We start from the raw sequence: 72,089 nt of genomic DNA on the forward strand, positions 1-72,089 counted from the left end.
TACTATTTGACTCTTGATAATCCTTAGAAACAATAAACAGTTTGATGAAATAGCTATACTAGTCAAAGAGAATGGAGCTACAAATTAGTCCAAAAAGCAAAACAAACAAATAAGAAACACTGTCTTTTTGCTTAAAACAAAGTTATTGTTTTTTCCCCATTGTAAAGCTCAAACTTTATTGAGGCCTTAAATAGAGATTATAGATGTCAAGTTCAGAGCATTAGTGTTGAATCTACCATCAAGAAGACTTCTTTATAAGGCTTGAGTTCATCCTTTAATATCTCACAGTGATGTCTCTGTTGTTAAAATAAAATTAATGATATCAGCCTAGAAGAATTAGACACTAATGACACATTAATATGGTGAAAAGACAAATACATCTAGATCCAGAATAACTAAATTACAAAACCATGTTTTCATAACAAAACTTAGAGAAAAAAGTAGAGGAAGACAAATTTCACTTTAACTACAAATACTACCTTAAACTAAGAGCAAAAGAAATGAAAATTAACAGATGTAACCTAGTATTTAATTAAGATAGAAAAGAAAATGCAAAGGATTCAACAGGTGCCAATTAATGAGAAACTAGACTGTGAAAAGCATTATACTAGGTTCTTTTATGTTCTTTATAGTATTTTTACTATAACACCTTGTAAATTAATTCTTTCCAGTTGTACCGCTAAAAAATTTAATGAATTACACAAAGCCATATCACTATTAAGTGGCAGACTCAGGGTTTTACCTCAACTCCAAAAACTATGTTCTTTCTTGTGTACTACATCTTTGAAGAAAGCAGTTTTTGAGATTAAATTTCAGAGCAATCTTCACTTTGCAGATGAAAATGAATCCCTATGAAGGATACAAAGGCAATCCAGGACATGTAATGGGTGTCAGAGAGCATGCTTAGTACTTGCTTTGGTTTTCAAGTTGATTCACTAATATAGCACCTTAGCTATGGAGCAGAATTATGGTTCTTTGATCAATGGGAACAACTCATTTAACCATGCCAAGTTTACACTCAGAAAATCCTAAATTTACTCACTTGGTGTCTTTCTTAAAATGGAAAATGATTTATCACAAACAATTGTGCCTATAGGCTTTAAGCCTGGCATTTTATGGTCTTTGGCAAAAATCCATTCATTTGGCTTATTACAATGCTGCCTATGTAACATTGGCAGAAATACAAAATTCAACATTTTGCTCAAATGTCCCTGCAATCATTAGAGAGAAAAGTAGTCTTTTAAGTACCACACTACTGCAGAGTAAATCCCGTCTTATTTTCATAAAGATATATAGAGAGTATTAAGCTTTTCATATTTAATGTTCATGGATCATGTTATAGCCAGGAACTGCAAGGTGTGGCACAGGTACTCCTAGAGATGAATTATCTTTTAGGAACACACTGCAGGACATATATGATTTATTTCTCCTAAATACCTTGTAATTTTCTAAAACTGTTTAATATCAGTGATATCAGAAGATAAAAACATAACTTATTTTAACTCTATGATAGAAATACTTTAAGTTTATATTCGTGGAGTGGATAGGTGCACCTCTGGACCAATAAATTAGAAAAATTAAATACATTTAAAATGGTTTCTTCAATTATGGTTTATAATTTAGAGTTTTTCCTAAGACTCTAAATAAATGTTTGTTGATTCATGCTATTCATTAATATGTATATAATTGATTTCCAGTATTGAAAAGTCAACACTTGCTAATGTTAATTATATAAATATAAATCATTATGTGGTGTAATCATGAAAATCCATTATTAGAGAACAATTTTTAACATATAAGCTGACCTTCTTTTAAAAAATAGCAATTCAATGTGCTTTGTATTATTTACTACTTAATTTGTAAGAAGAAAGATATAAGGCAGAGGACACGTTTTGTGTAAGAGAAGTGACCCTATTTGTTCCCAGGGAGCAGCTGGGTCAGTTTAGCCAGAGAATACGATTGAGTATAAATCTCACTATTCAGAGCACTAGAAAAAGCAAAGCAGTGGAAAGAGATATAATGCTTGAACTCTAAGTTCAGCTTATAAACTAAAGTAATACTGACTTCAGCAACAACAGAAGAACACAAAAGCAATCCACACTACACCAGTTGCCTTTTACAAAGTAAGTGCTCAGTGTATTTTAGCTGCCCTTAAAAATTATTGTTATTATTAAATACCCTCTGAATTCACTTTCGACTCAGCTTCTATGATACTTAGATTCCTTTAACTGAAATCTATGGATTCACTCAAAAGAGTGAAAATGTTACCAGGGAACCAGGCAAAGAAAGGGTCACTAAGGATCTGATCAATAACTAACATGGTCTATCCAATGTTTTTCAGACAGGAATAAACTATGTGTTCTGCTTTGCAGAAATTGATGTCCTTGTTTTGCAGATGTTGCTATCTTGCAAAAAAACTTACACGTTTGCAGCAAGACTCCTGCAAAATGTTCCAGCTCCAAGCATCCTAAAGTTACCTTAAACTCATTAGCATCTTAAATTCTGCTCCTCTGACATGGCCCAAGCAGCTATTTTCACATCATGCCATGTATGTATTAGCATGTTTACCTGCTATACATGCACCCTGAATGAGCACAGTTGTTACACAGTTGTTACAAATAAACCTGTTATCCTCTTCTCTCTTATGTATCAAGTCTACACCATCACTGAGCTCAGAGAGACACTGCTTTTGGGAAATATCCTCAGTGTTCTCCATTGCTTGTGCAAGCAATAAAACTTTTCTTCACCTACTTCTGCCTTGGTTGTGCTTTTCGGCTCCACACCCACCAAGAGTTGAACCCACTGAGTTTGGTTATAAAAACATTTGTTAACCCTCCTCCATCTTTCTGAATCTGCAATGACAGCTCCTGGTGCTCAGCAGACGCTTGGAGACTTGAGACTTAAGAACGAAGATCCAATTCAATTCCACAATATTCAGTGGGTGCTAATCATTTTCAAGATTGACCCTGTGGGAAAAGCAAAGGTGAGTAAATTGCTATTTCCAATCTTGAGTTCATATACTGATTGAAAATATCTACAACTCATGAAATATCTTTAATGTGAAGCAGCATGTAGAAATATAAGTGGAGAGTGCGGATGAGAGAAAGTGTCTGCGTGTTCACTCTAGGATTTCACCCTGACACAATCACCCTTTTGGGAGTTGAAGAACAGGAAAAAATTCAGGTCCTTATTAATTAGATAAGATGGAAGGTGGTAGTGAACTAAGAGAAAAAGGATAAACTAAATATTGTTTAAAATGCAACCAAGAAAGCCTGAGAATAAACCAATATTTCAAATGAAAAATCTGCAAAATTTTCTACCAAATGGACTAGGGAGAAAAAGAGATGGCTGAGTCCCATGCATAGCTCCTTACTGGTGTATCCATACGACGTTTAAAGAAACAAGTCAGTATCTCTGACAAGATTGCTTTCTGGGCCCAGAGCTTATAGAGGAGCAAAAATAAGTTGAATAAACACATTCCTGTATTCGTGTATAAATATGTTATATTTCAATGACAATTTATCATATTTTAAATTTCCCATTAAAAAAAGAACTCAAATACAATATTTCAAAGTAAATTTTGCTTGTGTACAGATTTTTTAAGGATGACTGGGAACTGAGTGCTGACTTGGACAGTTTTGGTGATTCAAACCAAAACAAATATTGTTCCATATCTGAGATAGCTATATACAGAGGAAGAAGGCCATGATGATTGAAACTAGACATTACACCTGATTCCATGCAACTAAGCAGGAGAGGGCTATTAAAAAGTGTTTTGAGTATGTGGGGAAGATTAAAGAAGAAAATCTTGAGATTTAAGGAGAGATATCTTTTAAAACCAGCTAATCTACTGTCAACAGAGCAACAAATGACAAAGGCTCTGAAATGGGAGATAAAAAACATTTAAGCTTAGATCCTTATAAAAATTCAGTGTAATGTACTTACAAATTTTTCACATGGCACATTTGCACTTGGAATGATTCCAAAGCGAGTGACTTTAACCTGAAAAATCTCATCTCTAGAAGAAAGCTGACATCCTCCTCCACTTGAAGTCACTTTGCAAATGTGGATAAATAACAAATCTCTATCAAAGCATCATTGCGTGATACAAAGTGAAAATCTTTAAAGAACTATCTGTAGATATTAAGCTAAGACGCTCCTTTGGTAATCTTAAAAACTTGGACTTCACCTCCAGTGATACAATTCTTAATGAGAGAGCAAACTTACAGTGAGTATTTTTTGCTTCCTTCCATTTAAACAATTAATATTCACTGAATCCCTGCATTGTGCTAGGCACTGGGTTAAGTAAGACACATACACACACACACACACACACACACACACATAAAAGAATAGGATAAGTTCGGTGAAATTATGTCTTGACTTAGTTTGAAATCTAAAATTTTTTCTAATTTTAATGCCTGAAATTATGAGAAATGGGAGCCAGGTTGTCATCCAATTTTGCTGCAGGAATTTTTCTAGCAGCAGTTGTGGACACTTCAGTTCACCTTTGGGCACACTACTGTAAACTTTTCTTTAAAGAAATGGTAAGGTATCAGCCTTTTGTTAAAATTTGATTATATATGTCTGGATTGGTTGTTTATGTCATTTGTGTAAAATTGAGAAAGTCTGTTGGGTTGATTTTCCAGGGTGCAGTTTATGTTCTTGACTTTGTGTGAAGAAAGATTATACTCTGCTGAAAGACAATTATTTGCTTTGGGGGCTAAGGGTGTGTGTGCGCGCGCGTGTGTGTGTGTGTGCTGCTGTAACTGTTTCAATGTTTTGAGTTACTAGCTAGAGGAGCAAAGTTGAGAGGCATGAGGTTTTCTGTTTTAACAGTGTTGATTCAGAGTCTGAGCAACAAACTGCTGCTTAAATGTCAAGAGGAGGGCTGTTTCACTGTGCCTGCACAAAATGAGCAATGTCTGACAGCCTGAGCACGTTTTACACAGACACTAGGATACCACCAAGGGCACCTTCCACAGTGGCAGCAGAGAGAGTCCCCTGGGTCGGTTCAAGGAGAGTTGGAAGTGCAGGGCAGGGCAAAACATACTGGATACATCTGGACTGAAAAGGATGATCTGGTTTGTAACCAAGCAAGAACACATATCTCTGAGTAATTAGAGAAATTATTTTGAGAACAATTTTCATGCTAAAAAAGATAAGATCTGGCAACGTTTAAAATTTTACTTGTTTGATTAGAAAACAAATTAATCCCCAATTTTTCAGTTAATTATATACTGCTCTTTCCTTTACTAACGCTACCTGGCTTTCTTGTTCTTCCTACACGCCATATTTATTGATACTTAGGACCTTTGCTCTTACCGCTTCTTCCACCTGGAATGTTCTTTTCTTGGACCTTTGCATTATTGCTTTACCCATCACTTCATTTATGTATACTTATACACTGCATCTCAGAGAGATTCCCAAGACCACCTTAACTTGATGTTTCTCTCTACCGCTATTATTCTCCTTCTTAGTACCTTACTTCTTTTTCTTCATATCACTTATCACTACTTGGCAGTATATTATATATTACACAGTTATTTGCTTATTTATTTCCTATCTCTGCCCAGTGGAGTGCAATCACCATGAGAGCAGAGCTTTTCCTGCCCTGACACACAGTAGGTGTTCAAAATATTTTTAAATGAATGAAAAAACCAACTTACGATTCACCAGTTATCTTTTTTGTATCCATCTTGTCTACAGTTCAACTTGTTCATTGAGTTGACTTTATTTATTGCTATATTTCATTTATAGAATTTCTATTTGATTCTTTTTGAAAGAGGCTCTTTCATCCTACTATTGTGTTCTTATGTCTTTATCTGCATTACTTTTTTAACTCTCTGCACATTTTAGACATCTTATTTTAAACCCAGTTTTAGTTTATTTAATTCAGTAACCCTCTTAGTTTACAACTCTGTCGTTAACAGATTTGGTGATGCTCCCATGCATAATTTTTAAAACACTTATCACGAGCACATGTTTAGGAGTTTAGCTTTGTGGGAAACTGATGCCCTAGGTTATGAAAGTATCACGATGGAAATAATGAAGATTGACTTTTGCTGGTATTCTTTTGATGTTGCCAGTTCACCTGATTTATTATGTTAATTCTAGGCTTTCAACTTTTGGAGTCATGAAACTTTGAATCTTACTCTAAAAAGTGGTTTAGACTCTTCAGAAATTGGCGTTGTTTCCCTCCATCCACAGCATAGTCTTAGCTGATTGATGGTCGACTGTCTTGCTGGGTCATGAGGGCTAGTGAGTGATGATTCCATGTTCCATGGCATGGACTTTGAACTCCTTTCAGCTTTCAAGATTTACGCAAGTAACTAATTTTTAGCACCTTTTTTACACCATATTTTAAGCCTTCAATGAATTCCCTTTATGAAGATCAAGCCTCTAGTATTGCTCTCTTAGAACTTGACTTCGGTTGGGATGACTGAGAAAGCATTTTGACTTCAGCTTCCACTCATTGCACTGACTGCATTAAGTTTCTTCTTCATCTGTAACACCCTCTGGTTCCTTTTCCAGCTTACCAGTATAGCCCGGAATTATTTTCCTCTATTTAATGTAATACAGAGATAAGGATGCAGAAAATTAGTACACTATATGGTTTTAAGTGTGATAATGGAACCAAAGTTTTGAGATCAATTTGTAAAATGTATTGGAAAATGAAAAAGATGCAAGAAGTATGGAAGGATAAAACAGAAAGGAGGAGTAGATTCTGAGCTTGGAGCAGAAGGTCTGGAATACTTGACTGGCTGTGGGATAGAAGTATGGTAATGAGGAGTGCACCCAGAAGGGCTAGGCCAAGTCGCTGCCCATCTCGACATACCCAAGCCATTGTTTACAAAAGGGATACAACAGGGGCAGCATTGGCCCAAGACTAAATGCATAGATCTCATACCAAAATTTTTAAAGTATAATTTATACAGAGAGAGCTAGAGATCCTATTGGGTATAAGGCTTTATTATGCTGCTATTAAACGAATCTTCACTTGTATATATCTAGTTTATATTCAGTCTTATCGTTCAGGGAGATCCAGTCATCACCTATCGAAATCAACTTAGTCTTTTTATTTATAGGTACAAATGGACAGCCAAGAATCCTGAGACAGCTAGTGAAATGTAATGACTCAAAATAGAAAGATCAAAAGAAAGAAAATTTAAAAAAAACAAAACCAAGAGGAAGCAGAGATGATACCAATGATTATTCTCAGATATATAAATATTTTCATTAAGATATTTTAGTCTTCAGTATGCTGAAGCAGTGAAAGGAAAAATATCTATAGAAATGGAGAATATAAAAATAGAGGTGAAAGAAGATATAATTTGATAGAGGGAAGTTGCAAAGGAGAATGAAGGTGTGGGATTCAAGGCACTGATGTATGGGATTGATTTCCCTCTTGCAGGAGAACGATCACATTCATTGTGATGAGGAAAAAGAATCAAGAAAAGGACTTAGGATTGGAGTTAAGTTAAAAATCACTTGGGGGAGTGATTTTTTAAAAATCTTATGTCATACCTTGTATTTTCTCATTGATGAAGAAAGTGTAATAGTCTATCAAAATGAGGTATCTAGATGGTGGTGTTCTGTTGTATTTGAGGAAAGTGGACAGGTTAATCAATAACCACTATAAAACATAGGAAGCAGAGCTTACCAGGTAAATTTGAGCCATGTACATTTCTAGCAACACTATTCACATAATATTATGGAATTACTTCAGGGACAATAAACAATTTGGTTTTTAAAGTATAGAGGTGAATAGCTTGATCCAGGATTAGACATTTACTATATATATATATGCATGTGTGTGTATGAGTGTGTGCATGCACACACATGTGCATGTGTGCATGCATATAGGCAGATCAATTAGGTAAGCATGTTGAGGGTATTGACCAACAATGTTGAAGAGATTGACCATGGTATCTTAGCTGAATAGAAAATCAATTAAAAGAGGAGGAGCTTGCTAATAGAAGGAAATGACATAAATCTAAGGACAGAATATTTGGATATTCTTAAAGACCATCACAGGGACACTAAAGAGATAAGAGAAGTACAAAATTTGGTGGACATAAAATGAGAACGGACATAGTAACATTTTAGAGCTAGACATGTATCAGGTGATGTCAGTTTTTAGTATTCAAGGTAGTAAGAGGCTAAAGTGGAAAACAGATGAAAATTACTAGAAATGAAGAGGTTAAGGAAATAAACGGCTATCTTGTTGAATTCTAAAGAAGCTGTTAATGAATAGAATGGAAGAGAGGACTGTGAATGAGAACACAATGTCCTCCAAGAATGAAAAGAATTCAGTAATTAGTCATAATAATAAAATACAAAATAGAAGATAGCATGGAGGGGTAGCAGAAGCAAGATTTTTATACAAAGATAAAATATCCCTCAAATAGGACAATTTCTTAGGCAGAAGAGGACATACGAATGGGGCTTGGGTTAAAGTGTAATTTTGATATAAGTATCCTTAATTTATTGGATTTAAGATGTATATTAGTTGGAATAGGTAGGAATGTGGATGGTAAAAATCAATCCCAAAACTGGGGTTTTATTTTGTGCTCCTGTTACATGTACAGTGTGGGCTGGTGGGCTATCTGATCCACCTATCAATCAGGGACCCCATCTGATAGAAACGTTACTACACTGTAGCTACATGGTCTGCAAGAGAGATGTTCCATTGTCACAAAAGCAGAAAAAGGGAGAATGAAAAAGGTGCTCAAAAATCATAAATACAGAGATCCCAAAGTGACACTGGTCGCTTATCCTCAAAGCCCGTTGGCAAGAACAAGTCACATGCCCCTAACAACATGAAAGGATGCTGGGAAATTTGGGGATGCAGCAAATACCTTTTCCAATAAGGGGTAGTTGAAATTAACTAAAGGGAGACATGAGAATACAGAAATGTCCGTTTATATTTAGCTACAAAAATATTTTTGAGAAAAAATATGCAAATTATATTTATCTACCATTATCTGAAAAATAGCCACATGCATAAACATTTGAATATACACATAACAAAACAAATAGGTTAATCTTACCATTTATGTGTTCATTATTACCTTCTTCAAACCATATTGATTACTAGTTTGTTTCTGAAAATGTGTGTATTGGTTTGATCTGCTAAACAACAACATAATCCTAAAGGAAGAAAACACTATGTTATAGCTATTAGCTATTCACATAAAAGGGTGTTATTGAGAACCACACACATTCCTTTGTTCTACTTTCTGAATAAGTAATGTTATATTAATTTATTTGGATTGACCCTTGAAAACCAGTTTCATGCCAGTGAATCAGGCATGATTCACCAAGCAGCTGTACACTTCACAACAGCAGTTATGAGAGACATAGTTTTATATTGGATAAGAAAAAAGATAATAAAATTGTCAAAATGCATTGGGGAAAAAAAGAAAGGTTTGTTCAAGTTATTGACCTTTTGATTTCCGAATCAGACTTGCTTGCTGGAAAAAAAAAAAAAAATGAGATTTCAGGACACACAAGAAGTATAAGACCCAAGATGAGTAAAGAGAATTGATTCCACACTGAGTAAAAACAAGAGAGAGAACAAGCCAGGGAGAGAACATGTTAGGCAGTTTCAGTTGGAGAGTTTCTTTTTATCAGCTAGGTGTAGAGTTGCTTAATACTCAAAGCTGGCATATTAAAATTTGCTTTTGGTTTTATACTGGTGGAAGTTTCCCATGTAGGAGGAATTGAGGTTTAACGCTGGTTGGGAGATGCTAAGTTGATTTCTTTTCTTATAAAATACCCCATCTTGAAGGGTAAGAATTGCTTGCAGTGAATGACTTTCAAATATCATCCTTAGTTATCCCCCAGGGAAACACTTTCCTTTCCTACGAAAATATTCTGCCCTATTTTTCTTGCTTTTTCAGAGTATCCATCACTCTTCCAAATGAGAACTGTTACTATTTCCCAGCATTACTTGAGCAGATGACCTTGGCTTTGATTTTATATCTCTACCTAATTAAAGCTTTAAGTTGTAATATCACTGTTTGAAGATTTCTAATGATCTTACTAAAATGTATATGTTAAACCCAACCAAAATATTTTTTCCTGAATTATTCCTTAAATGTCATTTTAAATCACTTCAGGTCCTGTCAATGGTTTATTGCAAAAAGGATGACATTTCAATGGTAGGCTTCTTTTGAAATTAAAGAGTGTCCCTTAGGGATGACTTCCTTTATGCTGTGGTTGGAAGTCTCAATAATGGTGGCTTTATTGCACATCCTCAAAAAAAAAAAAAAAAAAAGTCAGGTTTTCCAGTTGTAACAAGTAATTGAATTTTATCTAACAGTACCAAAACACAAACACTCTTCAACAAACATGGCACGAATTTGTGAGTTCCTCCACTGATATGCAAGAAGGACACACCAAACAGAAACAGATTTTACCAAATCTATGCTTCTCTTTAAAGTTCCACTTAACCAGTTTCTTTTATTCTTTATTCATTGGACCCTGAGGTGAATGCCAGATCTTCACCAGTTTCCTTAGATTCAGTGAAGATTAGAAAGAAACATGGTTGCTGAGTAAGCTTGACATCCCTACGGCTACAATTGTCCTAGATATTGAAATTCTCTCTAGTCCTCCCCTTCAACACTGGACTTCTTGAATTTCATCTTCACAACATGGGCAATATGACATTCTGACTACTTAAATCTGTTTTCCTTTGAAGAGGACAGCAAAGGCCAAAAAAAGATTATTGTACTAAGAAAAGTAGTACATTGTTGCTGGCATAATTGATGAAGTAAATGGAATGCCTTATCATGGATAGGATTCTACAAATTTTCTTAAATTCTTAGAAAATAGTGAATAGCCTTAGGATGTGTATTTCAGATATTCACACACCTCGGCACTAGTACTTGCTGTCTGAAGCATTTTTATTTTTTAAGGTGGTTCAGCTAACTCTTGAATATCCTTCTGAATGAAGGAAAAAAAGGAATATAGTCAGATAAATTCTTATTATAAATACATTTTTAAAAATTTTAATTAAATTTTATTATCTAAAAATTCCAAGTAAGAAAATTCAATATAGTAATAGCCGCAATCCCTCCTTTTCATAAATTCAGATTATAGTCACAATGATGCAAATAATGCTCTACGTAAGGACAACAGAAAGGTGCATAAATAAGACTCGTATTTAGAAAAGCTGCATAATTGGAGATGATTGTACCAAATATTAGTAATCCACATGCCTTCAACCTGTTAGTTATCTTATTAGTATTAGCAGTTTCATGTCAAAATGAAATGCATCCAGTATCCATCACTGGATGTGTATCCAGTTGTATTTGTTGTTACATGCCATCAAGTCAGCTCGGACTCCTGGTGACTCTTTGAATGAGTGATGTCCACAAGGTCCTGTTGTCAACAGCCCTATTCAGCTTCGGTAGACTCATGCCTATGGCTTCCTTTACAGAGTCAATCCATCTCATATTCGGTCTTCCTCTTTTCCTGCTGCCTTTTACTTTCCCCAGCATTACTGTCTTTTCCAAAGACTCTTGCCTTCTCTTGATGTGCCCAAAGTAGGGTAGCCTCAGTATTATCGTTTTTCCTCCAGCCGTTGTTCAGGCTTAATTTACTCTAGGACCCACTGGTTCATCTTTCTAGCAGTACAGGGTATCCATAGAGCAATCCTCCTCACACTGTATTTCAAATGAATCAATTTTTTTCCTGTGAACCTTCTTCCCTGTCCAGCTTTCACACCTGTACATAGTAATTGGGAATATGAGGGTGTGGATAATCATGGCCCTTAGTTTCTAATGACACTTCCTTACACTTGATGATCTTTCCTAATTCTTTCATTGCTGCCCTTCCAAGTCTCATTCTTCTCTTAATTTCTTGGCTGCAGTCTCCTTTTAAATTGATGACTGAACGCAGGGTAAAACAAATCATAACAATCCCATGTGTATATACATATTTATATATGTATATATATGTATACATATATATACAATTTTTTTTAAATAAGGTAATACAAAAATATAAAAGAACAAAATTTGAAAGTATTTCTTTCCTATAAGCATATTTGCTCTAGCAACTGGGTATGCACATTTTAAGGTTGAAGAGAGATGTTGAATTCTTCCCTACAAATAGAAGAATCAGTCTGATATTACATGTGGATATTAGAGAATTTTATTATTATTTTAAATTCTAAAAAAGAAATAACTATTTTTGTGCTTTAATTTTGTTTTTCATGATGATTAGTGAGATTTGGCAGCTTTTCAAATTTGCATTTAGTCTTCCATTAATTTCCTGTTCACAGCTTTTGCTCATTTCTTTGGATTGTTGTATTTAATTGTACAACTTTTTATAATATGACTATTTTTCATAGTACGAGTGTTATGGCTACATATACCCTACATATACTTATATGCTTTATATAAATATTCTATACTTATATTTAGAATATGTAGATGTATATGCATATGTGTGTGTGTATATATGTATATACATATCTGTGTGTGTATATATGTACATACATATATATAAAATTTAATTACATCCTAATTTTTCAAATTTAATTATGTTGCCTTTGGTTATTCTGATATATTTTATTTTGACAGAAAAAGCTTTCTGACATTTCTTTATAGTTTTAAATTATATGACCCTGAGAAAGCCTTGATCATACTAAGAAAGTAGAGATAAATTTCCTTTCAATAGAAACCTATGCACTGTAGAGAGAACACTCCTTCAGGTCATCTGATTCTAGCCTTTCTTGCCTTTGAACTAATTTCCAACAACTCATTCTCTATAGAGAGCACTTCCTTCTGGGTTATCTGAATCAAATACTGTTTCCTTGCCTTTGTGCTATTTTCCAACTCTGCATAAATATGTCTGTTTATTTTTTTTTTTTATTGATGTTTTAATGGTTTCTAACATTGTGAAATTTTGGGTTGGACATTTTTGTTTGTCCATCACCACATATATGACTCCCTCCACCCCTTGTGCCCACCCCCCACCCCCACTGCCCTGGTAACCACAGTCCAGTTTTCTCTGTCCATGTGTTGGTTTATATTCCACATATGAGTGAGATCATACAGTGTTTGTCTTTCTCTTTCTGGCTTATTTCACTTAACACAATACGCTCCAGGCCCATCCATGTTGTTGCAAATGGGACGATTTTGTCTTTTTTTATGGCTGAGTAGTATTCCATTGTATATATATACCACATTTTCTTAATCCAATCGTCAGTCGAGGGACTCTTAGGTTGCTTCCACTTCTTGGCTATGGTGAATAATGCTGCAATGAACATAGGGGTGCCTAAGCCTCTTTGGATTGTTGATTTCAGGTGCGTTGGATAGATTCCCAGTAGTGGGATGGCTGGATCATAGGGCATCTCTATTTTTAATTCTTTGAGGAATCTCCATACCGTTTTCCATAGAGGCTGCACCCATTTGCATTCCCACCAGCTGTGTATGAGGGTTCCTGTTTCTCCACATCCTCTCCAACATTTGTTGTTTTTTGTCTTGGTGATTATAGCCATTCTAACGGGCGTGAGGTGGTATCTTAGTGTTGTTTTGATTTGCATTTCCCTGATGATTAGTGATGTTGAGCATCTTTTCATGTGCCTATTGGCCATCTGTATATCTTCCTTGGAGAAGTGTCTGTTCATTTCCTCTGCCCATTTTTTGATCGGGTTGTTTGTTTTTTTGTTGTTCAATTGTGTGAGTTCTTTATATATTATGGAGATCAACCCCTTGTCAGATGTATGTTTTGCAAATATTCTCTCCCAGCTGGTTGGTTGTTTGTTCATCTTGATTCTGGTTTCATTTGTCTTATAAAAGCTCTTTAATCTGATAAAGTCCCACTTGTTTATTTTTTCTTTAGTTTCCCTAGTCTGGGTAGGCATGTCATCCGAAAAGATTCCTTTAAAACCAATGTCAAATAGTGTGTTGCCTATATTTTCTTCTATGAGTTTTATAGTTTCAGGTCTCACCTTCAGGTCTTTGATCCATTTTGAGTTAATTTTTGTGAATGGCGATAGCACATGGTCCACTTTCATTCTTTTGCATGTGGCTGTCCAGTTTTCCCAACACCATTTATTGAAGAGACTTTCCTTTCTCCATTGCATGTTCTTAGCACCTTTGTCGAAAATTAGCTGTCCGTATATGTGTGGTTTTATTTCTGGGCTTTCAATTCTGTTCCTTTGATCTGTGTGTCTGTTTTTGTACCAGTACCATGCTGTTTTGATTACTATTGCTTTGTAGTATGTTTTGAAGTCAGGAATTGTGATGCCTCCTGCTTTGTTCTTTTTCTTTAGGATTTCTTTAGCTATTCGGGGTCTTTTGTTGCCCCATATAAATTTTAGTATTCTTTTTTCTATTTCTGTGAAGAATGTCATTGGGATTCTGATTGGGATTGCATTGAATCTGTAGATTGCTTTAGGTAATATAGACATTTTAACTATGTTTATTCTTCCAATCCACATGCATGGGATATCTTCCCATTTCTTTATGTCATCGTGGATTTCCCTCAATAATGTCTTGTAGTTCTCATTGTATAGGTCCTTCACCTCCTTGGTAAGATTTATTCCTAGGTATTTTATTCTTTTTGATGCAATTGTAAATGGTATTATCTTTTTGAGCTCTCTTTCTGTTAGTTCATTATTAGCATATAGAAATGCAACTGATTTTTGTAGATTGATTTTGTACCCTGCAACTTTGCTGTAGTTGTTGATTGTTTCTAACAGTTTTCCAACAGATTCTTTAGGGTTTTCTATATATACAATCATGTCATCTGCAAATAGTGAGAGTTTCACTTCTTCGTTACCTATTTGGATTCCTTTTATTCCTTTTTCTTGCCTAATTGCTCTGGCCAAAACCTCCACTACTATGTTGAACAGGAGTGGTGAGAGTGGGCAGCCCTGCCTCGTTCCTGTTCTCAGAGGAATGGCTTTCAGTCTTTCCCCGTTGAGTATGATGTTAGCGGTGGGTTTGTCATATATGGCCTTTATTATGTTGAGGTACTTTCCTTCTATTCCCATTTTATTGAGAGTTTTTATCATAAATGGATGTTGTATCTTGTCAAATGCCTTCTCTGCGTCTATTGAGACGATCATGTGGTTTTTATTCTTTGTTTTGTTGATGTGATGTATCACGTTGATTGATTTGCGGATGTTGAACCATCCCTGCGTCTCTGGTATAAATCCCACTTGATCATGGTGTATGATCTTTTTAATATATTGTTGTATTCGGTTTGCCAATATTTTGTTGAGGATTTTTGCATCAATGTTCATCAGCGATATTGGCCTGTAATTTTCTTTCTTTGTATTGTCTTTGTCTGGTTTTGGTATCAGGGTGATGTTGGCCTCATAGAATGATTCAGAAAGTGTTCCATCTTCCTCTATTTTTTGGAATAGTTTGAGGAGGATGGGTATTAAATCTTCTTTGAATGTTTGGTAAAATTCACTGGAGAAGCCATCTGGTCCTGGACTTTTATTTTTTGGGAGGTTTTTGATTACTGTTTCAATCTCTTTACTTGTGATTGGTCTAGTCAGATTCTCCATTTCTTCTTGGTTCAATTTTGGGAGGTTGTATAAGTCTAAGAATTTATCCATTTCTTCTAGATTGTCCAATTTGTTGGCATATAATTTCTCATAGTATTCTCTTATAATCCTCTGTATTTCCATGGTATCCGTTGTAATTTCTCCTCTTTCATTTCTAATTTTATTTACTTGAGACTTTTCTCTTTTTTTCTTAGTAAGCCTGGCTAAGGGTTTGTTGATTTTGTTTATCTTCTCGAAGAACCAACTCTTTGTTTCATTAATCCTTTCTACTGTTTTTTTGGTCTCAATATCATTTATTTCTGCTCTGATTTTTATTATTTCCCTCCTTCTGCTGGCTTTGGGCTTTGTTTGTTCTTCTTTTTCTAGTTCTGTTAGGTGTAATTTAAGGTTGCCTATTAGGGCTTTTTCTTGTTTGTTAACGTGGGCTTGTATCGCTATGAGTCTCCCTCTCAGGACCGCTTTTGCTGCATCCCATATGGTTTGATATGGCATGTTATCATTTTTGTTTGTTTCCAGATAGTTTTTGATTTCTCCTTTAATTTCATCAATGATCCATTGGTTGTTCAGTAGCATGTTGTTTAATCTCCACATTTTTGTCACTTTCCCAGTTTTTTTTTTCCTGGTTCATTTCCAGTTTCATAGCCTTATGGTCTGAAAAGATGCTTGTTATGATTTCAATCTTCTTAAATTTATTGAGGCTTGCTTTGTTTCCCAACATATGGTCTATCCTAGAGAATGTTCCATGCGTGCTTGAGAAGAATGTGTAGTCAGCTGTTTTTGGGTGGAGTGCTCTGTATATGTCTACTAGGTCCATCTCGTCCAGTTTTTCATTTAAGTCTAATATTTCTTTATTAACTTTTTGTCTGGATGATCTATCCATTGCTGTAAGTGGGGTGTTAAGATCCCCTACTATTATTGTGTTGTTGTTGATTTCTCCTTTTAGGTTTGTTAATAGTTGTTTTATGTACATTGGTGCTCCTATGTTGGGTGCATATATATTTATAAGTGATATGTCTTCTTGATGGAGTGTCCCTTTTATCATTATATATTTCCCTTCTTTGTCTTTCTTAACCTGTTTTATCTTGAAGTCTACTTTGTCTGATATGAGTATGGCAACACCTGCTTTCTTTTTTTTGCCATTAGCTTGGAGTATTGTCTTCCATCCTTTCACTCTGAGCCTGTGCTTGTCTTTAGTGCTAAGATGTGTTTCCTGAAGGCAGCATATTGTTGGGTCTTGCTTTTTAATCCATCCTGCCACTCTGTATCTTTTGATTGGAGAGTTCAATCCATTTACATTTAGGGTAATTATTGAAATATGAGGGCTGAATGTTGCTGTTTTGTCACTTATTTTCTGGTTCTTTTGCATTTCCTTTGTTTCTTGTCCCATTTGTTTTGGACTGCCAATTCAGTTTGGTTGTTCTGTCTTATGATTCTTCTAGTTTTCTCTTTGTTTATCATATGTGGTTTTGCTTTGATTATTTGTTTAGTGGTTACCTTGAGGTTTGGGCAAAAAATCTTGTGTATGAGATAGTCCATTATCTGATAGCCTCCTATTTCCTTACACTAAGTCAATTCAGTCACTTTCCTCTTCCCCTTCTAAGTTGCTCTTGTTATACCTTATTCTATCTTGTGTTGTGGCTGTGTGTTTACAGTGATGAGGTTAAATTTATTTTTGGTGAATTTCTTCCTTTGATCTTTGAGTTTAGTATTTAAGTGGTTGCTAACCTATTCCGGTAAAGATCTACTATTTCTCTGATTTTGTCTACCTACTTTTCTCCTTACTCCAAGCTTTGTGTTCCCTTTCTCTTCTTGTTTTCAGGCCTGAGGGCCTTCTTGAGTATTTCTTGTAATGGAGATCTCGTGGCCATGAACTCCCTTAGCTTTTGTTTATCTGTGAGAGTTACTATTTCTCCATCATATTTGAAGGATATTTTTGCTGGATAGAGTATTCTTGGCTGAAAATTTTTGTCTTTTAGTATTTTGAATATATCATTCCAGTCTCTTCTAGCCTGAAAAGTTTCTGTTGAGAAATCCGCTGAGAGCCTGATGGGAGTTCCTTTGTACGTTATTTTTTGTTTTTGTCTAGCTGCCCTTAATATTGTTTCTTTGTCGTTGACCCTGGCTAGCCTTACCACTAGGTGTCGTGGTGAAGGCCTTTGTCTGTTAATATATATGGGTGTCCTGTTGGCTTCGCTTACTGGTATTTCCTGCTCCTTCCCCAGATTTGGGAAATTTTCAGCTATTATTTCCTTGAATAGGCTCTCTGTTCCTCTTTCCCTCTCCTCTCCCTCAGGAATACCTATAATTCTTATGTTACATTTTCTAATAGAGTCAGATATTTCTCGGAGTCTTTCTTCATTTCTTTTTAGTCTTAGTTCTCTCTCTTCTTCCATCTGGAGTATATCTGTATTCCTATCCTCTAAAGTACTAATTTTTCCTCCATATTGTCAGCTCTGTTCTTTAAAGATTCCAGATTCTCCTTTATCTCCTCCATTGTGTTCTTCATCTCCATCAGCACTGATTGGTTTTTCTTTATGACTTCAATCTCTTTTGTGAAGAAACTCCTAATCTCATTTAATTGTTTGTCTGTGTTGTCTCGTATTTCGTTGAGTGTTTTTATGATAGCTATTTTGAAATCTCTGTCATTTAGTTTATGGATTTCTGTGTCTTCAGGGTTGATTTCTGGGTGCTTGTCATTTTGTTTCTGGTCTGGTGATTTCATATATTTTTGCATTGTGGTTCCTGTGTTGGTTTTGATTTTCCTCATCCTGGAAGTCTCTGGTTGCAATTTCCACCTGCCGCCACTGTGTGGTGGTAAAGGGCTGTGTAGTCTAAGCCCCCTGCGCTCTGCCCCAGTTTTTCTGCTGCGATCCGCAGTTTTTTTTTTTTTTTTTTTTTTTTCCCGCTGCGATCCACGGGTCCAGTCCAGTTTGTTCAGGTCTGCCTCGGATCGCTAGGTCTGGTCGAGCTGCAGACTCCGGGTTGCGGGGAGGGGGGAGCTCTCTCTTTTGCCCTCTGGGTCTCTGACGTGGGAGGCTTCTCGTTTGCCCCTCTTTATCCGCTCTCTGGGGTGCTCAGATGTTGATGGTAGCCCTGTGGCTCCTCTGAGCCCTCTGTGCGGGAGTTTCCCACTGGCTGAGAGAGCCCGAAGAGCTACAGTTTCCCGCCCAGGGCCGCCCCTCCCCCCTCTCTGGGAGCCGCGCCGACGGGGATCGCTGCTCTGATGGGGAGGGAGCGGAGTTCTCCTTACCTCTCCCCACTTCCTCCGAGGGCCCAGCACGTTCTACTCTCAGATGTGCGGCAGTGTGGATCCCTCCACTCTAGGTTTTCACTGTCTAGGATTCCGTTGTTGGTCTGTGGCTGTTGCTTTTGTTGTATCTTGTGGGGGAAGAATACACGGGAAAGCTCACTCCGCCATGATGCTGACGTCACTCTCCAATATGTCTGTTTTTTGACTGAAAATTTGGTTTTAAGGTTTGACTATTTGCTGGTCTCTGGAAACAGATTAATGGCTTACGTATAGAGAGGTCTAGTCTCTGCTGGGTGAGAGGTGACAAAGAATCTGGTTTATTAGTCTTTTGTTTGTTTGCACATTGTTCTATTTGGATCTTAAAACAATTAAGAATTTGGGCCCAACAGGAAGGAGAATACCACTTCATATATAAATCTGTGAGTTTTTATGTTTCTGTAACAGTGAAAATGTGTTCTATAAATTGAAAATGTCTGACATTCTCAGAAAATAAGAAGATTTTACTTCTAATATGTTTACTACACTAGAAACAAAATGTATTTTTACAAAAACTCAGATATTTTAGAATTGAAGTTCACAAAACACAGGTAAGTCTCTGTCAAACAAGACTAATATTTTCAGTTTGACAAAAACATCAATGTCGTCTCTGATTTATCTATGTTAAGTACAATAGAAGTATATATATTTGTATTCTACTTGCATATTTTCTTCCTAAACTTACACAGATTTTCTGATCAAATGAACTAGCACTACTTCTACTTAATATTTAAGGTTATGAAACATGTAAATTTGTGTTGAACAAAACTGAATCATTGTTCTGACTAATAATTTCACTATAAATTCTGCTTGTAGAATGTCATCTTGGAGATACTTTCCAAGAGTTTAGCTAACAGTACTTTGGACTGATATTAAATTGTGTTAATTAATTGATATTCATTGGATACTTAGGTCATTGATAAGATAAAATACTGAAATATTAATTACTAAGCAACATTTTAAGTATATACATTTGGTTTTTATTTTTCTATATTACAAAGAATGTCTATCTTTAGAAATTATTTTCTACAGGACAGAGAAGGTCTGTTAATAAACATTTTTGCTTCTTTTAGTTGTTTAAAGGATAGTTGTAGCTATAGAAACTTGTGTTTATGTATTCATGAGCTCTGTTAGTCCATTAAAATGCTGGTGTATCTTAGAGAGTTCACGATGTCCATTCTGTAGTTTTCTTTGTGAAATAGAAGTTACTTTGATTAAAAATTATAATGAGTATACATGAATGAGACCACTGGGAGCAATAGTGGCAGAGAGTTACAAGTTTGTATACAAGATAAAGAGATATGTTATTTTTTATTAAGGGAAAAACATGTAGTTTTGTCCTAAGGTAAAATGTCTGGCCATTCCAGAATGAGAAAGAGGAGGGTGAAGGACAAAACCTGAATGGATATAAAAGTAGTTTTGCGCAAAGGAATTTTATTTGCCTTGAGTTATAATGAGTCTGAAAAGAAGCAATAAGATGTGTTAAAATTTTGCCAAAACTTCACATTCAAGATTCAGTGAAACAAGGATAAATTACATAGGAGTGAATGACCTGATGAGAGATGAGTGTAGTTTCTGTTTTGTTTTGAATATTGTTGACACTGCTTTCGTGTTCTATTTTCTGGATGTATTAGGAAGCCCTCTTTCTTCTTGAGCTATCCCTACCCCAGAACAATTTAGTAAATTCTGAGTTTATAAGCTAAAGTAAAACATTTTAAAATGATATGCTCCATGCCTGACCCTTTCTTCTCAGAATTCAGAAACTCTTAAATCTCACTTTTCGTAGCAATATAGTTATTTGCATAGGTTCAATAAGAAACTGCTCCCTTTTCTACTAGGACGTAATTGGAAAAATTTGTTTTGCAACTAAGGATTTTTTTGGAATGTTATATTTGAGAATGATGCTCACATAGTCAGATATGACCAGAGACTTTTAAGGAACTGAGGTTGAATTTACAGAGTAATGCTCACAAAGATCTCCCAGAAAACTGGTTTAGTACGGGCTTACAGGGTTCTCAGCCTAATAGGTGAGTATGGAAGGTCACTTTCTGACAGGCTCAGGAAACAGGATTTTGGGGACTTTGAAAATTCACTTAACTGTATGAGTACTACAGATAAAACCTGGTGGAGAGTGTCTTGGCTTGGTTTCCTATCCTCAGTACAGCTTAAGACAATTTAAAAATCTTTATCTGAAATTCCTTATGAAACTTCCAGCAAAGCAAACTTATAGAGTGTTATGTGGTAAATTTACATTCTTGTTACAGCTATATAAATAATCAGTACCGATCTAATGAGTACAGCTTTCTTTTGTAACTAAAAATAATCTTTCTTTGAGATTGTTTACCATAGAATGAGGGGAAAACCTTAGAAAAAAATGTGTTTCAACAAAACACTGCATTGTCTAGAGCATACAAGGTCATCCATGTTTGAGCTATTGTACAACTACTGTCCACATACAACACACTTTTGGATTATGCAATTCTAGAACTTATCATGGTTTTTGAGCTGTCTTACAACTCTGCATAAATATATATTTGTATAGCTGGCCTTCTGTTACCAGATACTTCCATTTTTTAAAAGAAGTCTAAAATCTAGATTTTTATATTTGACCTCTCTATTTTTAAATGTTGTCACTTTTCTTTAACTTTTTGGTGGCCAAAAATTCTGTTCTTTGAATTCTCCGTTGAACTATTTATAATGTCTGCCTGGTTCCTAAGTTAAATAATATCTTATAATGCATGTTCATTTTTACATCTATGCAACAGTCATGATTTCACTTTTTTATGAAAATTACCTTTAAATATGAATATTTCTCTAATAGTGTATTATGGTTTTATATTTGCTTCCAGAATTAATATACATGTATGTTATTGGGTAGTGATCCTTTTTTGTTTTGTTGTTGATTGTATATTTTTTTTGTGGGTTTTGTTTTCTAAACATACATTAGCCATTTACTGAATAGTCTAGATTCCGCATTTTATCATTTTCCAAATACCCCTATATATATTAATCTGTTTCTGGACCCTTTCTTCTGTAACATTCTATTTCTCTAAATATGCCCACAACCAGACTATTTTGTTGTGTTTTTTTGTGTTACTTTATTTTTTATTCCTATAATTTTAGAGTAGTGTTTAATACATGATATTTTAAAAAGTATGTGACTTAAAGTTTATTCTTTTTCAGACTGTTCTTATCTCTTCCCCTGTAATTACTCTCCAGATGAACTTTAGAATCTATTAGTGAAGGGTCATTCAAAAAACACTATTGAAATTTTACAATGACTGATAAGGAAAGAAAACAGGAGACATCAAGCTCTTTTATTGCAATCTTCAACGAAAACCTCTAAACAGACAAATTGTATCAGGAAAACAGTAACTTAAATATTAGGTAAATTAAAACACATATTTTTAAAATTTTAATTGGGATTTATTGTATTTTTATGGAATTGAAACTCACAATATTGTCTATCAATGTGGCAGGTCCCATGTTATTTTTTATATACTTATATGTCCATTATTTTTTAATGCACTGAATTCAATATAAGGTAAAATAGATTTTTAAACAGTCATCTAACCTACTGTGGCTTTTTGAGCCAATTATATACACATTTTATATTTTGCATAAAATAGAACAATATTTATATATTTATTATAAAGTATTATGTGCATATTTTCAAGAAAACATGAATTTGATACTGCCTTTTTAATAATCTGAGTGATTAAAATTTTGGAGTTTTTATATGAGGAAATACAAGGCACAATAAAAAGCACTAGAATATAAAATTGTTATATGAGTATATTTTTAGGTGAGTTTTAAAAAATGTTGGCTCATCTGTTAAGTAAACAGTACGTTCCAGCATCCGTGGTATATGTTTCAACAAAAAGAAAATCTCAGATAACCCTCTAGTTAGAATTATAAGGTTTTTTTTTTTGAAGATAGAAATTGATTGGCCATGTTGGCCATAGATGTTAACTATTGGTTTAACAAGTTCAAAATTTAAATAAGAAAATTTAGTTTAATAAAATTTTAGAAATTAAATTTAAATATTTTTGTTTATTATTCAAAATAACAAAAATATTAATTTACCCTAAAATGAGATGAGGTCACAAACTAGTATCTTAGTTACCTCATGCAGACATGTTCTTGATATAGGCCTAAAGCAGGGTTGACGTGAGGGAAGCCATATTGCAACTGAGAATAACCTCTAACCAATCCACCCAGCTGTATATGTTTTAACTTACATGTAACCTAGGTGATAAAAAGCTACCCTCTGGGAAATATGCATGCTCTGTAGATTCATAATCCTGACTGATGTGTAGTGATAGATGACAACTTTGTTCTTTTGAGTTTCTTAGGAATATGACAGTCTCCTCAGAGAAGAACATCTATGCTGGCATCCATCATTGATGACAACGGAAAGACCTGGTGTGGGACCTCCAGTCACTGATGCCAGATGGTCAACATACCTGAGCTCTTCCTCCATTGCCCACTAGCCCTATATAACTGCTTGAACTTTGTGCTTGTTTAAGATGGTCTTTGGGACATGAGCCCACCATCTTCTGATTTTGCTGGCTAATCGAATAAATCCCTTTCTCAACCACCAAGTCATCTTGCCATTGATTGGCTTTAGTGTTGCAGGGAGCAGAAGCAGCCTTTGCTTGGTTACATTCTTGTTATTGTTTGTTTTTAATTTTTGGCCATCAAAAAGTTAAAGGAAAGTGAAAACATTTACAAATGTAAAGCTCTAATATAAAAATCTAGATTTTAGACTTCTTTTAAAAAATGGAAGTATCTGGCAACACAAGGCTAGCCCATACAAACATAAATGATCAAATAAAAAGTAATAATCACAGTGTAGCTAATTATACTTTATTGGACTGAAATATCTCACAACATAAACACTTACTCTTCAACATGCCATTACCTTATCATATTACTATAACATAAGTGCATTTCCTACTTGTATCAAAGAAAAAAGTGGAGCAGGCAGCTCTTGGAGACGCTGGTCGTTGGAAGGTAGTAAATTCCTCCTCGAAGTAAGAGGAACTCTCATCTCACAAGGCTTCAGTCTCTTCAGCTGTTCAGCTGTGAGGCAAGTTAAGGAGTGAATTTGTCAAATCTCTTTACTCTGCCCCATTCCTGCTCTTGGTCTTTAGAGATACACTTATTGTAAATAAGAATGGAGTTTTTGTTCACTGTGCAGATTGCCAGCTATGTATGTTAAAATTTTATCCTATGTTTATTCTTTATGGTTCTAATAGAAGCTGCAAGTTGTGTGACTTTTTGGCCACTCATTCTTCTATGGTAGAACTGTCAATTTTTGATATTGTGTAGCTTATTACTCATTTGAACATATACCTATAATTTCATCTCAAACAATGTGTGTGGGGTGGTAGATAGAAATTCAAAAACTATGACTCAGATGTGCAAAAGGAGTTGGACTGCTCCCAGCTTCCCCATGGCAACACACTCCAAGCAGAGCCTACCTGGAGCCTACCCTCTTTTCACTATAAAGCCCTCCCCTCTCCTGCCTGCCATTGAGTCTCTGCCAAAGGCAAGTGATGATGGCTGCCTCCCTTTCCAGAGCAAGGGAATTTTCCCTTGTCTTGTTCTCTTTTGGGTCATCTTTGTGGATTTCCACAGTACCTTGACAACTGTACTGCTCCTGTGTCAGCACAGAGCACCCTGCGTGGCATTGCCTTCAGAGTTCCAAACTGGAAGGAAGAATGCAGCTCTCCTGCTTCTTGTTTTCCCCTCAACCTGTCTGAAATTTCTAGCATCTCCCTACTCCATGGTGTTGAGTTCCATCTTAAGAACCAATCAGTACCTTAACCTGGATTTTACCTCTCCTGGGTCACTCCACCTCCTGCTTGAATGTTATTTTCATATAAGTGTTGGAAGAAAGCAGTTTTGACTCCTTCTGTATCCTGCTACCACCCAATTGATTATGTATGTGTGTCAATGCTTTATTTTATGCTTCCTGCAAGAGACAAGATTTATAATAAATTTAATTCAACCATTTATTTCAGTTGGGAAGTTTTTATAGGGAAAAAAAGATGACTAGGTAACACTTTTTGATGAGGTATAAGAAAGGAAACATCTGATTAAAGGTTATCGGGCTTCTCACAAGACTGAAATTTCACTTTCTGGGCAAATCCAGCTTAACAGAGGGAAACTTATACTCATTGAGTCTTTCAGAAGTTACTCAAACCGTTTCCTAAAAAGAATTATTAATTCTATCAAATAACTAAGTTCTACTCCAGACTGCCTCTTCATGAGTTTACACAATGTTTTGATTCCCTTTTGAAATCATTTTTTAAAGCTCTAGCATGTTGGAGTGCATAACTTGACTTTTTCTCCCTTCAAAAAACTTTTTACTATGGACTTAAGGGAAATCTCTAATTTGATAATCAAAGTTAAGTAATTATTTGTTTTAGGTGGCATTCACTCTCGCCTTCACTTAGGCAATAAATTTCAGCCTCTTGGACTATCCTTAGTGGCAAAAAGCTGTAATGGGGTGATGTGTAGGAATGGAGGAGGTAGTTATCAAATTAGTGTGATAACAAAATGTAACAGGTGATATTTTCTCCCAGATTTATTAGATATAGTTGACATATAACTCTGTGTAAGTTTAAGGTGTACAACATAATGATTTGATAGACATATAATTGTGAAATGATTACCACAATAACATTAGTTAATATATCCATCATGTCACCGTTACCTTTTTTTTTTAGTGTAGTGAAAACATTTAAGATCTAATTTCTTAGCAACTGTCCAAGACACAATATAATACCATTAACTATAGTCTCCATGCTGTATATTAGATCCCCAGAACATATTCATCTTATAACTGGAAGTTTGCACCCTTTAACCAACATCTTCTCATTTCCCCCACCCCCAGCCCCTGGCAACTACCTATCTACTCTCTGTCTCTATGGGTTCAGCTTTATTAGATTCCACAAGCAAGTGAGATCACAGAGTATTTGTATTTCCCTCTCTGACTTATTTCACTTAGATTAATGTCCTCCAGGTTCATCCATTTTGTCACAAATGGTAGGATTTCCTTCTTTTTTAAGGCTGAATAATATTTTGTTATACATGTATATGTATACATGTACACCACATTTTCTTTATCCATTCATCTGTCAACTGGCGCTTAGGTTGTTTCCACATCTTAACTATTGTGAAAAATGCAATGAACATAAATATGCAAATATCTCTTCGAGATATTGGTTTCATTTCCTTTGGATATATTGCAAGAAGTGGGATTGTTGAATCATATACTAGCTCTATTTTTTAGTTCTGGAGGAACCTCCATGCTGTTTTCTCTACTGGCTGTATCAATTTACATTCCCACCCATAAAGAACAAGAGTTCCCTTTTCTCCACATCTTAGCCAACACTTCTTATTCCTTGTCTTTTTGATAATAGCCATTCTAATATGTGCAAAGAGATATATAATTGTGGTTTTGATTTACATTTTCCTGATGGTTTGTGATGGTCAGCACCTTTTCATGTACCTGCTGGCCATTTATATGTCTCATTTTGAAAAATGTTTATTCAGATCCTTTGCCCACTTATTAATTATATTATTATTATTATGCTATTATTTTGCTATTGAGTAGTATGAGTTCCTTGTATATTTTGGATATTAACCACTTATCAGATATATGATTTGCAAATATTTTCTCCCACTCCCTAAGTTGCTTTTTCATTCTATTGATGGTTTCTTTAGTGTGCAGAAACTTCTTTGTTTGATGTAGTCCCACTTTTTGATTTTTGTTTTTGTTGTTTGTGCTTTGGTGTCATATTCAAAAAATTATTGCAAAAAACAAGATCGAAGAGCCTTTTCCCTATGTTTTCTTCTAGGAGTTTTACAGTTACAGGTCTTACATTTAAGTCTTTAATTCATTTAAAGTTCATTTTTGTGGGTGGTATATGATAGGGGTCCAATTTCATTCTTTTGCATGAAGAATATCCCATTTTCCCAACTAGGGAAAACTCTTAATTTACTGAAGACATTATCTTCTCCCCATTGAGTATTCTTGGCTGCCTTGTTACATATTAGTTGACCATATACACATGGGTTTATTTCTGGGTTCTCAATTCTGTCTCATTGATCTTTGTGTCTGTGTCTCCAGCTTTGTCCTTCTTTCTCAAGACCACTTTGGTTATTCAGGGTGTTTGTGGTTCCATACAAATTTTAGGATTTTTTTTTCTTTGTCTGTGAAAAAAATGTCATTGGAATTTTGATAGAGATTACATTGACTCTATAGATCACTTTCAGTAGAATGGATATTTTAACAATATTAATTCTTCTGATCCATGAACTTGAGATATCTTACCATTTATGTGTGTCTTTTCACCTTCTTGGTTAAATTTCCTCTTACATATTTTATTATTCTTGATGCTAATGTACAAGAGATTGTTTTCTTTATTTTTTTTTCAGATAGTTTGTTGTTAGTGTTTAGAAACTCAACTGATTTTTGTATGTTGATTTTGTATCCTGCAACTTCACTGAATTCATCTATTTCTTTTTTTTTTTGTGAGGAAGATCGGCTCTGAGCTAACACCCATGTCAATCCTCCTCTTTTTGCTGAGGAAGACTGGCCCTGGGCTAACATCTGTGCCCAACTTCCTCCACTTTATATGGGATGCCACCACAGCATGGCCTGACAAGCGGTGCCTGTGTGCGCGCCTGGGATCTGAACCCGGGCTGCCAGCAGCGGAGCGCCTTCACTTAACCGCTATGCCATGGGGCCGGCCCCTCATCTGTTATTTCTAACAGGTTTTTTTTTTTTCCTGTGGCATCTTTGGGGTTTTTTTATACAATAAGATCATCTTATTTGAATGTTATTGTCAATTGCACAGACAATTTTATTTCTTCCTTTCCAATTTGGATTACTTTTATTTCTTTTTCTTGTCTAAGTGCTCTGGCTAGGATTTCCATCCAGTACTATGTTGAATAGGAGTGGTGAGAGTGGGCATCCTTGTCCTGTTCTTGATCTTAGAGGAAAGGCTTTCAACCTTTCACCATAGAGTGTGACATTAGCTGTGAACTTGCTGTATATGGCCTTTATTATGCTGAGGTATATTCCTTCTATACCTAATTTGTTAAGAGTTTTTATCATGAAATGGATGTTAAATTTTATCAAGTGCCTTTTTTGCTCTGAAGGGTGTGGGGTCTGGCTGGGGTCCCTGGTCAAGCAGGCCACTAGCTGGGCTCTGCAGCCTCCTCTGGTCAGGGGGAATAGCAGGCTAATAGGGCAGTGCTGCTGGCTGGACTCCACAATTGAGCAGGGCTATAGGCTAGGCTCTGCAATCATCCCTGGTCAGGTGAGGCCCCAGGCTGAGCTCCCCAGCTAGATGGTGCCTCTGGTTTGACTCTGCATTAGGCAGGGCCACCGACAAGGCTTCACAGTTGTACAGTGCCTTAGGCTGTGCTTTGTGATCAGGTGGTGCTCAGGGTGTGCCCTGAAGTTGGTCAGGGCTGCAGGCGTGGCTCTATGATCAGGCAGTCTGCTGACTGTGCTCTGCTGTTGGGCGAGGTGTCTGGCTAGTTTCCTCGGCCAGGTGGGGCCTCAATCTATGTGCCACAATCAGCTGGGGTCGCTGGCTGGGCTCGCTACCTGAGCAGGACTGCAGAATGTGCTCAGTAACTGGGCCAGGCTATAGACTGGGCTCTGACGTTGCCCATGTGACTGGGCTTCCTAGTCAAGTGGGGCCGGAGGTTATACTCCACAGGTGGGTGAGGCTATGGGCTAGACTCTTTGTCCCAGAGGGGCTGTAGGATGGGCTCTGTGGCTGCCCAAGGTCACTGACTGGGCTTCCTTCTCAGAAGAGGCTGGAGTCTATGCTCAGCAGTTGTGTGGGACTTCTGACTTGCTTCCTAGCCTGGGAAGACTATAAGATGTGCTCTGTAGCTGCCCAGGATCTCAGGTCAGGCTTCCTCGTCTGGCAGGGCTGGAGGCTGGACTCCACAGTTGGGCGGTCCTGCAGACTTGCCTCCCTTTCTGGGTGGAATTGTAGATTGGGCTCTAGGGTCGATGTGGCACATCTGCTGGGGATTCAAACCAGGTAAAACTGCCAACCCAGGTCCCACGCTAGATGGGGCCACTGGCTTGACCATGCAAATGGGCAGTCACTGGCTGGAATCTCTGCTCGCCTGCTACCACCGCAGGAACACGGTCCACCAAGATCAGTGAAGGTGCTACTGTAGGCCCCGCCCCCTTCTCTATGTCCCTGGTGGTCCAGTCTGCAGATTCCACCAGTGGTCCGGTAAGGCGAGACTGTAGTGGGCCTCCTGGGGAGCTGAGGAAGCCGGATGTCCCCTGTGGCCTCTCTATCTTCCGCTGGAGCAATGGTAGGCCAGGTGTCCCCTCTCAGGAACGCACTGTGCCAGCCTGGGGCAGGGACAATACTGCAAAATGAAATGCCTCCTTTTACCCTTCTCCTTTAGTAGTTTTTGTGTTTTGTGCTCCAAAGGGGTGCCTCAGCTTCATCCCCAGGGTCTGGCAATTTCCTAAAGGCATCTTGACCATGGCTAGTTGCTGTTTGGTCTTCCTGTGAGGAGGACGTAAATTGGAAACCACCTGTTCTGCCATCTTGCTGAGGTTACTCGGTTCAAGGGATTTTTAAAAACCTCCTCCCACTAAATTCAATAAAATTACATTTATCAATAAACAGTTTTTAGGAAGAAAATCTTAAATTTTACTAGTGTTAATAAAGAAATACTTTCTTCAGAAATATTGTGGCCAAGAGAGAGCTTGGTCCAGATGAAATAGGTAGCTAGACAGAGACGAGCCAGGGATCATAGTTGGAGACCTTGATGCATCAGTGAAGCATCTTGCTGGCATCTTACATGATGAGGATAAAGGGGAACTGAGACCGGCTTGGCACCACCACCAGATTCTGAGGCCATCCACCTGGATGATAAAAATAAGGAGTGCATAAACAGCGCATACAAAGCCTCCTGCTATACACTGCTAAAGGACATTGACCTGTCTTTAATTTACATACAAAGTCCATATGCATTAGCCCCCCTTCCATGGAGGATGACTGCCATGACAGTTCCGGAGATTCCCCTAGAGGGTCAATAACTCCCCCTCCTGATGTGTGGGTGGAGGAAAAACCATTATTGGTGGATAACCAGATAACTAATTTGCTTCTAAACAGCCCAAATAAGAATAAAACTAACCCAAGACACAGGACACATGCATTTTTTGGCACTGCCCGCTCCTCACTTGGAGTGTATCTGACCTTTCCTCTAATAAATCTTTGCTTGCTTGCTGTTGCCTTTGTGTCGGTGTCTGAATCCTTCCCTTACACTGACCAAGAACCAGGGTGACCAGACTTGAGTCCGGTCACGCAAATACCCCTTTTCTCTCACTTAATGTAGTAGAGGGTAATGATAGTAGTTTCCACAACTTCCCACTGGTTTATTTTGTTCAAATTCAGAAACTTATTCTCAAGTGTTTGTTTTCTCCCTGGAAATGAGCCTCTTGCTCCTAACTCGTTCGTTCACTGGGGATTTACATATGTCTGTTGTTCAAAAAGCCTCTAGGATAAGGTTCTAGGTGAATCTTTAACATTGTAGAAATAGCTTGAACAGAATTTGAGACATTACCAAATCTGCTTCTATGGCATTTTGATTTGATTTTCATGAAAATCTGCAATTGATAATTCAGATTTTTTTTGTTCAGTTGGCACATGGTCAGGGAAAGGAAGAGTAGTTATACTTAATTAATAGACGTAGTGAAACTGATGACTGCAGGTAAGGTCAAAAAAATATTCAAGAAACCGATTGATTTTCTGCAGTGGCAATGCTTTTTGAAAACTATTTGCAAATATTCTGGAATGAATTCAAGCCAATCTACTTCCTATTTTACCTTGTTCCTCACTGCCTGAGCCATTCACCATCTGTGACTTGATTTGTCAATTACATCCTCCAGAATCATATTTTTACATGTTTCCATAAGAGTAAAAATGGCACTATTACGTCAATGAAAAGGGAGAGTTTCTAATTTTCTGGTTAGTTTTTTCAGCAGAATTGGAGAAATAAATATTCAAAGCAATGATATATGACACTTACCCACACCTCTATCACAAAAATAAATAGTTCCATCAATTTCGTGATTCACATTGGCCAAAAGTTATTATCCGGCTTGAGGATCTCTGAAGCTAACTGAACCAGCCCTCTTGTTAGGGCATGAATCGCTTTATGATAATCCCAATAAGCGGTCATACACATGAGGAAGTCCATTGCAGTTTTTAATGAGTTGAGTTTTCACGCTCAGGAACCCTTCCATACACTTGATATGCATTATTCCCACAATTTTGCAAGATGTGTTTTATTACTCTATTTTGCAAATGAGACACTGAAATTTAGAAATATTGATTTTCTTGCTCAAGTTCACAGAACTAGTAAACAGCAGAGCTAAAATTTCCATCCCACTCAACTTCACTCCATGTTCACTTTGTTAGTTCTCTGATCATATTCCCCTGGGCGAATTTCTATGCCTTAAGCCAACAGTGACACAGGAGAAATACAGAAGGCACTGGCTGGGAAGAGGATACCAAGCATTTATTCATAGTTTACTGATGTAGGGTCTAGTTTGAATAGAATTCGAGAATCGTCATATGTAGTTCCCTAATGGATCTCTCCTGACCATCACTAATAAATCAAAAATTAACTTTAAATTTTCCTTCAGAGTGAACTGATGAGAACAAATTGGAATAGGAAGCTGAATAGTTGTTACCTAGTGCATTTTTCCAGATAATAAAAGCAAAATACAAATTAAATTACTAGGTGATTTAAAAGGCTGTTTTATACTCTATGGACTTAGCCATTGAGTCATTTTCTGAGGTACAAAGGATCAGATATGGTCTTATCTGTTTATCAAACATTTCTCAACTTTCATTCTTTACTTGAATTACTGTTGCCATTCTTAAATGAGTATAATAGAATAAACTACTGAGCTACGTTAAGTAATGGAAGCTGCCAAATAGATTTCAATAAATAATCTTGATAAGACTTGCAATTTTTAATTAGTTCAATCAGCACTCATGGAGAATGTAATTATCACAAAGGACTCTCTTCTGAACGGTGGCCTACATTTATACACATTTCTGAAGAATGCCTTAAAGGCCATTTTTAATTAAATGTAGACTTTTCTTCCCCTTAGAACAACTTCTAAGGCAAATATATATATATATATATAAATACTTAAAAATGAAGTAAAAATATTCTAAAATTTACTACACATTTTTTTAATATCCTTCAGGGAAAGGTCCTGCCAGACATGACCAAAGAGTATTTTACAAGTTTAGACAATTGTTTTAGTTACAGAGGTAAAATATCTAGTAAGCCTCTAGTTATATAGAAGTATTTCTCCTACAACACACAGGAATTGCTAAAACTTTCTTTCTATAGGTCATGTTGCATATTTGGAAAGTTAAGCAGTCCTTGTAATGCCTGTCTCCCTCTAATAGGAATGTTATATACAGAAAAATCTCAAAAGTGAATATGAAATAATGATTAAATTATTACCATTCCAATGTAAACTCATATAATAGGATAATTTCTTCAGCTGTCTGTGTATTATAATAATAACCACTACAAACATTTATTGAGTATTTTATACATGGGAGTCATTTCTCCTATATTAAGTTATTTAATGCAACAATTCTCTGAAATAAGCATTATTTTATAGGCACCAATTTTATAGATGAGGAAACTGGGACACAGAAAGGTGGATTGACTTACCTATAGTTGTACTGTTAACAACAAATGGAACTGAAATCACAGCCAGGCTATACGGCTACAGAGCCTGATCTTAGCTATAACGCAGACAGCCAGTTGGATGATTGCCTGCCTCCCTGTCTATCTAATGCAGTGACTGTATCCCTTGAATGCTGGCCACCTTGATATACAGTAGTCCCCCCTTTATCTGCGGGTTTGCTTTTCAAGATTTCAGTTACCTATGGTCAACTGCGGTCCAAAAATATTAGATGGAAAAATTTCAGAAATAAACAATTCATAAGCTTTAAATTGCACGCCATTCTGAGTAGTGTGATGAAATCTCACCCTATCCCACTTCATCCTGCCTAGGACATGAATCATCCCTTTGTCCAGCAGAGCCACACTGTATAGGTTACCACCCGTTAAGTCACTTAGTAGCCCTCTTGGTTTTCAGGTTGACCGCCACAGTATCACAAGGCTTGTGTTCAAATAACCCTTATTTTACTTATAGTGCCCTCAAAGTGCAAGAATAGTGATGTTGGCAATTCAGATATGCCAAATAGAAGCTGTAAAGTGCTTCCTTTAAATGAAAATGTAAAAGTTCTGGACTTAATATGGAAAGAAAAAAATCATATGCTGAGGTTGCTAAGATCTATGGAAACTTTTATTAGAGTATATTGTTATAATTGTTCTATTTTATTATATTGTTGTTAATCTGTTACTGTGCCTAATTTATAGATTAAAATTTGTCATTCGTATGTATATATAGGAACAAACATACTATATATACAGCTCAGTACTATGCATGGTTTCAGGCACCCACTGGCAGTCTTGGAAAGTCTCCCCCATGGATAAGGTGGGACTGCTGTCTCATCATTTAAGCAGCTACCTAAGGTAAATCTTACTAACTATTCTAGACAGTGAAGTGCTGATATTGTCAGTAATTCAGTTTTACTCACTTATTAACAGTAATGTTTGTAGGAAGACTAAAAGTGATTTTAATTAAGACTAATGCCAAAAGTTCTCTGTAGTATCTGTTACTTTGTGTCATAAACATCTTTAGGTACACAACAGATATATTCTAAAAATGTACCTTTAAAAAAAAATCTATAGCAATATTATTGTCATTATAAAATTAGTAGAATTACATTGAATTACTTAAGAGCTTACTTCATGGAAAAATACTAATAGCATGGCTATTCGTGATTAAGGAAGAACTCATATCGCCATAAACTAAATTCCTCACTCTGTGAACTATATGTATTTTAGAATTCAGTAATATAAAATGTATAAACATAAAAAAATTCCCATTCCTCCCATCCCATTTACTACAAAAGAACTTAGAAATAAAAGAAAATTTAAATCACTCATAAAATCATTAAGTCACCATAAAATTTGCTCATATTTCCTTCACAGGTATGTTTAAATCTTTACCTCTGTTTTAGGAAAAAATGTTGCTGAGTTTGGAATCCGATATCCTGGAGATAGAACTATGTTTTGCAATTAAAATCTGAGTAAATTTCACAGGAATTTTTCGATATCTACAGTTTTCGTTTTCTCACGTCAAATGAGATAAATAATCTTGTAGATATTTAGTGAGAATTAAAGAAAATACTGTAAATGGCAATAGGGCTGGTCAATAGTAGGCATATAAGTAGTTTTTTATGAAAGCAAACATAATTTTAATTAGGAATAATTATGTGTAGAAATAGAAAATATTCTAGTACAGAACTTTATATTTTTACTCATTTATAGAGAATTTTTTTCTGTATTTTGATATTAAAAAAATTGACTATCAGATACCATGGCAGGCATAGAGGACATAATGATCAATATTTTAGTTGTTGTATTATGAACACATTTTTGGGTTAGTATTTGATCTACACATTTATAAAATCAGTAATGTTAATATTCGTATAAAATTATAACTTTTGAAAAAGCTTAAAGAGTAGAGAACAATGTAATGGAGACCATTCATATAACCATAATAAAATCTAAATATAACATTTCTTGTTAGTATTTCAAATGTTCTTTTCTCTTTGAAAATTGTCAATGCATAACATTTATTATCTTTTTCACTATTTAGTTTATAGAGTATTTATAATTTAACAACATGCCTTTTTTACTTTACATGACTTCTTAAGCATTTTCCATTTCATTAAAGATTCTTCAGAAACATGATTCTTAATGGTAATTTAAACTACCATGATTCTTAATGGTGGTTTAAATACAGGTATAAATAAATAGAGAGCAATACTGTGTTCATGGATTGGAAGACTCAATATAGTAAAGATGTCAATTTCTCCCTAACTGATATGCTGATTTAATGTAATTTCTATCAAAATCTTGGAAAGATGTTTTTTAGATATAGACAAGATGATTCTAAAACTATGTGAAAAGACAAAGGAACTATAATAGTTTAAACAATTTTGAAAAAGAATAATAATGTAGATGGAATCAGTTTACCCAATTACAAGATTTATTATATAACTATGGTAATCAAGACTGTGTGGTACTGGCACAGGTGTAGACACAAAAATCAATAACAAAAAATAGAATAGAGAACCCAGAAATAGACCCACACAAATATGCTCAACTGATTTTTGACAAAGGTGCAAAGCAATTCAATTGAAGGAAGGTAGCCTTTTCAACACCTAGTGCGGGAGCAATTGGACATCCACAGGAGGAAAAAGAAAGAGAAGGCACGACCTAAGTCTCATACCTTTTGCAAAAAGTTATTAGGAATAGATCATGGAGTTAAATGTAACCATAAAACTATTATATTTTTTTTAAAAGAAGAAAAACATGAGAAAATCTTCAAAATTTAGGGGTAGGTAAAAAATTCTTTAGATTTAACACCAAAAACACTATCCTAGAGGGAAAACTAGGTAAATTAAACTTCATCAAAGTTAAAAAAAATTTTGCTTTAAGCAAGATCCTGTGAAGACATTGAAATGACAAGCTACAGACTAGAAGGAAATTATTCACAAATCACATACCTGACAAAGAACTAGAATCTAGAATATAAAAAACTCTCAAAACTCAACAGTAAAAACACAAACAATCCAACTAAAACATGAGCAAAATATATGAAGATATTTTACCAAAAATATACAGATGGCAAGTAAGCACATGAAAATATGTTCAACACCGTTAGCCATTAGGGAAATGCAAATTAAAACCATAACAAGATGTCACTATGCTCTTATCAAAATGGCAACAATAAAAAATTGTGACAACATCAAATGCTGGTGAAGATGTGGGAAACTCGATCACACATACATCACTGTGAGTATACAGTATTTTTGTTTATAGAGTATTTATAATTTAATAACATGCCTTTTTTACTTAATGTGACACCACTCTAAAAGACAATTTGGCAATTTCTTGAAAAAACAAACTAAACATGCAGCTACCAGACTAACATATGACCTGCATATGACCCAGCAATTGCACTCCTGGACATTTATTCGAAGAAATGAAGATATGTGTTCACAAAAATATCTGTAAACGAATATTTAGAGCAGCTTTATTCATAATAGCTAAAAACTGGAAACAATTCAGCTGTCTTTAACAAGTGAATGGTTAAACAAATTGTAGTATGTCCATACCATAGAATACTACTCTGCAATAACAAGGAATGAACTACTGATACACACCACAACCTGGATGAATCTCCAGAGAATTATGCTGAGTGAAAAAAAAGTTAATCCCAAGAGGTTACATAATGTGTGATTCCATTTGTATAACATTCTGGAAAAGACAAAAATTATAGAGATGGAGAACATGTTAGTGGTTGTCAGGGGTTGAGAGAGTAGTTGGCAAGAAAGAAGTGGATGTGGCTAAAAAGTTCAACACAAGGGATCCTTGTGCTCGTGGAAATGTTCTGTATCTTGACTGCATTAATGCCAATATCATGGTTGTGATATGGTACTGTCGTTTTTCAAGAGGTTACCATTGGGAGACGCTGGGTAAAGGATACAGAACATCTCAATCTATTTTTTCTTACAACTGCATGTGTCTCTACAATTATTTCAAACTAAAACACTTAATTAAAAAATATTTTCTATTTTAGTGTTTATTTCTGATAACCTTTAGATTTTTTGGATTTTGATTAGTATTTTATCACCTTAAGCCTATAGATTAATTTGGGAAGGTTTCCTTTCTTTAAAATATTCAGTCATTTCACAGGTTCTACATATTTCTTCTTAAAGTTATTGTTAGTGGTGACTATTAAGTGAGATATTATTTGTAATTAGAATGGTGCCTGGATCATAGTTAACCATCAGTAAATTGTCGGTTATTATCTGACATAAAATAAGTACATAGCAATTTGATGATCTTAATAAGTCTGATATAATAATGTGACAGACTTTAATAATGTAGGATTTTCTACCAAGTATAAAACTTTTTTCTAAACAGCTTTATTGAGGTATAATTGATATGCAGAAAATAGTAGAAGCCTTTGACAGTGACTGGGATGGCAGATCTGTGCTTTACTTTTCCCAGCTGCATTTTGTTCTTGGTTGCTGGTTCTAAGATAGCATGACTGACGTAGATGACTCACTGTGTAGCTGTGAGTCTGGAAATTTTAATGATGAGAATGCTTGAATGGAAGTGATTGGTTTGTGTCCTATGACTGCCATTTATTTAGCTGTGTGTCCTTAGACAAATCATCTGAACTCTCTTTGCCCTAGTTCCCTTATTTGTAAAACAAAGGGGTAGAATGAATTGATCTTTTGAATTGCCCGTGGTTCTGTAAGTCTATGATTCTATGATAACTGACTTGATGTGTATTTTGCATCCCCAGTGCACTCATTGCTTCTTTAAGTTGATAAAGCCTCCAGTTTAGAAGTCTCCTTAGCATTTCATGGTTCCCAATGCAAATCATTAGACTGTAGGACATTTTCCAAGAATCAGTACTTCCAGCAATCACCTGGGAGGCACTGTGAGATATTTGACATGTCCCTTGAGCACAAGTTATCTGTCTTGCTCACTCTTATGTGTCTTAAAGACTTGTTTCTTAATCTCAGAGGAAGAAGAGAGCATTGCATTTTAGTCTAGCAAGAATTTCCCACATCTACCTCATAAGTTTGTTTTTTCTTTTTTGCAGCCTTGAAAAACCAATCTTGGTCTACCAACTGGAGTGCACCATACATGTAATCACCATCTAGCAGGTATGTTGAAAATAGACAAAAATATTTTGAACCACTGCCTAAAGTAGATAATGCAGTATCTTTTAGAGTGTAGATAATCAAAATGTTATTGAATCAAAGTAAGTACTGCTTTTATATTAAACTTGGTAATTCTCAGTATAATTTCCTTAAATCAAAGATTTGCTTTAGTTATAGATTAGAGCTTCCTGGAGCATTTTTCCTTCCTCACAGTATTGTCTGTATTTAAGACAAAACTATAAAAATAAAGGATTTCTTTCAACATTGCTACTTAAATGTGTAGTCTAGTTATAGCCAATAGTGTAATGGAAACATGTGAAGATAACAAATTTCATATTTTCTGTGATATTTAATGAGAATACTTACATATTATTTATATCAAATATGTATAACTGACTAATTATTGAGAAATTATAGCACTAAACAAAGTCCCAACCCTTCATTTACTATAGCAACTATAGTGAAAGTATTCCCCTTTGTTCATACTGATTTCTTCTGGAGGCTGGCAAGGGCACTGTTTTGTCAAAAATGAATATTATAAAAAAGAAAATTCACAACAATCCTTCAAAGAACAGTACCGAACAAAATGCTTTTCTACTCAAAGAATATAAAAAAAGTCTTATTGATGCTGTTTGAGGTGTCATAGAAGGAAGAAAAAATATATTTCTTTAAAATTGGCTGCCAAATTGCAGAACTTTTAAATAATCAAAAATCTATTCACAATATTCCTAGTGTGTTAAAACACTACCTGATACAATACAAGGCAGCATGATATGGGCCAGCTGAAACCAATCCCCAGGGGACCTATGTTATAGGGCCATTTTACCTAGAGCATATCTTCACGAAGAAACTCCAAAGACAAAGATTGAGAAATTAATGCACTTAGTCACAATAAGTGATAACAAAAAATAGTGCGTATTCAATGATTTGAGTTTTATTTTGCAGACAACTTTTCAGTCTTGTGGTTTGATTGATTTTTTTTCTTTTTAACTTGATCTTCTGCCCGTTTTCTCTCTACCCTACCCTAATCATGGATATATACCTATTCTCTTTTTATATTTGAACTATATAGTGAAAACTCTTACATTGAGTCATTAAACCATTGGGAATTTTGGAGGGGAATGTGTGAAATAGAGATCCAACCTTATTTGTTTCGAATTGTTGTTTTTTTTTCTGTGTGTGAGAAAGATAGGCCCTGAGCTAACATCTGTCAATCCTCCTCTTTTTGCTGAGGAAGACTGGCCCTGGGCTAACATCCATGCCCATCTTCCTCTACTTTATATGGGACACCACCACAGCATGGCCTGACACGCGGTGTGTCGGTGCGCGCCCGGGATCCCAACCTGCGAACCCCGGGCCGTCGCAGTGGAGTGTGCGCACTTAACCCCTTGCACCACCGGGTGAACCCCTTGCACCACCGGGTGAAACCCTTGCACCACTGGGTGGGCCCCTCGAATTGTTTTAACGCCATGTACTGAATAGTCTGTTTTCGTCTTTTGTTTCTCAATGCTGCTAAGGCTTATTGGCTATGAACGGAGGCTCAAAAGCTGGAATTATCAATCGTGACTTCCCATTAAACTCAACTGAGAAGATTTTGAACTCACCAGTGCCTGAGCCCCACCTCCAAAAATTCCAACTTCATTGATCCGGGGCAGATCCCAAGTGTTGACATTTTAATCACCCACATTAGTCGAAGTGTGGCACCGTGGAGCCCTGTTCTGGGGTTAAACTGCTGGAGTTTGAAGCAGGTTCTATCTCATGCTGACTGTAACATTGGGTAGTTACTTAACATCTCTGTGCCTCAGTTTCCTCACCTAGAAAATCAGCTGATTAAGTTCCTAACACATGGAGATACACTAAAATTAGGCGATAAAATGCAGAAGTAATTAGATGTACTGAGGAAAGTGGTTGTGAAGAGAGGATGTAGATGTCCCAGAAGAAGTGACACAGGCAAAAATTTCTCATTAAAGGAACTCAAAGATATTTCATGGCATTAAAGTGGAAAGAATAAAATGTTGGGAATTTTATCTAAACTTAGAAACAAGACAATTTGCCTCGCTTCATATCCTAAGTCATACAATGAGAAGGCTAGGGCTGTGCAAACTATTCTTAATAAGTTTTTGACAAAGACATCAAACACTTTAATTCTCCATGTTTTGAATTTTTTTCCTTTAGGTGTACTAAGTGTGTATTTATTTTTTTCTGGTTTTGTTCATGTCTCTGTGCATTGATCACCAACAATAGGAGAGTGTTCAATGTTTTCACAAAACATTTCACAGGTCATGGATCAATCATAACTTTTTGCCCTTAACTATTAAGATCAATTTGTATTTTGAGAGTATACTATTGGAAACCATTAAAAATATATTTATTCAAGTCGTTTCTGAAATTATTCTTCAAATGTGAATGGAAAGAAAGGAAGGAATGAAAGATCATTGTTCTCTTTGCAATTATGTCTAGTACAGATAATAGTGACCCTACCAATTATGAACTAACTTAGAATGTTATATAGTACTAGAAATCTTTGAAAGCATTTTTGTTTACCTACATCTAAAAATGCCATTTGGATTTGTGTGTGTGTGTGTGTTTGTGTGTACAATGATATAATCTGACCTACATTCTGTTTTTCTTCCCATCACAGAGTTTAGTTTTTTTAAGCCACAATTTTTTATCCAGCAACAATTTTCATTGCTTTATTTAGGTAATAAATATTCTAATATGCCAGGCATTTCTGTAAGAGCTTTGCTTGTATTTACTAATTGAATCTATATAACAATTCTCTAAAGTAGATATAGTTTTGATATTCTTTTAAAAACAAAGAAATTCAACCATAGTACAGTTACACAATTTGCCCAAGTTCACACAGCTAAAAAGTTTTGGAGCCAGGATTTGAAACAAGACAGTCTGATTCCAGAGTCAATATCTTACTAGTCTAGCTGCCTTTCAAAATTATTAAAAATACTAAATATTGAATGCTAAACTCAATTCAGGCAACCTATTCTATAAATCAACATTTATATTCAATAGAGGTTTTAGATAATGATCAAATAAAAATTATTCAACCTATTATAAAAATCCTAAATCACACCATTTATTTTCATATAGTTATCTCTTTACATTAAAAAATCATGGTATTCCATTTTCTTTATATGCCATGGTTTAGGGTAAACTATTTCTTGATAATTTAGCTAATAAGTAGATGTGGTAGCTCATAAATGGTCCGAGTTACAGAAATGCTACTTCTGATTCTCATTTTGCCAGGGGCAAACATCTGTTGATACCTGTCATCACTGATATCAGTCATTATGTTAATTTCTGCTTGTTTTAGTATTTCCCACAGTCATCACTGATCACATGATGTCTATTATAATTTGGTTCTGATGCCCTATATGATGATCTTTTGTTTCATTTGTTCTCCTTTATTTGGGTCATTAGAGTGTTGACATTCATTTGGTGTGTCACTGAGCAACTGGCTTGCTAGTTCTTATCTGTCACAGTGTCATAATGTAAACTTTTAACAGTGCCCGAATTATGACACTTGTATAGTAAAAAGAAACAAATTAGGACACATTATAAAAATAAATTAAAAGGAACAGAGAGAAAGGGAGAGACAATTCAACTGAGCTGTAAAGAATATTACGCTTAATGTACACAGATCCAAGGTGTATATCATGATAGTCACTATAACTAATAAATGCAGCTCAAGTTTACTAAATATTTACCTCCGTGATGCTCATATATCCAAAATGTGCAACTCCCAAAGTGAGTTTTTTGTTCCAATTTGTCATAGCTGTCCATGGGAAAATATTTCATTTAAGTTATACAATTTTTGCCTCTATGGAATGTTTAAGCATGCCTTCTGTTCAAGAATGTCAAACTAATTTTGACCAAAATTTGCTTTAGTGCTATCATTAATTATTATCATGTGTTTGAATACAGATTGACCAAATAAAATCAAAACCTAAAGTTTCCATCAAGTTTTCATATAGAGCATTAGAATTTACAAAATGATTTGAAGTAACAAATTAGCAAATCTATAAATGATATCTGAAATTGTACAAGATTTGTATAATTCTAAAACATTGCTAGACTTGTATTTTAATCTCTTTCTAGGTTTCAAAGAGAAGAAAAAGAAACTTTTGAATTTAAATTGTGGACTTCTTTCAGTCAAGATAGAATAATAGGAATCAGATTTATTCTCCCATCTAAAACAACTAAAAATAACACACAAAATTTATCAAACAATGATTTTCATACCATGGACAGCAGACAGGGCAGAAAAGTGATCCCTGAGAGAGGAGAAACCAATGAGTTGAGCACTATGCTTGCCCAAGGTTACCGCCTGGATACAGTTATGAGGCTGACATGCAGGAAGGGAAAACCCAGGCCAAGTCTGGCAATCTCCCTGAATTGAGGAGCGAGACCTAGAATCCTGACGTCAGAGAGTTCAGGAGGATATAACCCACAGAGGAGAGTACTAAAGGAAGACAGAAGCATAGAGAGAAGCTTCTTTAAAAGGGAAGACAGTCCATCTCCAGTTTTCAGCTCACTACTGATCAACAAATTTGGCATGGTCCACGTGTCTTATGGACCAAACGTCTTATGGATCTTTTGGATAGTACCAAATATCAAGGACCTTTTGGCATGGGCCAATGTATGATGGACATTTTGGACAGGACCAAATGTCCTGCAAGGGCTTTATCTGTTCCCAGCAGGGAAGGAAGGGGGTCCTTTGCCTTCAGCACAAGAGGGATACATGCAGACCATCTCCTTGCGTTGGCTGTGGGTTGAGACATGATGGCCATGGGAACCAATGCTCACTATTGAAGCTGATCTTGCACTGTCTCTTCTCTCTGTGAGTAACGTGCTGTTCCATCCAGCACCTGTGTGAGTCATGTCTTTCTTGGCCACCTCAATACCTGCAAACCATGCAGTGGGGTTGACATCCTAGGACTGTTGCTCCTGGTGATAGGAAGCAGGTGTCACTTGCTTGAAACAAACCAACAGATCTAAGATGTTCAATAAGCCCCATACAAAAAAAGGAAGAAAGAAAGTCACGTAATCAATTTGCTTAAAACCAGTAATAAAGAGAATACCTTGAAAGCAGCTGGATGGAGTCGGGGTGGAGGTGGACATTATGCATAGGAGAATAAAAATAAAAGTGATAAAAGACTTCGTGATGGACACAATGTAAGCAAGAATACAAAGGAGTACCATTCATGTACTGAAAGAGCACATCTTTCAACCTAAAAAGCTATACTAAGCAAAACTTATTTTTTAAAAACAAAGGTAAACTAAAGACTTCATCAGAATGAAAAAGTCAGAATCAGTGACATGCTCTACAACAAATGTTAAAGGTAGACCTGTAGGCAGAAGAAAACGATACCAGATGTAATATGCAGTTTATAAAATATGTAGAAGTAAAATATATAAAATCATAGTGCAAAAGACTAGAAGATGGGAAATGCATGTATACTGTTATAAGGTTGTTATACTATATGTGTTGTGGTAAAATATTACTTGAAGGTAGACCATGATAAATTATACACGTATACTATAAATCCCAAGGCAATTGCTCAATAAAAAAACAAAGCATAGAGTAATTGATAATTAGCCAACAAAAAGGATAAAATAAAATCATAAATTATGAATTAATCAGAAAGAAGGAAGAAAAGAGAACTAAGAACAAGCAGATAATAGACAATAAATAGCAAGATGGTAGATTTAAATCCCTCCTATCAACAATCATATTAAATGTTAATGGCCAAAATGCACCAATTCAAAATGAGAGATTATCAGATCAGATGAAAAACCAAGACATATATTTTATATACTGCTTTAAACAACAACAACAAAATGAAAAAAAAAAAGAAAAACCCAGGGCCGGCCCTGTGGCTTGGTGGTTAAGTGCGCGCGCTGCGATGCTGGTGGCCCGGGTTCGGATCCCGGGTGCGCATCGAGGCACCACTTCTCCGTTCATCCTGAGGCCGAGTCCCACATACAGCAACTAGAAGGATGTGCAGCTACGACACACAACTATCCACTGGGGCTTTGGGGGGAAAAATAAAATAAATAAAATCTTTATAAAAAAAATAAATAAAAACCCAAAACACTTTAAATATAAGGACACATATAGGTTAAACGTAAAATAATGGAACCAAAAAAGTGAAGTAACAGTAATCAAACGACAGCTGGAGTGACTCTATTAGTATCTGTGGTTGAGAAACTTTGGTTGACAAACTTTAGAGTTGCCCCATGATCCCCACCCCCTGATGTTTGCATCTTGTATAATTCCCTCCCCTTGAGTGTGGGCAGGATAACTTGCTTCTGCAAACAGACAATGTCAAACATGAAGGAATTTTGCAGAAATAATTAATCATCAAGATCTAGTCAGTTGATTTTGAGGTAACCAAAAGGATCTCTTCCTGGGTGGATCTACTTCATTAGTGGAAAGACTCTGCCCTACCTGAGGAAAGACTCTCCTTGAAGGCTTGATGAAACAAGTGGCCATGTTGGAGAAGCCTGCTTAACAAGATACTATTGGCAGCCTCTAGGACCCAAGGATGGCCTGCAGCTGACAATGAGCAAAATACCATAGACTACAATCATATGGCTGCAGGGAAAAGAATTTTGCCAACAATCCGAATGACTTTGGGAGTGGATTCTTCCCCAGTCAAGCTTCCAGGGGAGAATCCATTCTAGCCAACACTTTGGATTCTGAGCCAAGGACCCTGATAAGCTATGACTGGACTGTTGACACAAGGAAACTGTGAGACAAAAAATGGGTGATGAAATAAGTCACTAAATTTGTGGTCATTTGTTATGCATCATTAGAGAAGGAATACAATATTGGACAAATTAGATTTCAGAGCAAAGATATTATCAGAGATAAAGAAGGTTATTTCATAATAATTAAGGGGTAGGTTCAGCAAGAACATATAAAAATGTTAACCATTTAACATCTTAATAATAGAGCCTCAAAATACATCAGTTAAAAACTGATAGAACTGCAAGGAGAAGTTGAAAAACATGCACAATATAGTAGAAGATTTTACCCAAGAGAAATGAAAGCACATGTCCATACACAGACTTGCACGTAAATGTTCATAGCAGCTTTATTTTTAATAACCAAAAGTGGTGAGAATTCCAACGGCCATAAACACATGAATGCATAAGTAAGCTATGGCATATCCCTACAATGGAATTCTACTCAGTCAGAAAAGGGAATAAACTATCAATACATGTAGCAACAGGGATAATCTCAAAATAATTATCACGACTGAAAAAAGCCAGACAAAAAAAAGAATACATAATGTATGGTTCCATAAAAATAATCTAATAAATTCTAGAAAATAAAAACTAATTTGTAGTTACAGAAAGTAGATCAGAGTTGGTCTGCATTAAGTGGAGGTATGAGGAGGAATGGGAAGGAAAGACCACAAAGAGGGTATGAGGAGATTTTGGAGGGTGATGAATATATTCATTATCACAATTTTGTTGATGGTTTCATGGGTATATACATGTATTAAAACTTATCAGATCAGATACTTTAAATATGTGCAGTTTATTGCAAATCAATTTTACTTCCATTAAGCTATAAAAATTTAAATTGGAATAAATTTCATTATAAAATCAGAGTATATATATAAAGAATTGATTTATATCTTTCTAATCAAGTTACTTTGGTGTATTTATAACTTGTCCAATACATTGTAGTTTGGAGGGGAAAAATTCAAAATTGTGAAATAAAACTAAAGAAAAAATTCTAAATAAATGAAATAGTGAATGAGAGCCTCTGGACAATTAATATTTCAATAGAGCCTCTTTAGTTCACCATTTTCCTCTAATTCATTTGTATTTTTCAAATAGAGGTAAAAATAGAAATACAAATAAAAAATCCCAATTGTTTTTCAATACTTATATAATATCTGAGAGATTTTGCAATCCATTGTTTTATTAGTAGATGTCTTTCTTCAAAAATGTAACAGCGTCATGTTTTCTTGAGAGAGAAATTTTATTATTTTATTTTAAGAACAAGACTTCCACATCTAATGTCTCTAACCTTCTTCTGCTGAAATATATTAAAACGATTACAAATAATTAAAAGCACTTGTAACAAATGAAACATGAAATTATCTTGTTCTATAAATGCTGTCCTGAGTTATAATTAATAATTAAGAAAATAGATATTTTCCACTTAACAAAAGTTTATGTGACAACTGTAATGGAAGAAATTAGGAAAAGGGAACACAGCCACCTCTGCTTTCCTGGTGGCAGAAGGGGCCTTGCTCATAGTAGGTACTCTAAATCCCTCCCGATTTATGACATAAACTTGATGAGGGTCAAGGCAATGGTGGCCACTGGCCGTCTTCTTGCTTTATCTGGTATACTATACAAATCAAGTATAAGAAAAAAGGTAGTAAGCATCAACTTTTCTTTTACAAAGGAAAACTATGAAGACACAATATTGAGATTGAAATGTTTCTTACATCTGTCATAGAAGAGCTGCAGGGAGCCCAGATAATGATGTGGCCCTCAAGGAGAAAGAAAACTTCACAGCTATGTGTACTCTGTTTAGAATGTTCCTTCAGAGAGCCTGATTCTTCTAGCAGAGCTCAGGCCATCTGTTCATTGGTTGTGGGGTGACACGGTACCTCTTTATCCCACACGCCCCCTGGATTTCAGTACAGTGCAAGCATTGTATTATCCTTTTTTTCTGAATTCATGTGGAGAAAAAAGTATTTAAAAATTACTGTTATGTGGAAGGGAAACATGAGAACAAAACAAAATCTTTTCTCTTTACAAGTGATAACTTGAAGTTTTTTTAAACACAATGTTTGGCATTGTTCTTTTTTGTATTTTGCACTCTAAACATTGTAAAAATGGAAGCAAAATCAATACATTGGTCAGAATCTTAGATTATTTTGTCTTTAAGAAGATGTAGACATCATTGCCCCTTACAATGTGTATTATATGTCAATTGTCTATATCAGATCTAAATTCTGTGCTTTTCTGTGATCTTATCCCTGTGACATCTGAGTCTTAATAGACACTGTGTCAGCCAGTTGTTCTCTGGCCAGAAGAAAAATTAAAATGCACACCTTAAATTATTCACGAAATGAATATTCAGAAATGACTATGTGGTGTTCAGGGGCATGATCTAGAATATTGAAAAGGCTTTTTCCTAAATAATCATAATAATCAATAATAATTTCCCTACATAATTATGTTCCTGCTGGTGTTTGGGAGTCTCTGGCAACCTTAGTTGTTTAGCTGGTGTATTCAGCCCACATTTGGTCATGATGGTGAGATGTGTCTTCTCTAAGCAGCTGACCACCACTGTCTCTGGGTACCATGAACTGTGCTATTTATTTGATTTCATTTAAGAACCACAGAGCTACATCCATTTGCTTAATATAAGGTCCATTTCTTATAAACATATATCCCAGAAAAACCTTAAAATTGCTTGCCAGTGGCAATAAGGGACTATAATTAGTGAAATAAAAATAGTTGCATAAACATTGATATATACAACTAGTCTTGCTTTTTAGTTCCTAAGAATCAGTTTGGGGATTTCTTTTAGAAAGGATACAGGATCTTTAAACTTCTAGTGTGTCTTATCTACATGAGCACCATATGTTACAGGCTCAAAATCGTCTTTAAGAGCTGAACATTGACTTCCAACTGATCATTTCTTGATATTGGTTATGTAAAAAGCTAGAATCCGTAATCAGTTACGTTCCATAAAGCTGGATTCTTTTTCCTCATCCTAGGCTGAACTGTTTAATAACAACTGAGAAACGTTATCCTCTCCCCAGTCCTGTATTTTTTTCTGAAAGAAGTTAATACACTTTCCTCTATTATATCTGTATAAATATTTTAGCAGTTGATTCAAATATTACATTTAATTAGATTAAGCAAATATAAATTTCAAGCAAATGTAAACCCAAGAGAAGTAGAGAAATACAGTCATGCATTGCTTAACAATGGGGATATGTTCTGAGAAATGCCTCATTAGGTGATTTCATTGTTGTGCAAACATCATAGAGTATACTTACACAAACTTAGGTGGTATAGCCTACTACTCACCTAGGGTATATGATACTAATCTTATGGGACTATCGTCCTATATGTTGACTGAAACTGTTATACGGGGCATGACTATATGTTCAAGGAAGTAGTAAGCCATATGTATTGCATTACGTAGTTCTCCAAACATAGCGTATACAACATACATATTTCTGAACAACTTATTCCTTTTTGTATATTAATTGTACCAATAGTTTGATATACTTGAACTATGACTATGGAATCAAAACAAGTTTATATTTAAGTGAATGGGTCCATTACTATATAATTTTTTAAATAATTTAAAATAAATTGCTGTGTATAAGATTTATAGTGATATAGATATTTGTACATGAAATTGTACAACCAAGAAAATGCAAACTAATAAGATTAAAACTTTCATTGAGGTTATCTGAATTCTAGAATTGAAATTCTTTTTCGTTCACATTTCTCTGTTTATCTACTCTAATTTCTGGTAAAATTCTTTGAAAGAATATCTCGAGTTCCCCTCTTCCTAGTCTCTACAAACATAACCCAATAAACTGTTGCCTCCCCCCCTGCCAGCTGCACCAAAACTGCTCTTAACAAGGGTAATGGTGCCCTCCTCCATGTTTCCAAATTCAATGGTCAATTCTCAACTTTCAGCTTACTTGATCCAGCAACAGCCTTTGAGTCAATCACTCCCACCTCTTTGATAGACATTTTTCTCTAGCTTTCCAGGACACCACTCCCTCTTTTCTACCTACTTTTCTACTTACTCCTCCTCATTCTCATTTGCTGGTTCCATCTCTTCTCCCAGATTTCTTAATGCAGGTGCCCAGAAACTGTCTTCTGTGATTCTTTTGTTCTTGGTGATCTTGTCCACGATCATGATTTTGCATACCACCCAAATCCCAACACCACTGAAGCTCCATCTCTAACCCAGACTTGTATGTATTCAGCCACCTATTTTATGTCCCCTCTTGAATGTTTAGTCTGCATCTCAGATTTAACATTTCAAAATCCCTGTAAACCTGCTCCATCTGTAGTCTTACTCACCTCAGTTGATGGCAATTTCAATATTCCAGTAGTTCTGACCAAAAAATTGGGATTCATTCTTGATTCTTCTTTGATTCTCAAACTATGCCCAGCTCACCAAAAATTCTGTTGGCTTGAACTCCAAAACATATTTAGAGTATGACCACTTTTCACTGTCATCACTGTTGACACCCTAGTCTGAGCCATCATTACTTCTAACCTGGATTTATGTCATTAGGTTCCCAGGTTATATCATTCTCTCCCTACAGTCTGATCTCAACAAAGTCTAATCCTCTTAAAACAAAAGATGGATTATGTCACTCCTACCCTTAAAACTCTGCAATGGCTTCCCAATGAACACAGAGTAAAAGCCAAAGTTCTTACATGGCCTACATAGCCCTAAATGATATACACTCCCCACTTCCTCCAGTACATCTCTAATTTACCCTCTACTTTTATTTCCCTAACTCACTTCATTTCACTGGCCACTAGCTTCCTTGTTGTTTTTGGAATAGACCGGAGAGTGTCCTGCCAGGATGTGTTTTTGTATTAACTCTTTCCTCTGCCTGAAATATTTTTGTCTTGGCTTTCTAGGCTATCTACATGGTTAACTTTCTTCAAGTCTTTGCTCAAAAGTCATCTTAACAATAAGGCCTCTCTACTCTGAACACACTACAGTCATGTGCCAAATAACAATGTTTCAGTCAACGATGGACCATATATATGACGGTGGTCCTGTAAGATTAGTACTATATAGCCTACGTTTGTAGTAGACTATACCATCTACATTTGTGTGAGTACACTCTATGATCTTCGCAAAACAACAACATTGCCTAACAATGCATTTCTCAGAAGGTATCCCCATTGTTAAGCAACACATGACTGTATTTAAAATTGCGGCCCACTCCCAGCGCTTCTGATCCTTTCTACTCTACTCTACTCTATTCTATTTTATGTATTTTGATAGCATTTATTACCTTCTTTTATATTATATAATATACTCATTTAGTATGTTTATTGCTAATTTTTTTCCTCTCTCCATTACAATGTACATTCCACAGGGAAAAAAATCTTCATCTGCCTTGTTCACCGATGTCACTCAAGCCCCACCATCACAAACCAGGCGCTTAGTTAAAGATTTGTTGTATTGAATTGACTCAACTATATTATTAGGAAGAATCTGATGCGATAGAGCAGACCCTTCTCTGGTCCTCAACTATCCTTCTAGAAGAGAGTTTTATATAACACAAAGTGGGACAAAGAACCCTACATAGAATTTACTAGCAGCATCTTGCACTCTCAGTTCTACCCTATAACTATGGATCCTTGAATAACTACTTAAATTAAATAAACTTAGTTTCCTTAAACAGTAAAGTGGTTAAATGAGATAAAATATGTGAAATAGTTAAAAAGCTAAATTAGATAAAAATATGTGGAATGCCCAGCATAGTCCCTAGAAATGAACTGACAATTAATTAAAATATAGTTTCCTTTCATCCTTACCCCTTTCTATTTTCTTTCTGGTTTTCAATTTCTCTGCCCTGGGGAATTATGGCTTTAAAGATAAAGTTTTATTTTTGTTTGCTTTATTTCAATGTAGATTTATTAAACACTTTTGTTATACGAGTTATTTTGCTATTATAGTGTCATGTATATTAATGTCTGCCATGAATCTGAACTCTTAGAAATAATCTGTTAAAAATAATATATGCAGGGGCCGACCCAGTGGTGCAAGCGGTCAAGTGTGTGCGTTCTGCTGCAGCGGCCTGGGGTTCGCAGGTTCGGATCCCGAGTGCGCCGGTTTGGATCCCGACTCACCGCTTGTCAGGCCATGCTGTGGCAGGCGTCCCATATAAAGTGGAGGAAGATGGGCATGGATGTTAGCCCAGGGCCAGTCTTCCTCAGCAAAAAGAGGAGGATTGGCAGATGTTAGCTCAGGGCCTATCTTTCTCACACAAAAAAATAAAATAAAATAAAAATATATATGCACCTCAAGAAGCAAATTAGAATTGGTCCAAATGACATTCATTCATTACTACACTTTAGAAGGCAAATGGAACTTTTCCTTTGCTAGACGATTATGATGTACTATTAATAAGAGAAGATAACTTTAAAAATGTAATGTAAAAAGATCTCCAAGTAGTCTACATTAGTAAAAACAAACTTGATCTTACGAATGATTGTTTTGATAGATAGGCGTAATTTGTCTCAATTTATAGATGGACAAATCGAGGTTACATGAGCTTTCTAGGTATAAAACTCAATCAATCCATCAATCAACGTGCAAGTCATTCGTGTTATTCTTCCCACTTAGTTCACATCTCTAACACTCAGTAGACACTAGCCCAAGAAGTTATAACATAACACTGTTATCAAACATTCATGGGAGGACTGTCTCTCCACTGCCTCACACAGAGTGTCTAATGTCTTTGACTTCAGTTACCCTATCCATGAGGACTGCTAAAAGTGTTTTCATGTAGAATGCACTGAGATTCCAGATGAATGGGAAATATTTAACTTTTATGTATATATTTCTTTTTACTGTTTTGAAGCCTTTGTGGAAAGGTGTCCCAGTTGGGTATATAACAAACTCTTCCTTCCATGCTTTGAAAGTATGACATAGAGTAGGTTAAAGGAATTCAGTCTTAAAAGAGAAGTATGACTGATGACTCTCTCCACCCCTCTTCCATCCAATCTTACCGTGAACATTTTAAATATTAGAAGATGAAAGTGTGTGCCATATAAGCTAAGGATGTTTTAGATGAGAAAAAAAAAAAAGGTTATCTTCAGTAACTCAGAAACATTGACATATATTTCTGTCTATATTTCCCAGATCACAAAACTCAGTATTTCTTTTCTGTAATGTTTTCTACTTTGCAAGAATTTTTTTTTTGAAAAACAAGATAAGCCAAGCAAACCACTGAACAAACAGGAAAAAAAAAAAAAAAGGCAATGCATCTAGGATAATACAGCAAATATTAGCATATATTACTAAGGAACACTACTACATTGAGCCTAACTCAAGGATTCTTAAAACTGAGAAAGAGTAGGAAGCTCTCCCACTACTCGAGAGCGAAAAGATAATGTGAAGTGACAGTTGATCAACTTGTGGTCTATAAGTGAATGAATGAGACTGAATTGTTTAGTTCCTATTAGTTCCCACTTGAGAGTTTTTAAGTCTTTAGCAATGAATGAAAGAGAGACGTAAAGATGGAGAGAAGAAAGAAAATAATATTTTTTAGCACTTACAAATGCCGGACACTTGGCTACTAGGTTTTATTTTTAATTGGATTTAATTTTCTCGAATGCCCCTGGGGAGTATAATTGGGCCATTTTTTCTGGTGCTTAAATGTGATCCTTAGCTGAGTGGAATCTTGTTAGACCTTGTCTGGTCTTGACCTTGTTGACATAGCTCGTCAACTGGCAAACCGTCAATAGGTGCACCAAGAGAAAATATATCTGACAAATACTATGCAATAGGAAGTGAACGAGGTTATAGTCAGGATCTTGATGCCCGATTTATTAACAGCATTCAAAATATGGTTGCTCAGTCAGTAGAAATGTTATATAAGACCTACAAAAACTTATTTCTGTTGAAAGTCTTTAAAACCCTAAGAGGGCAAGTTTTTGCCATTGAGCAATAATTTGAACATTAGCCAAGCCAGATACATTGGCTTTTCAGTTATTAAGAGTTTTTGTTTGTTTGTTTCCTTCCTTCATATTTAGGCACAAATATCTGATACAAAGTTTGGGAAAGAGAGAAACAGGTAATTAAAACAGCTTAGATTCTACCAGAAATGCTGATTGGTACAAGAGGCCTAACAAGACGGGTGACAAAAGTGCTTGGGGACCAATAAACCCTGCATGGTTGCTTCCCTTAGACAGGTGGCTATAGAATTCTTACACTATAAATTAAGGAAACAGTTGGAACTCACCTTTAAACGTCAGCTCTCCTGTCAGAGCACTGACAAGGTGATCTGTGGGCTGACTCACTTGCAGCAACTGTTCAAAGGAACATTTTTAGTATCAGATGCTTAGTTTAAACAAAATATGTTCGACAGCTACTGAGTCGTAGCCTCTAGTCTATTTTTTCTCTTGTGTCTGCATTTACAAGTTGAGCATTTGTTTGGAAAGAGAGGTTATGTTTTAGTATAATATATAAATTGAGATTCCAGGCCAAAACAATTAGAGGACGAAGAAAATAACAGTGTAGAAGATGTTGTGATTTGAGCCATAATCATTCAAACAGAAGTGTGATTCCTCATAAGTGTTTCATCTTTGCTTTCATTTTTTAGGGAATTGAAACTTGCTATTGCTTTACACATTCATGTATATTTTGTATTTACACCGTGAACTTTTCTAGTTGATAAAAAAAATCTAGGTATAAGTATATTGGATATTTTTGGTAGATCAGACTCAATTGGGTATGAGCTTTTCATGTGTCTTTAGAACTTAAACAATTTAAACATATTTAAAACTGGCTCTGGCCTGAAGAGGCTGCATAACTTTGAAACTCTATTTCCTTATCTGTAAAGTGATAATAACACCTAATAACAAGGATTTGTTAAACTAGATTGATATATTCATATATATCCCCCAACATATATTGACATATATGGAATCCCACTAACTAAATTATGTATAGGGTATAAACTCCACTAACTAAGTGAAACAATACCTGAGAGGTATATAGCACACTTTCTGGCAGATAGAAAGTACTCAATAAGTGGTAGCAGTGAGGATGGTGATGGGGAGAATTTTTATGATATGTCACCAGGCATTTAATTATCTACTCAGATATATATAGGATAAATCTTAAAATCATATAAAGGTTGTTTATGTATTTGTTAGCCTGATTTTTAACTGAAATTTGGCTAAATTAGTGGTATGACTTTGAGTTAGACAATGGGTAGAAGTAACTTAGTCAGTGGTGAAATGTTTAATGAGTGAACTTTAGCACTAACTGAAAAATGCAACTGAGTACCTGGAGGGAGGGATTGGAGAGCAGTCAGCTCTGAGAGCCAAGTTGGAGAATCAGTCTGGTGAGAAGGGAAAATTGCTTCCTTCTGATTAGAAACAGAGAGCCATGGGAATTTGTTCTGCTGATGAGCAGACACGTAACATAATGGAGATCTTTTTTCTTTCTGCTTCTACCTGGAGATAGAGAAACAGGAAAAGTCTTATAACAGAGAGTAAGAGGAAATAGAGCGGGGACTTTCTAGATGATTAGGAAGACCAGGACAGCAAAAAGGATAACCATCTCCCTAATACACTTAGGAGACCGAATGGAGGAAAACCACCGGCAGAAAACGCACTCGTGAATTCTTTTACACCCAGTTACCTTGGAATCCCCAATTGCTGTTACATAAATGACATGAAAGGTTGTTTTGGTCTGAAGTTATCTCCTAGATTCAGCCTGATGTTGTGAAAACAGAAATGGCTTTGGAGCCAGGCTACCTGGGTTTCTGCCATAGTTGGGTCCTATACTGATAACTTTGTGCAAATTATTTAACCTCTCTGAGGTCCTGCTTCTTTTTTAGCAAAAGGTAGATAGTAATAGCATGCCAAAATATTATGGTAAGAACAAATAAAAACACAATTTATACAAATAGTTCATTGCAGAAAATACTCAGAAAATGCTAATTATAATCCAACATCTAGGACTAATCCTCCTTTATCTCTTCTATTGATTTGTCTTTCCCGTTCCTTCTCACAGGATTCTCTCTGCCTGCTCTTTTTTGAAAAACCAATATTTGTCATGCCTAGTCAATATCAACTTGTGCTATGTCTTCAATAATCGAATACATAATGATGCCTAGCAGCAGAGATTGTTTCCTAAGCTCCAGATCTGCATTTAAACTGCTAACTAAATTGCCATCTCCACTTACAAGTCCTTCCGACATTAGACTCAACATGTCCCAAAGTAATAGCATCAGATCACCTCTTAACCTTTTCCTTCTCCTCCAGTAATAATTAGCTCAGTTAATGGCTTTATGACACTATTTGTTTTCAAAGCTGTATCCCAGAGGTTGGCTCCCTTATTTATTACTTCCAACTTGGTAAAAACTTGTGTCCTTCCTAATGTTTGGAAGCTAGACCCTTTGCCAATTCCTTAGTGTAAATTGCCATCATCACCTGGACTGATCTCTTAAAGAGTCTCTTTGCCTCTAAACTCTTCCCTTTCCAATGGATCACCAGAATTTGTCCTGGGTTCTGTGGAAGTCAAGCATTTTACAACCAGGCACAATTAGGCTATGCAAAAAAGAAAAATTAGTAAAAGAATCCAGATAAACTAGAGTTAGAAAGAAATGCTGTGTGATTATATCAGTCATATTGCAACTAGTACTATGTATTGGTTTTAAGTTCTCATATCTCTTGTCAAGTAAGAAGTATAATTATCTATAAAGCATTTGTATATGATGGAATAAATAGGAAATATTAAAACCTTCACTGAAGGCTTAAATTCTTGCCCCTTCAGTCTCAGCTGATGACATTAACTTGTACTTTCCTGAAAAGGTTGATATCAGTCAATATGAACTCACTCATCATCCCGAGTTTCTATAATAAACTACTCAGTGTATTTACCCAACGTCTTTCTCTTTCTTTTTTTATATGAAGTAGCTTCTCCAATTATTGCTAAAACAAATGTGCAGCTTGAGTCATATTGGGGGGGAAAGCATGCTCACATATGTCAATAATCCGCAATTTGCAAATTATGAGTTTAGATTCTGCTATTCACGTCATTACTCCATAAGTTATTTCCTTCCACTGTTAAACCTTCAACCTTTTTGATAAACTTCCCATTTGTAATCTAAACCATAAATATAAAATATGTTCTTCTCTAAATGAAAATAAACACAATATAACAAACAAACAAAAAACAATAAAAAACGTTCTGTTGACCCTACTACTCCCTCACACATCCTCTCTCCTTCAATTTTGAATGTCATGAAGGAGCAGCCCACCCATGTTGCTTGTACTTCCTTCATATTCTTTCCTTTCATTCTGGCTTATATTTCTACAGTTTGTTAGAAAACAAATATTTACAAAACACTATATCTAATATCATTACTGGTTTTAATTCCTCAAATACATTTATCTTGTATCAATTCTCATCTTGCTAATCTTTTCGGTAGTAGCATTGGGCATGTTAGGACATTTCTTAAAAGTGTTGTAGAGAATCAAACTTCTGCCTTGTGTTTTAAGTTACTTTTTAAGAATAACATTTATTTTGCTTATAAAATGACTTTTTCACAATGTGGAATGTAGATAGATACATATGTTGTTCTAAGAGAATCTACAGTATTCACAGTTGATTATTAATTAGAAGTAGAAAATGAGATCACAGTCGGTGGACTAAGTAATACATAGCTGATGAATATATTCATATTTTTATGATAACCATAGATTACAACCTTAAATTGTCACTGATTATATTCTAGCAAATGTAGTTTCCTTCAATAACATTTACAGTTTAATGTTATAAGACAAATATCCTCAAAATTATTAAAATGTTCTTTATTATAAGAAAACTGTGTGCCCTTTTAGTAAACAGACTTGATTGAAATTTGATTTATGATAATAAGGTATTAAATAATCCATAATGCAATTCCCCAAACTAGTACTAACTGGAATTTTCTAAAACTACAGAGTTTCCCAAACGGGCAGACTCCCAAATACCCTTTTTTGATGCAGACATGGAGGAAATAGAGGAACACTGACAGAGTAGTTTATTCCAAGAAAGAACTGAGGACCATGGAAGACAATGAGAAGAGATATCATCTAGAGAACAGAATTGGTTGTTGCCATGTTGGATGACCAATCTGATAAACCAGATTCCTCCTTCAATGCTTATCTAACTGTATGGCATTTGTGTTATAGACCAGTGTGGTTTCCTCTTCAATTTTTTTTCTAAAATGTGAAGTTAAATTATAGTTATTAAATTCTTTTACTACCTTTACAAATTGAGTGTGTATTCTATGTTTAGTGTATTGGAAAAATCAATACACAATCTAATCTAAGCCAATAAGTATTTCCCTGGTGACTATATTTGTCATAAGGAGACACATGATTAAGTTGACTTAATCAGACTGAAGAGAAGGGCTTTGCCATGGATTGGAGAAAGTTTCTTTCTCTTCTGCAGGGTGTGAAGTATTTGGCCAGGATTTTGCTAGCAGTTCATCCTAAGACCACCAAGAGAAACCAGTCTTATTAGTATGAGGCTGATGCTGTGGACACAAAAGAAGAGAAATGGAACAAGTTTGGAATCTAGGTGATAGTATTGAAATACTCAACCTACCAACCCCGTATGCTGTTATGTGAGATGATGGACTTATTTGTTTTGAAGACTGAGTCATGGTTTCTGCTACTTATAACAGAAGATATCTTAGTTCAGAAAGTATTTTAAATCAACCCCTTATATTCCCTCTTCTGCCCAATTGCCTTGTTAAAGCTACTTCATTTCTTTTAATTGTATCTTTTTCCCCAGCAGTCTGGACTGTAAATCTTGGACTAAATCTTTGCTTGTACTCTTCCTGCATCCGGGATATCCTACTGCATAAGGCAACCCAGTGTTGTTTCCCTTTAAATATCCCTAAAATGACTCTATCCAAAACTATTGACTATCACTTAGTATTTGATCTTTTGTTCATGGTAAGATTACAGAAAACCTCCTAGATGTGCAACTTGTTTTAGGTATGTTCATCTTTACTGGAGTAATATAATGTTGCCCATATAACGCCGCCAGTCTGATTTTTTTAACATCTCTAATATAATACTCTATTTACAGTTTCTATTTCTTTCTGGACACTCAACTAGGTCAGTGTTAGTGGAAACAGAGTTAATGAGATAATGTTGGGAGTCAGTTAGATGACAGGACCCAGGTTTCATCGAATAAAACAAGTTTCTCCTGCTGTGATTCTTCTGAACACTTCTCTCTACTTGTGGCAAATAATAAAGGTATTTCCGTTTTTCTTTTGTGACTGTTTGCCTTTCTTGCTATAGTGTGAATTTCTTAAAGATTCAAACCAGGTCCTACCTTTTTTTGCATTACTTATAACACTAGTGTCCACATTACGTATCAACTGAACAATCTGAATACTGAATAATACTGATGACAAGGAACAAGACATATGTATTAATTTTTCTATTGCTGAGTAACAAATTGCACAAATTTAGTAGCTTAAAACACTGTTTATAATCTCATATTTCCTGTTTTTTACAAGTCCAGCATGGTGTGTCTGAATTTCCTAAAGGTCTCACGGGGCTAAAATCAAGGCATTAACCAAGGCTGCTGTTCTCATCTGGGGTTCTGCATCATCCTCCGAGCACAGTGGTATTTGGTAGAATTTATTTCCCTCTCACACTTTCTACCTGGTCCCCTCATCTTCAAGCACATCAAATCTTTCTCTTGCTGCAAATCTCTCCAATTTTCTCTTCTGCTTTTAATGGCTCATGGGATTACCTTGGGCCCACTAGGATATCCAGGATAATTTCCTTATCTTAAGCTCAACTGATTAATAACTGTAATTATATTTGTAGAATCTCTTTTGCCAGGTAACATAACATATTCACAGACACAACACCAGGCAACAAAGTTCAAGATTCTGCCAACCACCGCATATGTAAGGCACATGTTAGTCAAGCACGGCAGAATAGAAAATGTATTTCACTATGATGGCAAATTTGTAAAAAAGTACTGGTAGGCAGAATCAGGAAAAATTATTCCAAAATATTAAGATTTATATGAATTAATTGCTTTTTTTCTATTTATAAAATGTTCTTTAGTTTTATATATATATTTTTTTTGTGTGTGTGAGGAAGATTAGCCCTGAGCTAACATCTGTTGCCAATCCTCTTCTTTTTGCCGAGGAAGATTGGTCCTGGGCTAACATCTGTGCCCATCTTCCTCTACTTTATATGTGGGACACCTGCCACAGCATGGCTTGATAAGCACAGTGTAGATCCGCACCCAGGATCCAAACCTGCGAAACCTAGGCTGCCAAAGCGGAGCACGTGAACTTAACAACTATGCCACCAGGCCAGCCCCTAGTCTTATATAATTTATGGGATAAAATGGAAAAAAGTATGAACACCAACATAAGATTTATAGGGTTAAAAATGCAATGAAATTTTTATTAGTAGCAAAGTTTAAATTTCTAACTTTATTACCAAAGGTTGAAATTTCCATGATCTAGAAAAGCTTACTGGGTTATTTTTCATTTATTGGGTAATGATAAATAATCTATCTGTCAGAATCACCCAATAAATCAAATATCTAATTTGTATTGCTGAGGCAAAAAATAAAAAAACTCATTTTACAATGCTAGTGGAGGAAATGCAGTCGTATATTAACTCAGCACATGTACCCTGGAAAGAGAATGGGAGATACTGTGATGTGTTCAAAGATGTCTGTGAGTAGAAACAGTTGACTTTCATTCTAAACTTACCATTATGAGGCCAATTTTACAACGGAGCAAGCACTCATGTTAGGTAAAGCGTATGTCTAATAACTGTTGTGTGGAAATATCGATTTATTTTTATCAGCTCTCAGCTCTAAACTAGCTAAAATTTTAGTCTTGTTAATAATTATTAACTAATGGATGGTATTAGGCAAATCCAGAGATTAATCTGAGAATCTTCAAAATGAAATGTATCTTTACAGATGGTATGAAATAGCATAGCAAAGCAAAGTAAAATACTAAATTGTTTTCAACATCGTATAGATTAACAGCTGTCCAAACCGAAGTACACTTGAAGGACTGCTTTCATTTTCAGTGGTAAATCATGAATTATTTTGTGACTTATTAATTTAAGTTGGATCACACTCAGTAAAAATGTAGCTGTCTTCACATTGTAAATAAACTCTGAAAATACACATGAATAAGCAAGCAGCCCTTGGGATGTGTGTGGCAGCATGTGTGGGAACAGATTTTTAAATAACTTATTTTTTAAATAAATTTAAATATTTCAACATTTTTTTCTCCTATCTTCCCCACCTCTCAATATACAAATACACTTGGTGGTTTTGTGTAAAAATAATGCACACGCCTTCCCAGTGGCTGAAGATGAAAAGATGGCATTGGATCATGATAGATGGGACTTATTCCCCGAGCTGTTTAGAACTGTGAACCGATTGAAGGAGTTGACAGGGGTTGATATTTTGTGATATAACTAGAGATAATCAAGAGATTCTTTATACATTATTTACACATTGCTTCTATCAATTCAATAGCACTCAAAAAAGCCTATCCATTTTACAGCACTCTAATTCTCTGACTCTGCAAGTAAGGTTAAAACAAATATATTTCTATACAATATAAAGAAATGGTGTGAAATTCACATTTTCGTTTTTAATGTACCATGATTTAAAGTATTATAGAATACTATTTTTACTTTTAATTGTAAAAATGTTATTCCTAGGTGAATTACTTTCTGTTCTACATAAAACAATTGCTTATTCTTATTTATAAAACTCTGTTTATCATTATATTATTTTTATGATAAAAATAAAATAAAAAGATAAAAAAGAAACATAAAATTTATATAACTCAGGCAGTATTCTTCTATTTTTTTAACTGTAAAATTTATCTTTACTCAGTTTCTGTCTGTGTACTAAATCTTTTCTCAATTTAAAACTCCATTCAGAAGAGTGGCAATGTGAAAAGACAACACTCAGGCCAGGAAGGTGCTGTTGAGAGCTCATTTGAAGAAACGGTGAGAAAAAAAGATGAAAGCACATGTAGAGTCAAAAACTACTACTTTTTCAGGCAGCAGTGTGATTAAATGTTGGAATGATCACCTACACTTAAGAACAATATTAAAATCAGGTAATGAGATAAAACATTAAATAATAATACAGCCATGTAGATGAGTTCAGGAAACATTTTTGCCAGATAAAAATTATAATTCCCTTTGTCTATGCTTATTATGACTATAACTCCTTTTCAATTCTTGATCTCTCCCTTGATTCATATGCGTTTTATAAGAGAAGAATATGTTATTCATTTTTATCAACTTTTTACTTTTCCATTTCATCTTTGTATATATATATTAACATATATTAAAACCTTCCATATGCTAGGTACTGGGAACAGGGAGACCTAAAATTTAGTGGCCAAGTTGGAACATGGAGTCAAACAAACAAATAAATAATGACATAAATGTATGAAGAGGTGTGAAGTGTAGAGAGTGAAGGAAAAATACAAGGAAGTTTATAGGAAGCGTCTAACTGCTTGGAATGATCTGGGGGCATCGGTGATAAATATGTTAACTAATATGATGAAGTACATGGGTAGACAAGGAAAATATCAGAAATTAAGCACATGCTTCACACGGGAAAAGCATGATTGGACATGTCTACAAAAGTTGTGAGAACGATCCATCGGGTAGAAGGAATACACAGATTGTTATTAATATTTTTCCTCACAAATAAATGTAAGCTGCTCTGTCTTGATCCAGATCGTCATTTAAGGTAGTTTAAGTGGTGGAGTAAAACCAATAAACAAAAACAGTGAGTCACTTGCCCAAATATGTAGTTTAAACATATTTGTACACTGATGGAAGTCCTAAATCCCCCCAACTTCCCAAATTAGATTGTTAGATTAAGACGGTGTGGTATATTTAAATGTCCTTGATTCAAGGAAAAATAGCTTCACAAGCTTATAGATATTTAAGGTTTCACTTAACACTTTAAAACATAAAATCTAAAAATAGATTCTTAAATCCTAGAGAAATTAAAGACAAGGTCTCATTGGGCTCTTTTATAGCACTCTGGAAATCACAAGTTCATAAGAGCACAGCTAAGAAGCAGGCAGGGGGACTTAGGATTTGTGAAGGTGGCTTAGATCCATAGGAGAAGGGCCAGGAAGCTACAATAAATAAAGGATGTAAGGTTGGAAATGAACAATTAAACAGCAATTAAGTATAAAAATAGAGTGATAAGTTCTGGCAAATGCATGTCAAGGGTCTTGCAAGGGTATTTCTGGACTGTGGCAAGACAATTAATGAGGGAGGAGGAAAGTCGGCAAGTAATGCATTATAATTATCAATCAATAAGTGCAATGAATACATTGATCAAAGTCTAAATATCTCCTGAGTTAAGTAAGGGGCATAATGGAGCTATAATTACTAGTGTCGGTGGAATTCCAGAACAATTTCTTCAAGGTGAATCATAATCTTGAAATGTGAAAATGTTGGGCAAATAGCCCAATTAGAGACATTTCTAAGTTTGAGATAAAGGAAGCTGAAAGACAGCTGAGTAGTTAAAAGATAAGGAGAATTTTTCATGCTTAGTACTTACCGGGGTTCTGATTAGCTGATGTTTTAAACTGAGATTAAAATCTAACTAAGGGGGAAAAAAAAAACATAATGGAATACTCTTATTTATTAGGGTAAAATTGTATTTCAGATATGTGTGTGTTTGTGTGCATCTGTGCTCGCACTTGTGTGTGTGTTGAGGAATATATATAGAGAGAGCGATAGGAATATATATATTTACATGTTAAGTCATTTATCCCACAAATGGACCCAACAACAACAGATGATTTACTCGCTATAATTAAAGAGAACATGAAAGTACGTAAATATTACTTTAAATTGTATTCATTATTAGGAGCTTAAAAAGGAAAAGTTCTGATACATTTTAAAATCTATATTATTCGTTGTTTTTAAAATCGCTCCTACGTACATCTCTTTGGTGTGTCAGTATTATTGATTAGATTAGATTTGGTTTCCTTCAGGATGCCTCAAACCAATTTAGTTGGCTAGCCTTAAGGGTTCTAGCTGACAGATTACTCTTCTTCACGTCAGTTAAAGGGAATTGCAATGATTTTTTTGAACTCCGTAAAAAGTGTCATTAAGGATTTCCTCCATGCTAGGCATGACTATTTCCTTCAACCCTGCTTTGACATTTCATTTGTTCAAGGGTGTCCTTGTTGCCTTTCCCTCATCTAAACTCAATAATTATGGTGCCACACTATTTAGCCTTAGAAATAAATTTCCAGAACAATTCCAGATAGTTCAAAACTCAGTAAGATGTCAACTCATTTACTCCAAAATGATTGAACCATTTATATTGTAGAAGAATTCTACAATACATGAGGCAGTGTGAACTCAGAAATAACATTTTTATCCCAAATTTAAAATGTCTTCTCTATTTTCAAAAACTTTTAACTAAGCTGCTCTCAGTGATGTATCTCTTAAAATTTTCCTATCAATGTTTATTAAAAATATTCATGTAAATAAAAATATTCTTTTAAAATGAATATTGCAATATTCATTTAAATATTCATTTAAATGAATATTGCAATATTCATTTAAAACTACATGAATGAGTCTTAATTCTGCATCAATATTGATGAATTGAACAATAAGAAGAAATATTAAATATGAATTAACATATATCTCAAACATTTCCATTCTCCAAATACTACATATATTTTTTAAGTTTGTGACTTGGATTGTACCATTTGCTACTTTCATTCATTACTTTTAGCTACCAAATCAACTAGTTATTTCCCCTCCTGTTTTGAATGACTAGATTCTCTTTCACCAGTTTTGGGACAATTCCTGATAACTTCAACATCACCAGTATGATCCATTCACCGTGTCATATAGTTCCTTTCCTCCTCACCTCTAGCTATATTTTCTTTACCTCCTTCACCTACCTACTCCCATGAGATTGGCCTAGATCCTTACATTACCAAGAGCTTCATGCCCAAATCGAACATATCATCCTGTTTTCCTAGCTCATGAACTCAATTACTCTCGCCTCAATGCTCCAGCACTCCAGAAAAACTTTCCAATCCATTGATCTTACCATTTTTATAGAGGAGTTGCAACTGAATGTTGCATAAGGTAAAAAAGAAAACATATATCAAAGGAGGGGAACATAAAAGCAAAATCATAAAACATGTTCTAATATACAATTTCAAAGATTTTAAAAGCTGGTGAATGATAGGTCATTTACTAAGATTACTGATATGTGAAGCACTGGAGCGAAACATATTTGGGGAGGAACACAAAAGAGTCATATTCTGGCATGCTAGGTTGTAGCTGCTTATTAAACACCCAAAGGAAGATATCAAGCAACCATTGCACTATGTTGCAAATATGTGTGTGTGGGGGTGTATAATCTTAATATTATTTTTAGATTTCTCTCCAGATTCCATTTCATTTCTTTGTTCTCCTTCAGAGCAGAACTCCTCACAAGCTGTCTGTATTTGCAGTTCCTTTACTCTCTTCAATCCACTCTAGTTAGAGTAGTCGCCATGAGTTCACAGTAACAAGTCTTGTCTAGACAATCCATAACCTGCCTCTTCCCAAATCCCACCTCCACTTCACTGTCTGGGGAAGTCAAACCCACAGCAGCACTTCTCCCTGACAGCTCTCCTTCTGCCTGGACACACTTCCTTCTCTTGGTTTCCACACGATGCACTCTCACGATTCTCTTCCTACCTCAATCACTGCTCCTTCTAGGTCTTTCGTACTAGTTGCTTTACTCTTTGACTCCTAATGCTGGAAAAGTCCAGGGCTCAGGTTTTGGCCTCATACATTCTCTATTTACATACTCTCTCTAGGAGAGATCGCCCTTGGAGATCTTATTTAATCCCAAGACATTATATATCATTTAAGGTCATTCACTATCAAATCAATACCTTGATCACTGAAAGTTCCCTGGAATCCAGATGCATATAGTTCAATAGTTATTTGATAGCTTTATTGAATGTTTTATAAGCAGCTACAACCTATCATGCCAAAACATGACTCTTTCATTTTTTTCCCCAAATCTTTTTCTCTCCACTCTTTTGCATATTAGTAATCTTAGTAAATGTGCTATCATTGACTACTTTTATTTTATTAAAATTTAACATTTTTGTATAAAATATATTTTATAACTATAAAAGATATTAAAATTTATAAAACCTAATTTTATTAAAACTTATAAAAATACCATTACCAACGACAGTGATGAAACCTAGGCATAATCCTTATGCATATCTCTTTTCCTTACACTCAACAGTAAGGTCTTCCAACTTCATCTCCAAGATATACATGAAGTTTTCCTGTTTTTCTCCATCTCCACTATCACTACCCTAGTCCAGTCATTCAACTTTCATTGTTCCCACACAACAACCAGAATGACCTTCTAATGTACATCAGATCATAAAACTCTACTGCACAAAACTCTCCAACGATCTCTTAAGCATTCTGAATTAAATCCGGTATATTTACCATGGCTTACAAGCCTTTCATGACTTCACCTTTTGTTATTACAACTGCCGTTATCTCCGTCCCCCAAATACAATTCAGCCACTTCGGTCTTCTTTCTGTTTCTTGTTCTAGTCATAGTTTGGAAAACTCTGCCCCTAGAGAGTCCAATGACCAGATCTTACTCAGTACTCCAATCTTAGGTCAAATGCCAGTGAAATCAAATAAATGTTTAGAAAGTGAGTGGAGAGCTACATAAGCTAAGGCAATCAGGACTGCCTCTGTACCACTTCTTAGTTTCAGAGAACTTGTCACTGCCTAATATTATCTTACCTATTAATTTACTTTTTTCCTGTCTCTTTCTTCCCAACTGGAATTTGTGCTTCATGAGAAGAAAGCCATTGTCAACATTGCTGATTGTTGAAGCCTCATCACCTAGAATACCTAGTACATAGGATTGGCTCAGTAAGTATTTACTGAATAAACCAAATAAATGAACATAACTGTGAATATTTTCTCATTCTCGAATCAAGTTAAAATGTTGTTCTAGAGTTTCAAGGCCTTTAACACCAATTTATTTTTGTAATTTTTTTAACTTTATAAGTCCAATTAGGAGTAAATGAATAGATCCAATGATTCCTACCATTTTCTAAAAAGTCAACAAGGAAATAAGGAAATAACAGATTGTGGGTGCCAAGTCCAACAAGCTGATTTTCTCAATCAACTTCCAAATATGGCTTATGTTTGCTAAATTTCTTAACAGTCATATATCTTTGTCCTTCCCAGAGATACCCTAAAGCATTGTCTCATCTCCTATTGGCAGCAGTGGCTCACCATAACTGCTATCATCAATGGCAGCTCTTATTCTAACTTCTGGCTCTCCTTCTCTTACCTGGGACTTCCTCTCACCTCATTCAGTCTATGGCTACTTTATCTTCTTTGTGCTTACACTAGTGCTCCGCTTCTCTTCCTTAGCATCATGGCCATTTGGGTTGTGCCATTTTCTGTTGTAGGAGCCATTCCTTTGTATTGTAGGATGTTTAGCAGCATCCCTGGCATCTTCCCACTGGATACCAGTAGCACACTTCCCAGCTGTGACAACAGAAAATGTTTCCAGATATTGCTAAGTTTCCCTAGGGGGCAAAATCACTACACACACACATACACACACACACACACACACACACCTGCCGCCGTGTTGAGAACCACTGCTCTGGTGGACAACTCACAGGAGGAGAATTTCTGGAAAATGTGTCTTCCCTTGACTTCCATGGACTGATACTCTCTTATTCACTACCTACCTGTCTGTCTGCTCCTTCTTTGTTTTCTAAGGGAAATGATGTCCTGGAGTTCCTCAAGGTTCAATTCTTTGTTTTTCTCTTTTTATTCTATATGCAACCTAGAAAAGCTGGTCACCCATGGCCTCAACATTAATTTAAAAGCTGTTTTCTCAGGAAAGGTCACAAAAGCCCCAGTGTAGGTTGTGTGTCTTTGTTACACATTCTTATAAGCCTGTTGCTTTCCTTCAGAGCACTTATCTCAGATTGTAAGTCTTATGTAATACATTCATAATTATGATACTCTTTTTATTACTGTCTGTCTCCCACACAAGACTATAAGCTCCCTGAGAGCTGGAACAAGTATATGTTTGGTATGCCACATATTATAGCTCAAAGACACTAAATTGGTGGAATAACTTGGATTTCCCTAGGCTAGACATAAAACATACTCTGAATAGCCATCTTAACAAGATTATTTCTGACAATACCCACGTAGTTATTTTCGATAAACCCAGTATGTTCCAATTCTGTAGATTCAGTCCCTTCCAAGCTGCAAGATTTATCTTGACTGAAAGCATTCAGTACTATCAATAACTTCATTCAGGAAAACCTGGCTACTGTCTCTGCTAGGTTTAACCAGGACATATGAACCATTGCTCATTTGTTTCATTTTTGTTCCACAGAATATAGCCCTTTTTCTACACTCTCTTTTAGGTTCAATATTTTTTTATAGTAGATTCTCTTCTTGTCTCTATTCTCAGAAACTGACTTAATTTTGGCTAGTTTCCTTATTTTGGGCCTGAAGCCTTTGTCTATAATCTGTTGCCCATGGACCAATATTCTAGTGTGCTAATGGGCTGCAATATGAGTATGGCTCATACCCTGACAACATGCTTACCTATTGGGAAAGATTTCTCTTACTATGGTTCAAACTGTATGACTTGAGCTTTGTGCCTTATCTGAACGTAAGCTGAAGTCAGCCACCACAGCCCCCAAAGTTGCCAAAGTAGGCAAGTCTAAAGGATAGTTCCAAACCTTCCCTAATGCCTTGTCTTACTACAAAGAAACAGATATGCCTCAAATATAATTGAAAAATATGACAATTATTTTCACATATAACATGTTGTTAGGTATTTACCATTACCAACAAAGAAAGAGAGCAATGGAAATGAAACTTAACTAAGCATCAAATTATTTTATCCATTTAACAAACGTTAATTGAGTGCTGATTATTTGTCCTGCACTCTTCTAGGCTTTGGGATACATCAATGAACAAAATACAAAAAAAAATTAAAAAATTCTTGCCCTCAAGGATTGTCTCCACCAATAACTCACAGTGAGATTATGGTCGAGTGATTATTTTCTTTTCTGATCTTTAGTTTTGTTACTTGTAATGTGAACATTAACAATATCTAATTTGCATTGTTATTGGAAAAACTATGTACATATATATATAATTATATTACAGCAGGTATAGTGCTTAGAATAAGAGAAGATTAGTAAATGATAGTTGTTTAATTTATCTATTTTTTAAAATTTTTTGATGATTCTTCAGTTCAGTTTCAAATCTAACACATGAGAATCTGAGCTATACATTAAATGTGGGGAAATATTATGACCCTGACTCTCTTATGTTCTATTACCATAAATAAATTTAGGTTGAAAATATTAGAGCCTCCTCAGAAAAGTTGACATAATTATGATTTTATTCAAATCTGATACAAACTGACTAAAGTAAAAGTCATTTACAACTAAAGATTTTTAAAGTTTTCTCGATTTGTTATGTTTTTACAACAGAAATAATTAAAATTCAATTGTAGAGACGGCTGTACTTCTGGTACAGAGGAGTAAACTCCTAAAAATGATCCTCTTACAACTACGTTTGGGCCCCTCCCTCTTAAGAGGGCACTCTATCAGGGCCTTGTAAGTACAGGGTCTGCACTTGAGAGCACCTAATGCTTCATTAGATTTTGCAACCTCAGGTGCCTTGCCTACCCCACTCATTCTTAATGTTTCTATTTACCTTGGTACTTGTCGTCCATGCAATGAAGCAAGAGGTAAAAAGAAAGTCACAAAGATTGGAGAGGAAGAGTAAAACTTATTTGTAGATGATTAATTGTATATGGACATTCCTAAGAAATGATTAGGAATAATAAATGAATTAGGTAAGCTTGGAGATTGTAAGAGCAACAAAACAATAGATTGTTGTGCTCTTGACTAATAGCAATCAGCAAATGGAAAATGTAATAAATATATCATTTACATTGGCCTCCAAAATATAAAATGTGGACAAAAGTATGTAGTAGATACACTGAAGACTAGAAAACATTGATGAGAGAAATTAAAGACAAATAAATGGGAAATATGTCACCTTCATGACTGGATGGCTTCATGTTAGCAATACTTCGCAAATTAATCTACAGTTTCAGTGAAATTCCAATCAAAATCTCAGCAGGCATTATTTGAAAAAATTGATAATTATATTCAAAAAATAATAGGGAAAGACAAAGAGCCTGCCTAGTCAATCTTTCCAAAGAGGAGCAAATTCGTAGAACTATACTACCTGATTTCAAGACTTTCTCAAAATCTACAAAAATTGGGAGACTGTGGTATTTGTACAAGAATAGACAAATAAATCAATGTGATTTTATACCTTAATAAAAAATAGAAAAGGTGCCAGCCCGGTGGCGCAAACGGTTAAGTGCACGCGCTCCGCTGCGGCGGCCCGGGGTTCGTCCGTTCGGATCCCAGGCGCGCATCGACGCACTGTTTGTCAAGCCATGCTGTGGCGGCGTCCCATATAAAGTGGAGGAAGATGGGCATGGATGTTAGCCCAGGCCCAGTCTTCCTCAGCAAAAAAAAGAGGAAGAGGATTGGCAGATGTTATCACAGGGCTGATCTTCCTCACACACAAAAAAGGAAAAACAGCTGTAAGGGAAAACACAAATTAAAAATAAGAGGCTTAATTTCCCTGTTGAAAATAATGGAAGAGATTTCTCCTCACTCGCTTTTCTTAGAGCACGAACTTTAGAAAACTTGGAATTATAACTTATTTCTCAGTCTCTTTGAAATGTATGTAAATCATTTCAAAAGCTAAATAAGCCTCTCACCAGCTTAGCAACCCAGGAATATCTTTCTCAAAGACCTGAGAACCATCTCTTTGAAATGTCATCATCAAAGAAGATACCCCAGTTTCGGTGGGAGAGTAGGAGCCTAATTTGGGCTGAGGCCTTGCTCCCAAACTGCATCCTGTCATAGAGATAGGAGAAATGAAAGAAAAAAACAGGTGAATTACACTTATAAATACTTTCATTAGGTCAAGAATTATGGCTCATACGTGAGTATAAACTGCAGCGTACTGAGTTCTCCTAAGTGTAGAATTGAAGAGTTTAAACTTGCATTCAAATCCCACCTGTCTTAACTTCCATCTTGTCTGAAGTAAATTAATTATAAAGGAGAGTATGCGAGGGTCTTTCAGGTGAGACTGTAAAACCAAGCTCTTGTCTGCTGTGTGTTAAACGTCTCTGGGCACTCTTTTACAAAGATAGTGTTAATCCTGGTGTGACCTTGACCAAACTTCTTTTTTCTCTTCCATTTGTGGATTTTAGCAGGCTCCGAGGTAGGTCATTGAATTTTGCGTCATGCACTGTCACTTTCACACAAGTTAATAATAAGCCTTAAAAAAGTTCTAGATACCAATCGCAATTAGAAAAATGCACACATTATACTGGTTTGTTATGCAGCATTTAATAAAGTGCTACAATGTTTTATATATATGGGGTATGCATATATATTATATTTGTATATTACCTACACTGCATGTAATATATACATATAGAGACAGAGATGGATTATCATTTGAGATAACTAGAAAGGTAAAGTAATGCATCGAATACCGGCTTAACCATGTCAGATTTATATCTCCCCATAAATGGAAATTGTTTATTCCATAGCTTTATATTTAATAAAATTAATAATTAGTTATGCAGATTTGAATTCTTCCAATGTATAATGTTAATTCTTCCATATAACATATGATCTAATAAGAATAATATCCATATATACTGAAGAAAGATTAAACCCTACTCCATGGAATAATTGAATATCTTTTTTGGGGGGTAGGAAGCTAGAACATCTTGAATATTAAATGATCTATGATCAGCAAATCTGTGATTTTAGGCACTAGCCAAGTTTAATTTTCCCAAATTGAGAAAAATATAAGTAGAGACTATCTGCTCAAAAAGTTTGCCTGTGATCCGTGAAAGATGATATCCTAACAAGCTACATGTTGTTTAATGGCTGGTAAATCAATAAAGTTTTCAGGAGTTCATCAATTCATTTGTCAAATGATATTAAATTTTAACTTAATTTAGTAGACATGGTACTCTGAATAATTACAAACTGTATCCATAAAAGAGAGAAAATATAACTTTGAAAATAATAACATCACTGAACAGTGATTCTTAGTTAATTTTTATTTGAAGCTAGCACTAGACATTGGAAGTTTGCAAATACTTAAGAATAATAAGATTTTTTCATAAAGTAACTTCATTAGTGTTCATTCTATAATGTTTATTACACACTTTTTTTGGATGAAAAAGTTGTTAATTTGGTTATAAAATGTAAGCATCCTCATGTTGCTTATACTTCTAGAACAGGTGATAAATCGTGTTCAGTAGAATTTACTTTTTCTTTTTTGAAATATCATTATTCATTAGCCTTAATTTCCTTACAATTTTCTTATTCTCACTACAGTTCTAAAAAGGTGTTCAAAAGAAGCATATAGATGAGTTATAGATTTCCAATGGCAACTTTACAAGGACCTTTGCAAATGATAATATAGTGCAAACTCAAACTTTGTTCTGTTATAATCTCTATAATTTATATTGAAGATCAAATTCAAACTATTTTGTGTAAAATAAGTCTTATAATAAATGACATTTGGTCAAAGGCAACAAACCCCTGGCGCAACATTTTATGATATGCTGAAGTGTCATATAATTATAGTCTCTCAGTTTGGGATTAGGTATGAAAAAAGAATGGTGAGTCATGGCTATTTGCTTCCCATCGCCTGGTATACTCAGGTAGCTCAGCAGGTTTCCAGGTCTAAATCTATGTTCCAGGCCTGTTTTATAAAGAGACCTTATTTTTGCTTCACTAACTTACCTGTTTTATACCAAATCTTGATCTATGTTATTATAAATTTCAGGGTGGTTGGGAAAGAAAGAATTAATACATACAGTAATTGCTTGGTGATTCCAGTTAAGAATGGAAAGTCTGGGTGATAAAACAGAAAGCTTATAACCTTTGAACTGCTTCTTCTGCCTGGAATATTCTTCTCCCAGATATCCATGTAGCCTGTTTCAGCCATCAGATCATCTTTCCTAAACTTCCACCATGCCTGTAAGGCTTTTTCTGACATTTGTGTTTAAATTTAGACCACATCACTCACCTCTTCATACTCTATCTCCCTGCCTGCTTTTTTCTCTAAGTCGTTTATTGCCATTTGATATACAAAACATTTTACATATTTATATACTTATATTTTGTCTATCTCCATTAGAATGTGTGCTCCACGAAGGCAGGGATTTTTTAATATTATTGATGAGTAAATTCCCCTACTTGCTTGATCTATCAGTGACTAAAAGAGGGGTTCTGAAGTCTTCAATTATAATAGTGATTTATCTATTTCTCCTTGCAAAATCTATCAATTTTTGCCTCATCTATTTTGACACTGTTGTTAGGGGCATACATGTTAAAGATTATTATGTCTTAGA

At 35.3% G+C, this 72,089-nt stretch overlaps 1 long non-coding RNA gene across 1 annotated transcript; it reads left to right on the forward strand.

Annotated features, from left to right (window-relative positions):
• Positions 1-2,868: 2,868 nt before the first annotated feature.
• On the forward strand, positions 2,869-42,044 carry LOC131415470 (uncharacterized). Its single transcript, XR_009222466.1, has 3 exons — positions 2,869-2,983; positions 37,678-37,741; positions 41,852-42,044. It is a non-coding gene; the product is annotated as an uncharacterized LOC131415470 (long non-coding RNA).
• The last annotated feature ends 30,045 nt before the right edge of the window (positions 42,045-72,089 follow it).

Source organism: Diceros bicornis, chromosome 16, assembly GCF_020826845.1.
Source record: "Diceros bicornis minor isolate mBicDic1 chromosome 16, mDicBic1.mat.cur, whole genome shotgun sequence".
Taxonomy (NCBI): Eukaryota; Metazoa; Chordata; class Mammalia; order Perissodactyla; family Rhinocerotidae; genus Diceros; species Diceros bicornis.